Source organism: Solanum pennellii, chromosome 1 (assembly GCF_001406875.1).
Source record: "Solanum pennellii chromosome 1, SPENNV200".
NCBI classification, from domain to species: domain Eukaryota; kingdom Viridiplantae; phylum Streptophyta; class Magnoliopsida; order Solanales; family Solanaceae; genus Solanum; species Solanum pennellii.
This window is the reverse complement of record NC_028637.1, coordinates 17,554,408-17,626,496: the sequence shown is the minus strand read 5'-3', so window position 1 is coordinate 17,626,496 and position 72,089 is coordinate 17,554,408. Positions and strand designations below refer to the sequence as shown.

General features: G+C 38.3%; 1 protein-coding gene and 1 pseudogene across 1 annotated transcript; both read right to left on the bottom strand.

The window, feature by feature from the left end:
- Positions 1–29,474: 29,474 nt before the first annotated feature.
- Positions 29,475–38,280, bottom strand: LOC107018244. The gene is made up of 9 exons (XM_015218674.1): positions 38,175–38,280; positions 32,518–32,600; positions 32,228–32,377; positions 31,592–32,137; positions 31,391–31,473; positions 31,107–31,337; positions 30,827–30,956; positions 30,462–30,719; positions 29,475–30,341 (listed from the first exon to the last, which is right to left on the bottom strand). Exons 1-9 carry the CDS (start codon positions 38,278–38,280, stop codon positions 29,475–29,477), a joined length of 2,454 nt encoding a protein of 817 aa, XP_015074160.1.
- A 4,485-nt stretch (positions 38,281–42,765) lies between these two features.
- Positions 42,766–49,789, bottom strand: LOC107018236 (annotated as a pseudogene).
- Between the last annotated feature and the right edge of the window lie 22,300 nt (positions 49,790–72,089).

The window sequence follows — 72,089 nt, the reverse complement described above, 5'->3', positions numbered from 1 at the left end:
CAAGGTCTTGACGACCGTCCACAAAAACATTTGGCATTTTTGTCTTCGGATTCTAGATCACCCAAAAAATGGTTTACTATAGCACAGGAAAATCGTTGAAATGGGAGGTATGCGCGCTTCGGCGCTTGTTTGATCTTGAAAATGGGTTAGACTGGCCGTGCGAGCCAACCGGATGCATAGCCAAGGTCTTGACGACCGTCCACAAAAACATTTGGCATTTTTGTCTTCGGATTCTAGATCACCCAAAAAATGGTTTACTATAGCACAGGAAAATCGTTGAAATGGGAGGTATGCGCGCTTCGGCGCTTGTTTGATCTTGAAAATGGGTTAGACTGGCCGTGCGAGCCAACCGGATGCATAGCCAAGGTCTTGACGACCGTCCACAAAAACATTTGGCATTTTTGTCTTCGGATTCTAGATCACCCAAAAAATGGTTTACTATAGCACAGGAAAATCGTTGAAATGGGAGGTATGCGCGCTTCGGCGCTTGTTTGATCTTGAAAATGGGTTAGACTGGCCGTGCGAGCCAACCGGATGCATAGCCAAGGTCTTGACGACCGTCCACAAAAACATTTGGCATTTTTGTCTTCGGATTCTAGATCACCCAAAAAATGGTTTACTATAGCACAGGAAAATCGTTGAAATGGGAGGTATGCGCGCTTCGGCGCTTGTTTGATCTTGAAAATGGGTTAGACTGGCCGTGCGAGCCAACCGGATGCATAGCCAACTTCTTGAATGACGTCCACAAAAAAATATGGCATTTTTGACGTCGGATTCCGGATCACCCAAAAAATGGTTTGCTATAGCACACGAAAATTGTTGAAATGGGAGGTATGCGCGCTTCGGCGCTTGTTTGATCTTGAAAATGGGTCGTACTAGCCGTGATAGCCAACCGGATGCATAGCCAAGGTCTTGACGACCGTCCACAAAAACATTTGGCATTTTTGTCTTCGGATTCTAGATCACCCAAAAAATGGTTTGCTATAGCACAGGAAAATCGTTGAAATGGGAGGTATGCGCGCTTCCGGACTTGTTTGAACTTGAAAATAGGTTGGACTGGCCGTAAAGTCCAACCGGATGCATAGTCAAGGTCTTGACGGACGTCCACAAAATTTTTCTTGATGGACGTCCACAAAATTATGTGGCTAATTTGACGTCACAATCCGCATCACCCCAAAAATGGTATGCTATAGCACACGAAAATCATCGAAATGAGGGGTATGCGCGCTTCCCGACTTGTTTGACCTTGAAAATAGGTCGGACTGGCCGTGCGAGCCAACCGGATGCATAGCCAAGTTCATCTCAGACGTCCACAAAAAGTTTTTTCTAATTTGACGTCACAATTTGGATCACCCACAAAAATGGTTTGCTATAGCACACGAAAATCGTCAAAATAGGGGGTATGTGTGCTTCGTGGATTGTTTGACCTTGAAAATGGGTGGTATTGGCCGTGAAAGCCAACTGGATGCATTGCCAATGTATTGAGGGACATCCATAAAAAATTTTGGCATTATTTACATCGGAATCTGGATCAGCCTAAAAATTGTTTGCTATACCAAACAAAAATTGTAAAAATGGGGGTACGCGCGCTTCGCGGTACGTTTGACCTTGAAAATGGGTCGGACTATCCATGACAGCCAACCGAATGCATAGCCAAGACCTTGACGAACGTCCACAAAAATTTTTGGCATTTTTGACGTCAAATTCCGAATCACCCAAAAAATGGTTTGCTATAGCCCACGAAAACCGTCGAAATGGGAGGTATGTGCGCTTCGGGGCTTCTTTGACATTGAAAATGGGTCGGACTGGCCGTGAGGGCCAATCGGATGCGTAGATAAGGTCTTGACGGATGTCTACAAAACTATTTTGCATTTTTAACGTCGGAATCCGGATCACCACAAAAATGGTTTGCTATAGCACATAAAAATCGTTAAAATGGGGGATATGCAGCTTCGGGGCTCGTTTGACCTTGAAAATCGGTCGGACTGGACGTGAGGTCCAACCAAATGCATTGACAAGGTCTTGAAGAACGTCCACAAAAGTCTTTGGCATTGTTGACGTCAGAATCCGGATCACTCATAAAATGTTTGCTATAGCACACGAAAATCGTCGAAATAGGGTGTAAACGCTCTTCCCGGCTTGTTTGACCTTGAAAATGGGTTGGACTGGCCGTGCGAGCCAACCGGATGCATAGATAACTTCTTGATGGATGTTCACAAAATGTTTTGGCTAATTTGACGTCGCAATTCGGATCACCCAAAAAATTGTATGCTATAGCACACGAAAATCGTCAAAATTGGGGGTATGTGTGCTTCTCGACTCGTTTGACCTTGAAAATTGGTCAGACTGGACGTGAGGTCTGACCGGATGCATAGACAAGGTATTGAAGGACGTCCTCATAAAGTGTAGGCATTTTTGATGTTGGAATCCGTATCACCCAAAAAATGTTAGCCATAGCACATGAATCGTCTAAATAGGGGGTATGTGCGCTTCGCAGATTGTTTGACCTTTAAAATGGGTCGGACTTTCCATGAAGGCCAACCTTACGAATAGCCAAAGTCTTGACTGACGTCCATAGAATATTTTGGCTCTTTTGACGTCAGAATCCGGATCACCCGAAAAATGGTTTGCTATATCACACGAAATCGTCGAAATAGTGGGGTATACACACTTTAGGGGTCGTTTAACCTTGAAAATGGATCGGACTGGCGGTGAAGGCCAAACGGATACATAGCCAATGTGTTGACAGACGTCAACAAAAAATTTGGCATTTTGGACTTCGGAATCCAGATCACACAAAAAATGGTTTGTTATAGCACAAGAAAATCGTCAAACTGGGGTATGCACGCTTTGGGGCTCGTTTGATCTTGAAAATGGATCAGACTAGCCGTGAGGAACGACCAGCTGCATAGCCAAGGTCTTTAAGGACGTACACAAATATCTTTGGCATTTTTAACGTCAGAATCCGGATCACCCAAAATAGTTTGCTATAGCACACGAAAATTGTCAAAATAAGGGATATGCGCGCTTCAGAGATTGTTTGACATTGAAAATTGGTCGAACTAGTCGTGATGGCCAACCGGATGGATAGAAAAGGTCTTGACGGATGTCCAAAAAAATTTTGGCATTTTTTACGTTGGATTTTGGATCACCCAACAAATGGTTTGCTATAGCATACGAAAATCGTCGAAATTGAACGTATGCGCGCTTCGTAGCTTTTTTAACCTTGAAAATGGGTTGGACTGACCGTGAGGTCCAACAGGATGCATAGCCAATGTCTTGACGGACGTTCACAAAAATTTTGGCATTTTTGATGTCGGAATGAGGATCACACAAAAAATGGTTTGTTATAACACACGAAAATCGTCTATTTGGGGGGTTTGCTTGCTTCGCGGCTCCTTTGACCTTGAAAATGGGTCGGACTGGCCGTGCAAGCCAACCGGCTGCATATCCAAGGTCTTCACGGACGTCCACAATTTTTTTTTGAATTTTTGACGTCGGAATCCAGATCACCAAAAAAATGGTTTGCAATAACACACGAAAATCATCTAAATGGGGTGTATGCGTGCTTCAGTGCTCGTTTGACCTTGAAAAATGTTCGCATTGGCCGTGAGGTCCAACCGAATGCATAGGCAAAATCCTGACGGATGTCCATAAAAATTTTGGCATTTTTGACGTTGCGATCCGTATCTTACAAAAAATGGTTTGTTATAGCACACGAAAATCGTCTAATTGGGGGTATGCGCGCTTCTGGGCTCTTGACCTTGAAAATGGGTCGGATAGGACATGAGGGCCAACTAGCCAAGGTATTTAAGGGCGTCTACAAAAATATTTATGATTTTTGTTGTCGGAATCTGGATCACCGAAAATTGTTTTCTATAGCATACGAAAATCGTCAAAACGGGGGTATGCACGCTTCGGAGCTTGTTTGACCTTGAAAATGGGTCGGAATAGTCGTGATGGCCAACCAGATGCATAGCCAAGGTCTTGAAAGACGTCCACAAAATATTTTTGCATTTTTGACATCGGATTCCAGATCACCCAAAAAATGGTTTGCTATAGCACACGAAATCTTCAAAATGGGAGGTATGTGCGCTTCAGGGTTTTTTGACCTTGAACATGGGTCGGACTTGCAGTGAGGTCCAATTGAATACATAGAAAAGGTCTTGAAGGATCTCTACAAAAATGTTTTGCATTTTTAACATTGGAATCCGGATTACCCAAAAAATGATTTGCTATAGCACACGAAAATCATCAAAATGGGGGGTATGCGCGCTTCGGGGCTCGTTTGACCTTGAAAATGGGTTAGACTGGACGTAAGGTCCAAGCAGATGCATAGCCAAGGTCTAAATAGACGTCGACAATTTTTTTTTTGGCATTTTTGACGTCAGAATCCGTATCATCAAAAAAATGGTTTGCTATATCACACGAAAATCATCAAAATGGGGGGGGGGGGGTATGCACACTTCAGGGCTCGTTTGACCTTTAAAATGGGTCGGACTAGCCGTGAAGGCAAGCCGGCTGCGTAGCAGATGTCTTGACGGACGTCCAAACAAATTTAGGCATTTGCGCTATCGTAATCCGGATCACACAAAAAATGGTTTGTTATAGCACACGAAAATCGTCCAATTGGGGGTACGCGCGCTTCCGGGCTCATTTTACTTGAAAAATAGGTCGGACTGGCCGTGAGGGACAACCGGCTGCATAGACAAGGTCTTTAAGGATGTCCACAAAAACTTTTGGCATTTTTGACGTAGGAATCCGGATAACCCAAAATGGTTTGCTATAGCACACAAATATCATCAAAATGGGGGGTATGCGCGCTTCGGAGCTTCTTTGACCTTGAAAATGGGTCGGACTAGCCATGATGGCCAACCGGATGCATAGCCAAGGTCTTTAAGGACGTCCACAAAAACTATTGGCATTTTTGACATCGGAATCCGGATCACCCAAAATGATTTGCGATGTAGCACATGAAAATTGTCAAAATGGTTGATATGCGCACTTCGGAGTTACTTTGACCTTGAAAATAGGTCGGACTAGCCATGATGGCCAACCGGATGCATAGACAAGGTCTTGAAGGACGTCCATAATTTTTTTTTGCATTTTGTAAGTTGGATTCTGGATCATCCAAAAAATGGTTTGCAATAGCATACGAAAATCGTCCACATTTGAGGTATGCACGCTTCGGGGATTGTTTAATCTTGAAAATTGGCGGGACTGGCCCTGAGGGACAACAAGATGCATAGACATTGTCTTAACGGATGTCCACAAAAATTTTGGCATTTTTGATGTTGGAATCCGGATCACAAACAAAATGGTTTCTTATAGCACAAGAAACTCGTCTAACTAGGGGTTTGCGCGCTTCGTGGCTCGTTTGACTTTGAAAATGGGTTGTACTGGCCGTGCCAGCAAATGAGATGCATAGACAAGGTCTTGACTGACGTCCACCATATTTTTTGGCATTTTTGACATCGGAATGCGGATCAACCAAAAGATGGTTTGTTATATAGCACACGAAAATCGTCTAAATGGGGGTTATGCACGCTTCAGGGCTCGTTTGACCTTGAAAATGGGACGGACTAGCCGTGAGGGCCAACCAGATGCATAGTCAATGTCCTGACGGACGTCAATTTTTTTTTTGACATTTTTGATGTTGGAATCAGGGTCACACAAAAAATTGTTTGTTAGAGCACACGTAAATCATCTACCTTGAAGGTATGCGCGCTTCGGGGCTCGTTTGACCTTGAATATGGGTCGGACTGGCTGTGAGGGGTAACCAGCTACATATACAAGGTCTTTATGGACGTCCACAAAAACATTTGGCATTTTTGACTTCGGAATCCGGATCACCCAAAATTGTTTGCTATAGCACACGAATATTATCAAAATGGGGGGTATGCGCGCTTCGGAGCTTCTTTGACCTTGAATATGGGTCGGACTAGCCATGATGGCCAACTGGATGCATAGCCAAGGTCTTGAAGGACGTCCATACAATTTTTTACCATTTTTGAAGTTATATTCGGGACCATCCAAAAAATGGGTTGCAATAGCATACGAAAATCGTTGACATTTGAGGTATGCGCTCTTTGGGGCTTGTTTGACCTTGAAATTTTGTCGGACTGGCCCTAAGGGCCAACCGGATGCATAGACAATGTCTTAACAGAAGTCCACAAATTTTTTGTCATTTTTGATGTCGGAATCCAGATTACACACAAAATGGTTTCTAATAGCACACGAAACTTGTCTAACTGGGGTTTGCGCGCTTCGTGGACCGTTTGACCTTGAAAATGGGTCGTACTGGCCGTGCGAGCCAACCGGATGCATAGAAAAGGTCTTGACTGACGTCCACAAATTTTTTTGGCATTTTTGACATCGGAATGCGGATCACCCAAAAAATGGTTTGCTATATAGCACACGAAAATTGTCTAAATGGGGGGTATGCGCGCTTCAGGGCTCGTTTGACCTTGAAAATGTGATGGACAGGCCGTGAGGGCCAACCAAATGCATAGTCAATGTCTTGACGAATGTTAAAATTTTTATTGGCATTTTTGACGTCGGAATCCCGGCCACACAAAAAATTGTATGTTATAGCACACGTAAATCATCTAACTTGGGGGTATGCGCGCTTCGGGGTTCGTTTGACCTTGAAAATGGGTTGGACTGGCCGTGAGAGCCAACCGGATGCATAGACAAGGTATTTGAAGACGTCCACAAATATTTTTAGTATTTTTGACATTGGAATCCGGATCACCCAGAATAGTTTTCTATGGCACACGAAAATCGTCAAAATAGAGGGTATGTGCGCTTCGGAGCTTGTTTGACCTTGAAAATGGGTTGGACTAGCCGTGACGGCCAACCGGATGCATAGCCAAGGTCTTGACGGATGTCCATAAAAATTTTTGGCATTTTTGACGTCAAAATCCGGATCACACAAAAATTGGTTTGCTATAGGACATGAAAATTGTCGAAATGGGGGGTATGCGTGCTTAGAGGCTCGTTTGACCTTGAAAATGGGTCGAATAGGCCGTGAAGGAAATCCGCCTGCATAGTCAAGGTATTGAAGGACATCCACAAAAAATTTGGCATTTGTGACGTCGGAATCCGTATCACCCTATTAATTGTTAGCGATAGCACCCAACAATTATCAAAATGGGGGTTTGCGCGCTTCAGTGCTTATTCGACCTTTAAATGGGTTGGACTGGCCATGAGGTCCAACCGGATGCATATCCAAGGTCTTAACGGACATATACAAAAAATTTTGCATTTTTGATGTCGGTATCGGGATCAACAAAAAAATAGTCTGCTATAGCACACGAAAATCATCGAAATGGGGGTATGCGTGCGTCAGGGCTTGTTTGACCTTGAAAATGGATGTCCAAATTTTTTTTTGGCATTTTGACATAGGAATCCAGATCACTGAGCCCACAAAAATCATCGAAATGGGGAGTATGCGCCTTCATAACTCATTTGACCTTGAAAATGGGTCGTACTAGCTTTGAGCGCCAACCGACTTCATAACCAAGGTCTTGACGAACGTCCAGAAAAACTTTTGGCATTTTTTACGTCAAAATCTGGATCACCTGAAAAATCATTTGCTATAGCATACCAAAAATCGTCTAAATGGGTAGTATGCGCGCTTCAGGGCTTGTTTGACCTTGAAAATGGGTCGGACTAGCTGTCAAGGCCAACCGATGGCATAGCCAAAGTCTTGACGGACGTCCACAAAAACTTTTGGCATTTTTATCATTGGAATACGGATCACCCAAAAATGGTTTGCGATAGCACACGAAAATCCTCGAAATGGAGGGGTATGTGTACTTCGCGTCTCGTTTGACCTTGAAAATAGGACGGATATGCCCTAAAGGCCAACCGGCTGCATAGCCAAGGTCTTAAAGAACGTTCACAAAATATTTTTGCAAATTTTACGTTGAAATACGGATCACATAAAAAATGGTTTGCTATAGCACACGAAAATCGTCAAAATGGGGGGTATACGTGCTTCAGGGCTCATTTTACCTTGAAAATTTGTCGGACTAGTCGTGAGGGCCAACCTGATGTATAGAAAAAGTATTGACAGACGTCCACAAAAATTTTTGGCATTTTTGACATCAGAATCCGAATCACCCATAAAATGGTTTGCTATAGCACATGAAAATCGTCAAAATAGAGGATATGCGCTCTTCACGTCTCGTATGACCTTTAAAATGGGTCGGCCTGAAAGTGAGGGACAACTTGCTGCATATCCAAGGTATTGACGTACGTCCACAAAATATTTCGCATTTTTGACGTGGGAATCTAGATCATCCAAAAAATGGTTTGCTTTAGCACATGAAAATCATCTAATGGGGGGTATGCGCGCTTCAGGGCTCGTTTGACCTTGAAAATGGGATGGACTGGCCGTGAGGGACAACCAGATGCATAGTCAATGTCCTGACGAACGTCAATTTTTTTTTTTTACATTTTTGACGACGGAATCCAGGTCACACAAAAAATTATTTGTTATAGCACACGTAAATCATCTAACATAGGGGTATGCGCGCTTCGGGGCTCGTTTGACCTTGAAAATGGGTTGGACTAGCCGTGAGAGCCAACCGGATGCATAGACAAGGTCTTTAAAGACGTCCACAAATTTTTTTGTATTTTTGACATTGGAATCTAGATCACCCAGAATGGTTTTCTATAGCACACGAAAATCATCAAAATAGAGGGTATGCGCGCTTCAGAGCTTGTTTGACCTTGAAAATGGGTAGGACTAGCCGTGAGGTCCAACCGGATGCATAGTCAAGGTCTTGACGGATGTCCACAAAACATTTTGGCATTTTTGACGTCGAAATCAGGATCACACAAAAATTGGTTTGCTATAGCACATTAAAATTGTCGAAATGGGGGGTATACGTGCTTAGAGGCTCGTTTGACCTTGAAAATGGGTCGGACAGGCCATGATGGAAAACCGGCTGCATATCCAAGGTATTGAAGGACATCCACAAAAAGTTTGGCATTAGTGACTTTGGAATCCGGATCACCCTAATAAATGTTAGCTATAGCACACGAAAATTATCAAAATGGGGGTTTGCACGCTTCAGTGCTTATTCGACCTTAAAATGGGTCAGACTGGCGATGAGGTCTAACCGGATGCATATCCAAGGTCTTGACGGACGTATACAAAAAATTTTGCATTTTTGACGTCGGTATCCGGATCAACCAAAAAATAGTTTGCTATAGCACACGAAAATCATCGAAATGGGGGTATGCGCGCTTCAGGGCTTGTTTGACCTTGAAAATGGGACGGACTGGACGTGAGGGCCAACCGGAAGCATAGCCAAGGTCTTGATGGACATCCACAAAATTTTTGGGCATTTTGATGTAGGAATCCGGATAACCAAGCACACAAAAATCATCGAAATGGGGGGTATGCACCTTCGTGACTCATTTGACATTGAAAATGGGTCGTACTGGCTGTGAGCGCCAACCGACTGCATAACCAAGGTCTTGACGAACGTCCACAAAAACTTTTGGCATTTTTGACGTCAAAATCTTGATCACCCAAAAAATTGATTACTATAGAACACCAAAATCGTCTAAATGGGTAGAATGCGCGCTTCAGGGCTTGTTTGACCTTGAAAATGGGTCGGACTAGCTGTCAGGGCCAACCAGTTGCATAGCCAAGGTCTTGAAGGACGTCCACATAAACTTTTGGCATTTTTAACTTTGGAATACGGATCACCCAAAAAACGGTTTGCGATAGCACACGAAAATCCTCGAAATGGTGGGGTATGTGCACTTCCCATCTCGTTTGACCTTGAAAATAGGTCGGATATGCCCTAAAGGCCAACCGGCTGCATAGCAAAGGTCTTAAACAACGTTCACAAAATATTTTTGCAAATTTTACGTTGAAATCCGGATCACACAAAAAATGGTTTGCTATAGCACATGAAAATCGTCAAAATTGGGGGTATACGTGCTTCAGGGCTCATTTTACCTTAAAAATTGGTCGGACAAGTCGTGAGGTCCAACCCGATGTATAGAAAAGGTATTGACAGACGTCCACAAAATTTTTTGGCATTTTTGACATCAGAATCCGAATCACCCAAAAAATGGTCTGCTATAGCACACAAAAATCGTCAAAATAGAGGATATGCGCTCTTCGCGTCTCGTATGACCTTTAAAATGGGTCGGACTGGAAGTGAGGGACAACTGGCTGCATATCAAAGGTCTTGACGGACGTCCACAAAATGTTTGGCATTTTTTACGTGGGAATCAAGATCATCCAAAAAATGGTTTGCTTTATCACATGAAAATCGTCTAAATGGGGTGTGTGTGCTCTTCAGGGCTCGTTTGACCTTGAGAATGGGTAAGAAGTGTCGTGAGGGACAACCGGATGCATAGACAAGGTCTTGAATGACGTCCACAAAAAGTTTTGGCAAATTTGACGTTGGATTCTGGATTACCCAAAAAATGGTTTATCATAGCACACGAAAATCATCGAATTTGGGTGTTATGCGCGCTTCGGGGCTTGTTTTACCTTGAAAATGGGTCGGACTATCTGTGGGTGCTAACCGGCGGCCTAGCCAAGGTCTTGACGTATGTCCACAAAAATATTTGCATTTTGATGTCGGAATCTGGAACACCCAAAAAACTGTTTGCTATATTGCACATAAAAATCATTAAAATCATGGGTATGCGCACTTCGGGACTTGTTTGAATTTTAAAATGTGTCGGACTGTCCTTGAGGGACAACCGAATGCATAGCCAAGGTCTGGACGGACGTCAACATAATTTTTTGGCATTTTTCATGTCACAATCCGGATCACCCAAAAAAATGATTTGCAATAGCACACAAAAATCGTTGAAATAGGGGGTACGCGCGCTTCCAGCTTGTTTGATCTTGAAAATGGGTCGGAATAGCCGTGCGAGCCAACCGGATGCATAGCCAAGTTTTTGACGGTCGTCCACAAAATGTTTTGCCTAATTTGACGGCACAATCTGGATAACCCAAACAATTGTTTTCGATAGCACACGAAAATCGTCGCAATGGGGGTATGCGCACATCCCAACTTAATTGACCTTGAAAATTTGTTAGAAAGGCCGTGCGAGCCAACCGGATGCATAGCCAAGTTCTAGACAGACGTCCAGAAAAAGTTTTGGCTAATTTGACGTCACAATCCAGATCACCAAAAAAATGGTTTGCGATAGCACACGAAAATTGTTGAAATGGGGGGTACGTTCGCTTCGCGGCTCGTTTGACCTTGAAAATGGATTGCACTAGCTGTGAGGGCCAACCCGATGCATAGCCAATGTATTGAGCGATGTCTAAAAAAATTTTTGGCATTATTTACAACGGAATCTAGATCACCCTAAAAATAATTCGTTGTAGCACAAGAAAATCATCGAAATGGGGGGTTCGCGCACTTCGCAGCTCCTTTGACCTTGAAATGGGTCGTACTGTCCGTGATGGACAACCAGATGCATAGCCAAGGTATTGACTGACGTCTACAAAAATTTTTGGTATTTTTGACATCGGAATGCGTATCACCCAAAAAATGTTTGCTATAGCACATGACAATCGTCTAAATGGGGGTATGCGCCCTTTGTGGCTCGTTTGACCTTTAAAATGGGTCCGACTAGCCGTGAAGGACAACCGTATGCATCGCCAAGGTCTTGACGGACGTCCCCAAAAAAATTGGCATTTTTGACGTCGGAATCAGGATCACCTAAAAAATGGTTTGCTATAGCACATGAAAACCGTCGAAATGGGAGCTATGCGCGCTTCGGGACTTGTTTAACCTTGAAAATGGGTCGGACTGGCCGTGAGGTCCAACCGAATGCATAGACAAGGTCTTGAAGGACGTATACAAAAATGTTTTGCATTTTTTATGTCGAAATCCGGATCACCCAAAAAATGATTTTCTATATCACACGAAATATGTCGAAATGGGGGGTATGCGTTGACCTTGAAAATGGGTCGGACAGGATGTGAGGTCCAACCGAATGCATAGACAAAGGTCATGAAGGATGTCCACAAAAACTTTTGGCATTTTTGACGTCGGAATCCGGATCACCCAAAAAATGTTTACTACAGCACATGACAATCGTCTAATTAGGGGGTATGCGCGCTTCGCGGCTCGTTTGACCTTTAAAATGGGTCGGACTGGCCATGAAGGCCAACCGTACGAATAGACAAAGTCGTGACGGACGTCCACAGAATATTTTGGCATTTTTGACGTCAGAATCCGGATCACCCAAAAAATGGTTTGCTATATCACATGAAATCATCGAAATAGTGGGGTATGCACGCTTCAGGGCTCATTTAACCTTGAAAATGGGTCAGACTGGCGGTGAAGGCCAAACGGCTGCATAGCCAATGTCTTGACAGACGTCAACAAAAAATTTGGCATTTTGGACTTCGGAATCCGGATCACACAAAAAATGGTTTGTTATAGCACACGAAAATCGTCAAACTGGGGGTATGCGCGCTTTGGGGCTCGTTTGATCTTGAAAATGGATCAGACTATCCGTGAGGGCCGACCAGCTGCATAGACAAGGTCTTTAAGGACGTCCACAAATATTTTTTGCATCTTTTATGTCAGAATCCGGATAACCCAAAATGGTTTGCTATAGCACACAAAAATTGTCAAAAAAAGGGGTATGCGCGCTTCGGAGATTGTTTGACATTGAAAATTTGTCGAACTAGTCGTGATGGCCAACCGGATGCATATAAAAGGTCTTGACGGATGTCCAAAAAATTTTTGGCATTTTTTACATTGGATTTTGGAACACCCAAAAAATGGTTTGCTATAGCATACGAAAATCATCGAAATTGAACGTACACGCTTCGTAGCTTTTTAACCTTGAAAATGGGTTGACTGACCGTGAGGTCCAACCGGATGCATAGCCAATGTCTTGACGGACGTTCACAAAATTTTTTTCATTTTTGATGTCGGAATGAGGATCACACAAAAAATTGGTTATTAAAGCACACAAAAATTGTCTAACTGGGGGGTATACTTGCTTCGCGGCTCGTTTGACCTTGAAAATGGGTCGGACTGGCCGTGCAAGCCAACCGGTTGCATATCCAAGGTCTTCACGGACGTCCACAATCTATTTTTGCATTTTTGACGTCGGGATCCAGATCACCAAAAAAATGGTTTGCTATAACACACGAAAATCATCTAATTGGGGTGTATGCGTGCTTTAGGGCTCGTTTGACCTTGAAAATTGATTGGATTGGCCGTGAGGGCCAACCGAATGCATAGGCAATATCCTGACGGATGTCCATAAAAATTTTGGCATTTTTGACGTTGCAATCCGTATCTTACAAAAAATGGTTTGTTATGGCACACGAAAATCGTCTAACTGGGGGTATGCGCGCTTCTGGGCTCGTTTGACCTTGAAAATGGTTCGAATATGCCGTGAGGGCCAACTAGCCAAGGTTTTTAAGGATGTCTACAAAAATATTTGTGATTTTTGTTGTCGCAATCCGGATCACCCAAAATGGTTTTCTATAGCATACGAAAATTGTCAAAATGGGGGGTATGCACGTTTCCGAGCTTGTTTGACCTTGAAAATGGGTCGGACTAGCCGTGATGGCCAACCGGATACATAGACAAGGTCTTGAAAGACGTCCACAAAGAATTTTGGCATTTTTGACGTCGGATTTCAGATCACCCAAAAAATGGTTTGCTATAGCACACGAAAACCGTCAAAATGGGAGGTATGTGCGCTTCAGGGTTGTTTGACCTTGAAAATGGATCGGACTTGCAGTGAGGGCAAACTGAATACATAGACAAGGTCTTGACGGATCTCTAAGAATTTTTTTTACATTTTTAACATTGGAATCTGGATTACCCAAAAAATGGTTTGCTATAGCACACGAAAATCATCAAAATGGGGGGGTATGCGCGCTTCGAGGCTCGTTTCATATTGAAAATGGGTTAGACTGGACGTGAGGTCCAACCAGATGCATATCCAAGGTCTTAATAGACATCGACAAAAATTTATGGCATTTTTGACGTCAGAATCCGTATCACCAAAAAAATGGTTTGCTATAGAACACGAAAATCATCAAAATGGGGGTATGCACACTTCATGGCACGTTTGACCTTTAAAATGGGTCGGACTAGCCGTGAAGGCAAACCGGATGCGTAGCCAATGTCTTGACGGACGTCTGAACAAATTTTGGCATTTGTGCCATCGTAATACGGATCAGACAAAAAATGGTTTGTTATAGCACACGAAAATCGTCTAATTAGGCGTATGCGCTTCGGGGCTCATTTGACTTGAAAAATGGGTCGGACTGGCGGTGAGGGCCATCCGGCTACATAGCCAAGGTCTTTAAGAACGTCCACAAAAACTTTTGGCATTTTTGACATCTGAATCCGGATCACTCAATATGGTTTGCTATAGCACACAAAAATCGTCAAAATGGGGGGTATGCGCGCTTCGGAGCTTCTTTGACCTTGAAAATGGGTCGGACTAGCCATGATGGCCAACCGGATGCATAGACAAGGTCTTTAAGGACGTCCACAAAAACTTTTGGCATTTTTGACGTCGGAATCCGGATCACCCAAAATGATTTGTTATATAGCACACGAAAATTGTCAAAATGGGGGGTATGCGCGCTTCAGAGCTTCTTTGACCTTAAATATTGGTCGGACTAGCCATGACGGACAATCGGATGCATAGACAAGGTCTTGAAGGACGTCCATATTTTTTTTTTGCATTTTTGAAGTTGGATTCCGGATCATCTAAAGAATGGTTTGCTATAGCATACGAAAATCGTCCACATTTGAGGTATGCACGCTTCGGGGATTGTTTGATCTTGAATATCGGGGATTCTTTGATCTTGAATATTGGTCGGACTGGCCCTGAGGGCCAACCGAATGCGTAGACAATGTCTTAAAGGACGTCCACAAAAATTTTGGCATTTTTGATGTCGGAATCCGGATCACACACAAAATGGTTATTTATAGCACAAGAAACTCGTCTAACTGGGGGTTTGCGCGCTTCGTGGCTCGTTTGACCTTGAAAATGGGTCGTACTGGCCGTGCCATCAAACCAGATGCATAGACAAGGTCTTGACTGACGTCCACCAAATTTTTGGGCATTTTTGACATCGAAATGCGGATCACCCAAAAAATGGTTTGCTATATAGCACACAGAAATCGTCTAAATTGGGGTTATACGCGCTTCAGGGCTCGTTTGACCTTGATAATGGGACGGACTGGCCGTGAGGGCCAACCAGATGAATATTCAATGTCCTGACGGACATCAATTTTTTTTTGACATTTTTGAAGTGGGAATCCGGGTCACACAAAAAATTGTTTGTTATAGCACACGTAAATCATCTAACTTGGGGGTATGCGCGCTCGGGGCTCGTTTGACCTTGAAAATGGGTCGGACTGGCCATGAGGGGTAACCGGCTGCATATCCAAGGTCTTTAAGGACGTCCACAAAAACATTTGGCATTTTTGACTTCGGAATCCGGATCACCCAAAATGGTTTGCTATAGCACACGAAAATTGTCAAAATGGGGGGTGCGTGCTTCTGAGCTTCTTTGACCTTTAATATGGGTAGGACTAGCCATGATTGCTAACCGGATGCATATCCAAGGTCTTGAAGAACGTCCATACAATTTTTTGGCATTTTTGATGTTAGATTTTGGACCATCAAAAAAATGGTTTGCAATAGCATACGAAAATCGTTGACATTTGAGGTTTGCGCGCTTTGGGGCTTGTTTGACCTTGAAAATTTGTCGGACTGGCCCTGAGGGCCCACCAGATGCATAGACAATGTCTTAACAGACGTCCACAAAATATTTGTCCTTTTTGATGTCGGAATCCGGATTAAACACAAAATGGTTTCTAATAGCACACGAAACTCGTCTAACTGGGGGTTTGCGCGTAACGCGGCTCGGTTGACCTTGAGAATGGGTCGTACTGGCCGTGCGAGCCAACCGGATTCATAGACAAGGTCTTGACTAACGTCCACAAATTTTTTTGGCATTTTTGACATCGAAATGCGGATCACCCAAAAAATGGTTTGCTATATAGTACACGAAAATTGTCTAAATGGGGGGTATGCGCGCTTCAGGGCTCGTTTGACCTTGAAAATGGGATGGACTGGCCGTGAGGGCCAACCAGATGCATAGTCAATGTCCTGACGAACGTCAAATTTTTTTTGACATTTTTGACGTCGGAATATGGGTCACACAAAAAATTGTTTGTTATAGCACGTAAGTCATCTAATTTGGGGGTATGCGCGCTTCGGGGCTCGTTTGACCTTGAAAATAGGTTGGACTAGCCGTGAGAGCAAACCGGATGCATAGACAAGGTCTTTAAAGACGTCCACAAATTTTTTTGGTATTTTTGACATTGGAATCTGGATCACGCAGAATGGTTTTCTATAGCACACGAAAATCATCAAAATTGAGGGTATGCGCGCTTCGGAGCTTGTTTGACCTTGAAAATGGGTAGGACTAGCCGTGAGGGCCAACCGGATGCATAGCCAAGGTCTTGACGGATGTCCACAAAAAATTTTGGCATTTTTGACGTCAAAATCTGGATCACCCAAAAATTGGCATTTTTGACATGAGAATAATCGAAATGGGGGGTATGCGTGCTTAGAGGCTCGTTTGACCTTGAAAATGGGTCGGACAGGCTGTGAGGGAAAATCGGCTGCATAGCCAAGGTATTGAAGGACATCCACAAAAAAATTGGCATTTATGACGTCGGAATCCGGATCACCCTAATAATTGTTAGCTATAGCACACGAAAATTATCAAAATGGGGGTTTGCGCGCTTCAGTGCTTATTCGACCTTGAAAATGGGTCGGACTTGCCATGAGGTCCAACCGGATGCATATCCAAGGTCTTGACGGACGTATACAAATTATATTTGCATTTTTGACGTCGGTATCCGGATCAACCAAAAAATAGTTTGCTATATCACACGAAAATCATCAAAATGGGGGGTATGCGCGCTTCAGGGCTTGTTTGACCTTGAAAATGGGTCGGACTGGACGTGAGGGCCAACCGGATGCATAGCCAAGGTCTTGATGGACGTCCTCAAAAAAATTTGGCATTTTGACGTAGGAATCCGGATCACCGAGCACACAAAAATCATCGAAATGGGGGGTATGCGCCTTCGTGACTCATTTGACCTTGAAAATGGGTCGTATTGGCTGTGAGCGCCAACCGAATACATAACCAAGGTCTTGACAAACGTCTACAAAAACATTAGGCATTTTTAACGTCGAAATCTGGATCACCCAAAAAATCATTCACTATAGCACACCAAAATCATCTAAATGGGTAGTATGCGCGCTTCAGGGCTTGTTTGACCTTGAAAATGGGTCGGACTAGCTGTCACGGCCAACCGGTTGCATAGAAAAGGTCTTGACGGACGTCCACAAAAACTTTTGGCATTTTTAACATTGGAATACGAATCACCCAAAAAATGGTTTGCGATAGCACACAAAAATCCTCGAAATGGAGGGGTATGTGCACTTCGCGTCTCGTTTGACCTTGAAACTAGGTCGGATATTCCCTAAAGGCCAACCGGCTGCATAGCCATGGTCTTAAAGAATGTTCACAAAATATTTTGCCAAATTTTACGTTGAAATCCGGATCACACAAAAAATGGTTTGCTATAGCACACGAAAATCGTAAAAATGGGGGGGTATACGTGCTTCAGGGCTCATTTTACCTTGAAAATTGGTCGGACTAGTCGTGAGGGCCAACCGGATGTATAGAAAAGGTATTGACAGACGTCCACAAAGTTTTTTTGCATTTTTGACATCAGAATCCGAATCACCCATAAAATGGTTTGTTATAGCACACAAAAATCGTAAAAATAGAGGATATGCACTCTTCGCGTCTCGTATGACCTTTAAAATGGGTCGGACTGGAAGTGAGGGACAACTGGCTTCATATACAAGGTCTTGACGGACGTCCACGACATTTTTGTCATTTTTGACGTGGGAATCAAGATCATCCAAAAAATGGTTTGCTTTAGCATATGAAAATCGTATAAATGGGGTGTGTGTGCACTTCAGGGCTCGTTTGACCTTGAGAATGGGTCAGAAGTGCCGTGAGGGACAACCGAATGTATAGACAAGGTCTTGAATGACGTCCAAAAAAAGTTTTGGCAAAATTGACGTTGGAATCAGGATCACCCAAAAAATGGTTTTTATCATAGCACACGAAAATCATCGAAATTGGGTGTTATGCGCGCTGCAGGGCTTGTTTTACCTTGAAAATGGGTCGGACTATCTGTGGGTGCTAACCGGCTGCCTAGCAAAGGTCTTGACGTATGTCCACAAAAAATTTGCATTTTGATGTCGGAATCTGGAACACCCAAAAAATGGTTTGCTATACTGCACATAAAAATCATCAAAATCTTGGGTATACGCACTTCGGGACTTGTTTGAATTTTAAAATGTGTCGGATTGTCCTTGAGGGACAACCGAATGCATAGCCAAGGTCTTGACGGACGTCAACACAATTTTTTGCATTTTTCACGTAAAATCTGGATCACCCAAAAAAAGATTTGCTATAGAACACGAAAATCGTCGAAATAGGGGGTATGCGCGCTTCCCAGCTTGTTTGACCTTGAAAATGGGTCGGAATAGCCGTGCGAGCCAACCGGATGCATAGACAAGTTTTTGACGGACGTCCACAAAATGTTTTGGCTTATTTGACGTCAAAATCCGGATAACCCTAAAAATTGTTTGCTATAGCACACGAAAATTATCGCAATGGGGGTATGCACACTTCCCGGCTTGATTGACCTTGTAAATGGCTCGGAGTGGCCGTGCCAGCCAACCGAATGCATAGCCAACTTCTTGTCAAACGTCCACAAAATTTTTTTTCTAATTTGACTTCACGATTCGGATCACCCAAAAAAATGGTTTGATATAGCACATGAAAATCGTTGAAATTGGGGGGAGGGGGGGGTATGTGTGCTTCGCAGCTCGTTTGAGATTGAAAATGGGTGGGATTGGCCGTGAAGGCCAACCGGATGCATTGTCAATGTATTGAGGGATATCCATAAAAATTTTTGGCATTATTTACATCGGAATCTGGATCACCCTAAAAATTGTTTGCTATACCAAACGAAAATCGTCAAAATGGGGGTACGCGCGCTTCGCGGCTCGTTTAACCTTGAAAATGGGTCAAACTAGCCGTGACGGCAAACCGAATGCATAGCCAAGCCCTTGACGGACGTCGACAAAAATTTTTGGCATTTTTTACGTCGGATTCTGAATCACCCAAAAAATGGTTTGATATAGCCCACGAAAACCATCGAAATGGGAGGTATGCACGCTTCGGGGCTTCTTTGACCTTAAAAATGGGTCGGACTGGCCGTGAGGGACAACCGGATGCTTAGATAAGGTCTTGACGAACGTTTACAAAACTATTTTGCATTTTTAACGTCGGAATCCGGATAACCCCAAAAATGGTTTGGTATAGCACACGAAAATTATCGAAATGGGTGGTATGCGCACTTCGGGGCTCGTTTGACCTTGAAAATGGGTCTGACTGGACGTGAGGTCCAACCGGATGCATAGACAAGGTCTTGAACGACGTCCACAAAAAATTTTGGCATTTTAGATGTCGAAATAGGGATCACCCAAAAAATGTTTGCTATAGCACACGAAAATCGTTGAAATGGGGTGTAAACGCTCTTCCCGGCTTGTTTGACCTTGAAAATGGGTTGGACTGGCCGTGCGAGCCAACCGGATGCATAGCCAACTTCATGCCGGATGTCCACAAAAAAATTTGGCATTTTTGACGTCGGATTCCGGATCACCAAAAAAATTGTTTGTTGTAGCACACGAAAATCGTTGAAATGGGAGGTATGCGCGCTTTCAGGCTTGTTTGACCTTGAAAATGGGTCGGACTGGCCGTGAAGTACAACCGGATGCATAGACAAGGTCTTGACAGACGTCCACAAAATGTTTCTTGACGGCGTCCACAAAATGTTTTGGCTAATTTGACTTCACAATCCGAATCACCTAAAAATGGTATGCTATAGCACACAAAAGCATCGAAATGGGGGGTATGCGCGCTTCCCGGCTTGTTTGGCCATGAAAATGGGTCGGGCTGGCCGTACGAGCCAACCGAATGCATAGCCAAGTTCTTTTCAGACGTTCACAAAAAGTTTTTTCTAATTTGACTTCACAATTCGGATCACCCAAAAAAATGGTTTGCTATAGTACACGAAAATCGTCGAAATGGGGTTATGTGTGCTTCACAGCTCATTTGACCTTTAAAATGGGTGGGATTGGCCATGAAGGCCAACCGGATGCATTGACAATGTATTGAGGGACATCTTTAAAAATTTTTTGCATTATTTACATCGGAATCTGGATCACCCTAAAAATTGTTTGCTATACAAAACAAAAATCGTCAAAATGGGGGTACGCGCGCTATGTGGCTTGTTTGACCTTGAAAATGGGTCGGACTAGCCGTGACGGCCAACCGAATGCATAGCCAAGCCCTTGATGGACGTACACAAAATTTTTTGGCATTTTTGACGTCAGATTCCGAATCACCCAAAAATGATTTTCTATAGCCCACGAAAACCGTTGAAATGGGAGTTATGCGCGCTACGGGGCTTCATTGACATTGAAAATGGGTCGTACTGGCCTTGAGCGCCAACCGGCTGCTTAGATAAGGTCTTGACGGACGTCTACAAAACTATTTTGCATTTTTAACGTCAGAATCCGGATCATCCCAAAAATGGTTTGCTATAGCACACGAAAATCATCGCAATGGTGGGTATGCGTGCTTCGGGGCTCGTTTGACCTTCAAAATGGGTCGGACTCGACGTGATGTCAACCGGATGCATAGAAAAGGTATTGAAGGACGTCCACAAAAAATTTTGGCATTTTCGACGTCGGAATCCGGATCACTCAAAAAATGTGCGCTATAGCACAGGAAAATTGTCGAAATGGAGTGTAAATGCTCTTTCCGGCTTGTTTGACCTTTCAAATGGGTTGTACTGGACGTGCGAGCCAACCGAATACATAGACAACTTGTTGACAGACGTCCACAAAATGTTTTGGCTAATTTGACGTCACAATCCTGATCACCCAAAAAATGGTATGCTATAGCACACGAAAATCATCGAAATAGAGGGTATGCGCGCTTTCCGGCTTGTTTGACCTTGAAAATGGGTCAGACTGGTCGTGCGAGCCAACCGGATGCATAGCCAAGTTCTTGAAAGATGTCCACTAAAAGTTTATGCTAATTTGACGTCACAATCCGGATCACCCAAAAAACTGGTTTGCTATAGCACACGAAAATCGTTGAAATAGGGGGTACGTGTGCTTCGCGGCTCGTTTGACATTGAAAATGGGTAGGACTGGACGTGAGGTCCAACCGGATGCATAGATAAGGTCTTGGAGGACATCCACATAAAGTTTAGGCATTTTTTGATGTCGGAATCCGGATCACCCAAAAAATGTTTTCCATAGCACATGAATCATATAAATGGGGGGTATGTGCGCTTCGTAGATTGTTTGACCTTTAAAATGGGTCGGACTGGCCATGAAAGCCAACCGTACGAATAGCCAAAGTCTTGACGGACGTCCACATAATATTTTGGCATTTTTGACGTCAGAATCTGGATCACCCAAAAAAAGGTTTGCTATATCACACGAAATCATCGAAATAATGGGGTATGCGCGCTTCGCGGCTCCTTTGACCTTGAAAATGGGTCGGACTGGAAGTGAGGGACAACTGTCTGCATAGCCAAGGTCTTGACAGACGTCCACAAAATTTTTTGGCATTTTTGACATCGGAATCCGGATCACCCAATAAATGGTTTTCTATAGCAAACAAAAATTGTCTAAATTGGGGGTAGGCATGCTTCGGGTTGACCTTGAAAATGGGTTGGAGTGGATGTGAGGTTCAACCAGATGCATATCCAAACTGTTAACAGACTTCCACAAAAAATTTTGGAATTTTTGACGTAAGAATCCGGATCACCCAAAAATTGGTTAGCTATAGCACATGAAAATCGTCGAAATGGGGGGGGTATGCGTGCTTAGAGGCTCGTTTGACCTTGAAAATGGGTCGGACTGGTCGTGAGGGAAAACCAGCAGCATTACCAAGGTCTTGAAGGACGTCCACAAAATATTTGGCATACGAAAATTATCAAAATAGGGGGTATGAGCGCTTCAGTGCTTATTTGATTTTTAAAATGGGTCGGACTGGCCATGAGGTCCAACCGGATGCATATCCAAGGTCTTGAAGGACGTGTACAAAAAAAAAATTATTTTTGACGTCGTTATTCGGATCACCCAAAAAATAGTTTGCTATAGCACACGAAAATCGTCGAAATGGGGGGTATGCGCGCTTCAGGGCTTGTTTGACCTTGAAAATTGGTCGGACTGTCCGTGAGGGCCAACCGGATGAATAGCCATGGTATTGATGGACGTCCACAAAAATTATTGGCATTCTGACGTAGGAATCCGGATCACCGAGCACACGAAAATGATCGAAATGGGGGGTATGCGCCTTCGTGACTCATTTGACCTTGAAAATGGGTAGGACTGGCCGTGAGGGCCAACCGGATACATAGCCAATGTCTTGACGGACGTTCACAAAAATTTTGGTATTTTATGTCGAAATTCAGATCACACAAAAAATGGTTGTTATAGCACACGAAAATTGTCTAACTGGGGGGTTTGCGCACTTCGCGACTCGTTTGACCTTGAAAATGGGTCGGACTGGCCGTGCGAGCCAACCGTCTATATAGACAAGGTCTTGACGGACGTCCACAAAACTTTTTGGCATTTTTGACGTTGGAATCCAGATCACCCAAAAAATGGTTTGCTATGGCACACGAAAATCGTCTAAATGGGGCGTATGCGCGCTTCAGGCTTGTTTAACCTTGAAAATTGTTCGGATTGGCCTTGAGGTCCAACCGGATGCATAGCCAATGTCCTGACGGACGTCCACAAATATTTTGGTATTTTTGACGTCGTAATCCGGATCACACAAATAATGGTTTGTTATAGCACATGAAAATCGTCTAACTGGGGTGTATGCGCGCTTCGGGGCTCGTTTGACCTTGAAAATGGGTCGGACTGGCTGTGAGGGTCAACTGGATGCAAAGCCAATATCGTGACGAACGTTCACAAAGTTTTTGGCATTTTGATGTCGGAATTCGGATCACACAAAAGATTGTTTTTTATAACACACGAAAATCGTCTAACTGGGGATTTGCGCGCTTCGCAGATCGTTTGACCTTTAAAATGGGTCGGACTAGCCGTGCGAGGCAACCGGATGCATAGCCAAGGGTCTTGGCAGACGCCACAAATTTTTTTGGTATTTTTGACGTCGGAACCTGGATCACCCAATAAATGGTTTGCTATAGGACACGAAATTCGTCTAAATGGGGGTTATGCGCGCTTTAGGGATCGTTTGACCTTGAAAATTGTTCGGATTGGCCGTGAGGGACAACCGGATGCACCGATAATGTCATGACCGACGTACAAAATAATTTTGGCATTTTTGACATCGGAACCCGGATCACACAAAAAATGGTTTGTTATAGCACACAAAAATCATCTAACTGGGGGGTATGCGCGCTTCGGGGCTCAATTGACCTTGAAAATGGCTCTGACTGGCCGTGACGGTCAACCAGTTGCATAGACAAGGTCTTTAAGGACGTCCACAAAATTTTTGGCATTTTTGACGTCGAAATCAGGATCACCCAAAATTGTATTCTATATCACACGAAAATAGTCAAAATGGGGGGTATGCGCGCTTCGTAGCTCTTTTGACCTTGAAAATTGGTCGGACTAGCCGTGCGGGCCAACTGTCTGCATAGCCAAGGTCTTGAGGACGTCCACAAAATGTTTTGGCATTTTTACATCGGAATCTGGATCACCCAATAAATGGTTTTGTATAGCAAACAAAAATCGTGAAAATTGGGGGTAGGCATGCTTTGGGTTGACCTTGAAAATGGGTTGGAGTGGACGTGAGGTACAACCAGTGCATAGCCAAGCTGTTAACAGACTTCCACAAAATTTTTTGGCATTTTTGACGTAGGAATCCGGATCACCCAAAAAATGTTTTGCTACAGAATACGATAATTATCGAAATGGGGTTATGCGCGCTTTGGGACTCGTTTGATCTTGAAAATGGATCGGACTAGCCGTGAGGGCCGACCGGCTGCATAGACAAGGTCTTTAAGGACGTCCACAAAATATTTTGGCATTTTTATGTCTGAATCCGGATCAACCAAAATGGTTTGCTATAGCACACTAAAATTGTCAAAATATGGGGTATGCGCGCTTCAGAGGTTTTTTGACATTGAAAATAGGTTGAACTAGTCGTGATGGCCAACCGGAAGCATAGATAAGGTCTTGACGGACATCCAAAACAATTTTGGCATCTTTTACGTTAGATTCTGGATCACCCAAAAAATGGTTTGCTATAGAATATGAAAATCATCGAAATTGAAGGTATGCGCGCTTTGGGGCTTTTTTAACCTTGAAAATGGGTCGGACTGACCGTGAGGTCCAACCGGATGCATAGCTAATGTCTTGACGGACGTTCACAATAATTTTGGCATTCTTGATGTCGGACTCTGGATCACACACAAAATGGTATTTTATAGCACACGAAAATCGTCTAACTGGGGGTTATGATCGGTTCGCGACTCGTTTAACCTTGAAAATGGGTCGGACTGGCCGTGCAAGACAATCGGATGCATAGCGAAAGACTTCACGGACGTCCACAATTTTTTTTTGGCATTTTTGACATCGGAATCCAGATCACCAAAAAGATGGTTTGCTATAACACATGAAAATCATCTAAATGGGGCGTATGCGTTATTCAGGGCTCGTTTGACTTTGAAAATTGTTCGGATTGGCCGTGAGGGCCAACCGGATGCATAGCCAATATCCTGATGGATGGCCACAATAATATTGGCATTTTTTACGTCGCAATCCGGATCTTACAAAAAATGGTTTGTTATAGCACACGAAAATCGTCTAACTGGGGGGGTGCACACTTCTAGGCTCGTTTGACCTTGAAAATGGGTTGGACTGGCCGTGAGGGCCAACCGGCTGCATAGCCAAGGTCTTTAAGGATGTCTACAAAAATATTTTTAATTTTTTACGCTGGAATCCGGATCACCCAAAATGGTTTTCTATACCAAACGAAAATTATCAAAATGGGGGGTATGCGCTCTTCGGAGCTTGTTTGACTTTGAAACTGGGTTGGACTTTCCGTGATGGACAACCGGATGCATAGCCAAGTTCTTGACAGACGTCCACAAAATATTTTTGCATTTTTTACGTCGGATTCTGGATCACCCAAAAAATGGTTTGCTATAGCACACGAAAACTGTCAAAATGGGAGGTATGTGCGCTTCGGGGTTGTTTGACCTTGAAAATGGGTCGGACTGGCCGTGAGGGCCAACCGAATACATATACAAGGTCTTGAAAGACCTCTACGAAAATGTTTTGCATTTTTAACATTGGAATCCGGTTCACCCAAAAAATGGTTTGCTATAACACACGAAAATCATCAAAATGGGGGGTATGCGCGCTTGGTTCGGTCTGGACGTGAGGTCCAACCAGATGCACCAAGGTCATAACAGACGTCCTCAAAAATTTTTGGCATTTTGGACGTCAGAATCTGTATCACCAGAAAAATGGTTTGCTATAGAACACGAAAATCATCAAAATGGGGACTATGCACACTTCAGGGCTCGTTTGACCTTTAAAATGGGTCGGACAAGCCGTGAGGGCAAACCGGCTGCGTAGCAAGTGTCCTGACGGATGTCCAAAAAAATTTTGGCATTTGTGCTATTGGAATCTGGATCACACAAAAAATAGTTTGTTATAGCACACAAAAATCGTCTAACTGGGAGTATGCGCGCTTCAGAGCTAATTTGACTTGAAAAATGGGTTGGACTGGCCGTGAGGGCCAACCGGATGCATAGACAAGGTCTTTAAGGACGTCCACAAAATCATTTGGCACTTTTGACGTCGGAATCCGGATCACCTAAAATGGTTTGCTATAGCACACGGAAATCGTCAAAATGGGGGGTATGCGCACTTCAGAGCTTCTTTGACCTTGAAAATGGGTCGGACTAGCCATGATGGCCAACCGGATGCATAGACAAGGTCTTTAAGGAAGTCCACAAAAACTTTTGGCATTTTTGACGTCGTAATCCGGATCACCCAAAATAATTTGTTATAGCACACGAAAATCGTCAAATTGGGGGGTATGCACGCTTCGGAGCTTCTTTGACTTTGAAAATGGGTCGGACTAGCCATGATGGCCAACCGGATGCATAGTCAATGTCTTGAAGGACGTCCATAAAAATTGTTTTGCATTTTTGAAGTAGGATTCCGGATCATCCAAAAAATGGTTTGCTATAGCATACGAAAATTGTCGACATTTGAGGTATGCGCGCTTCGGGGCTTGTTTGACCTTTAAAATTGGTCGGACTGGCCCTGAGGGCCAACCGGATGCAAAGACAATGTTTTTGTGGACGTACACAAAAATTTTGGCATTTTTGATGTCGGAATCCGGATCAACACAAAGTTGTTTCTTATAGCACACGAAACTCGTCTAACTGTGGGTTTACGCGCTTCACCGCTTGTTTGACCTTTAAAATGAGTCGTACTCGACGTGCGAGCCAACCAGATGCATAGACAAAGTCTTGAGTAACGTCCACAAAATTTTTTGGCATTTTTGACATCAGAATGCGGATCACCCAAAAAATGGTTTTCTATATAGCACACGAAAGTCGTCTAAATGGGTGGTATGCGCGCTTCAAAGCTCGTTGGACCTTGAAAATGGGACGGACTGGCCGTGAGGGCCAACAAGATGCATAGTCAATGTCCTAACGGACGTCAATTTTTTTTTTACATTTTTGACGTCGGAATCCAGGTTACACAAAAAATTGTTTGTTATAGCACACATAAATCATCTAACTTAGGGGTATGCGCGCTTCGGGGCTCGTTTGACCTTGAAAATGAGTCGGACTGGCCGTGAGGGCTAACCGGCTGCATAGCCAAGGTCTTAAAGGACGTCCACAAAAACATTAGGCATTTTTGATGTCGGAATCCGGATCACCCAAAATGGTTTGCTATAGCATACAAAAATTGATAAAATGGGGGGTATGCGCGCTTCGGAGCTTCTTTGACCTAGAAAATGGGTCGGACTATCCATGATGGCCAACCGGATGCATATCAAAAACCACAAAAGGGCTCGGAAAAATATCAAAAACCTCAAAACCCGAAAGAAGGGTCAACTAGACCAAACTCGACATTCCGGAGCTAACCGCGCTGACGCAATTCTCATCCGAGCGCGTTTACTCAGAATGTTGACTAAAGTCAAACTTAGCCTTTAAACTTAAAGTTAAGATGCCTAATCACACCAACTCACACCGAAAACATTGGGAGTCATGTCGACAATGCTACTAGAGTAAAATGACCCTTCCGGAACTGATGGAATCTTCAGAATTGGATTCTAATGTCATCTTCTTGAACTTTTGATCGAAAATGATCGTTCAAGGTTCATAAGCTCCAAAAATACTAAAGCTCACACAATAACCAAAAGAATGACCAGGTGACCGATCTGTCAGTCCCAGCAAGTTATAAATGACATGGAATCGCTATAGAAACGCTCTAAACGATGCACAGAAGATAAAACACTAAAAATGACAAGAAGGGCCATTACAATATCCATTACTAAAAAGAACTTTTGTCCGCGAAAGTAAGGGTCAAGAAGTACCTGAAGGCTCAAACAAGCCGGGAACTGCTCTCGCATCTCCTGCTCGGTCTCCCAGGTAGCCTTCTCGACTGAATGATGCCTCCAACGGACCTTAACAATAGGAATGGCTCTCGAGCGCAATTTCCTCACATCTCTGGCTAGGATGGCAACTGGCTCTCCTACAAATGTCAAATGATCATCCAACTCAATTGTATCATACTGGAGCACATGGGACTCATCAGGAATATATCGGCGTAGCATCGAGACATGGAAAACTTGATGGATGGCTGAAAATGCTGGAGGTACGGCCAACTCAAAAGCAACCTCCCCAACTGTCCGAAGTATCTCAAAAGGCCCAATGTACCTGGGGCTAAGCTTATCCCGCCTTCCAAATCTCATCACACCCTTCATGGGCGACACACGGAGAAATACCCGATCACCAATAGAGAATCTCTAAGGTCGACGCCTTCGATTCGCATAACTCGAGTGCCTACTCTGAGCTGTCCTGAGTCTAACCCTGAATCACTCTCACCTGCTCCAAAGCCTCCTGAATCAAATCTGTACCTTGCGGCCTAGGCTCTTTAGACTCGTACCAGCCCACTGGAGAGCGACAACGCCTACAATACAAGGCCTCAAACAGGGCCATCTGAATGCTAGAATGGTAGCTGTTGTTATATGCAAATTCCGCCAAAGGCAAGAACTGGTCCCATTAACCACCAAACTCCAAAACACAAGCCCGTAGCATGTCCTCAAGGACCTGAATAGTGCACTCTGACGAAACATCAGTTTGCGGGTGGAAAGCTGTGCTCAGGTCAACCCGGGTGCCCAACTCATCCTGAAAGGTCCTGCAAAAGCTAGAGGTGAACTGAGAACCCCGATCTGATATAATAGAAACCGGAACCCCATGAAGTCGAACCACTTCCCGAATGTAGATACGAGCCAACCTCTCGGCACTAAATGAAGATTGAACGGGAAGGAAATGTGCTGACTTGGTCAATCGATCAATGATGACCCAAATACTATAAACTCCTTTAGAAGTCCTCGGTAGACCAGCCACAAAATCCATAGTAATGCGGTCCCACTTCCACTCCAGAATGGGTAATCCCTGAAATTCACCACCAGGCCTCAAATGCTCAGCCTTTACCTGCTTGCAGCACAAGCAACGAGAAACAAAGTCAGCAATATCTCGTCTCATGCCACTCCACCAGTAATGTTGTCTCAAATCACGATACATCTTCACTGTACCCGGATGGATAGAATATCTAGACTCATGAGCCTCAGAAAGTATCAACTGTATCAAATCTCCAACTCTGGCGACAGAAATGCGACCGGTGAATCTCAACACTCCATCAGGATCTAAGGTAGCCTGATCACCATTACCCGCTAACACTCGGTCTCTAATGGACCCCAGGGCCTTATCCTATAACTGACAACCACGGATCCTATCATACAAAGAAGACTGAACTCCCATATAAGCCAAGACGCGTCTAGAATCTGAGATATCTAATCGAACCATGGTATTGGCTAAAAACTGAATGTCCAAAGCCAAGGGTCTTTCACCTGCAGATAAGAAGGCTAGACTACCCATACTCACCGCCTTTCGGCTCAAGGCGTCTGCTACCACGTTCGCCTTGCCCGGATGATAAAGAATGGAGAGATCATAATCCTTCAGGAGCTCAATCCAACGACGCTGCCTCGAATTAAGGTCCCTCTGGCTCATGATGTACTAAAGACTCTTGTGGTCAGTATAAATCTCACATCGAACTCCATACAAGTAGTGCCTGCAAATCATAAGCACGAAAACTACCGCTGCCAACTCCAAGTCATGGGTGGGGTAGTTGCGCTCATGGACCTTAAGCTGCCTCGACGCATACGCAATAACCTGGCCCTCCTGCATCAATACACAACCCGCACCAACACCAGACGCATCACAATAAATCGTGAAACCCTCGCTCTCAATCGGAAGAGTCAATATAGGAGCGCTAGTAAGCAACTCCTTGAGCTTTAGAAAGCTCATCTCACACTCCTCCGACCACACAAAGGGAATATCCTGGCGAGTCAACCGAGACAATGGAGCTGCAATAGTAGAAAATCCCTCAACAAAATGCCTGTAGTAACTCGCTAACCCGACAAAGCTACGAACCTCAGTAACAGAAGTGGGTCTGTCCCAATCACGAATAGCTTCAATCTTCGTCGAATCTACCCTAATACCCTCCTTGGACACCACGTTCCCCAAGAATGCTACAGATGCAAGCCAAAACTCGCACTTTGAGAACTTCGCATAAAGCTGCTGATCTCTCAAAGTCTGGAGCACTATCCTCAAATGTTGCTCATGCTCACTTCGGCTCCGCGAGTATACCAATATGTCATCAATGAAGATGATAACAAATGAATCAAGGTATGGCCTGAACACACGTGTCATCAAGTCCATAAAGGCGGATGGGGCATTAGTCAACCCAAAAGACATAACAAGGAACTCATAATGGCCGTAACGAGTCCTAAATGCCGTCTTAGGGATGACTGCTGCTTTAATCCTCAGCTGATGGTACCCGAACCTCAAATCAATCTTAGAAAACACGGCAGCACCCTGAAGCTGATAAAACAAATCATCTATACGAGGCATTGGGTAACAGTTCTTCATCGTCACTTTGTTCAGCTACCTGTAGTCAATGCACATCCTGAAAGTCCCATCCTTCTTTTTCACAAACAGAACAGGAGCACCCCAAGGCGACACACTCGGACGAATGAACCCCTTTTCTAAGAGGTCCTTTAACTGAAGACTGAGCTCTCTGAGCTCTGCAGGAGCCATCCGATAAGGCGGAATAGAAATAGGACGGATGCCAGGCTCCAAATCTATAGCAAAATCAATGTCACGCTCTGGGGGTAGGCCAGGTAGATCTGTAGGGAACACATCTGGATACTCTCTAACCACAGGAACTGATTCAACTGATGGGCCCTCCCTACTCCATCTCTGATGTGGGCAAAGTCCGCTAAACACCCAGAAGCAACCAACCGCCTAGCTCGAATAAAAGAGATTATCCCCGTCGGTCTGTGACTATAAGAAGCCTGCCACTATACCGGGGGAACACCAGGCATGGATAAGGTAACAGTCTTGTCATAGAAATCCAAGACCACATGATATGGGGATAACCAGTCCATGCCCAAAATCACATAAAAATCAATCGTATCTAGCATAATAAGATCAGCTCTAGTATCATAACCCTGGATAGTCACTAAGCAAGATCGCAATACTTGATCCACTACTAAGAACTCACCTACCGGGGTCGAAACATGAACCGGCTCTTCCAAAGACTCGGACCTCATACCCAATCAGGGAGCAAAATAAATAGATACATACGAGAATGTGGACCCTGGATCAAACAATACTGTAGCAGGTTGATGGCATAAGAAGAGCGTACCTGAGATCACATCGTTAGATGCTTCAGTCGCCGCCCTTGCCGGGGCTGCGTAAAAATGGCCCTGAGCACCTCTACCTGGTGCACCCGGTCTACCACCTGACCTGCCTCCCCGAGCTCCACCCCTGGTACCCTGTCGACTCTTTCGACGACCCTGAACCTGACCACCTCCTCTAGACGAAGAAGACACGGCTTAAACTGGTTTTGAAGTAGGTGAAGTTGGTACAATCGCCCCCCGACCTCGCTGAGGGCATTCTCTAGACCAATGGTCAAGAGCACCACAATCATAACACCCCGAAGTTGAACGCCCTGTAGTAACCCGACCGCGGCATGAAGGAAAGGAATCTGATCCCCTCGAATTCTGGCCTGTGCTAGGACCACTCTGCTGATATTGGCCTCCCTCAGAAACAGGTAATGCCTCCTAAACAGGACGACTGGTCTGACCCTGCTGGAACTTCTGACAAGGCCTATCATATGAGTCCCTCCCCCTAGTCTGCGACTCGCTATAGGATCCCTGGTAGCGTGCCCTCTTATCGCTGCCCCCTTGGGCCTCACGATGAATATGCTCCATGGATCGGGCATGATCCACCACATCAAGAAAAGAACGGCCAGCTGAAACCATATGCTCTGTGTCAAACCTCAAACGGTATCGCAACCCACGTACAAAACAACGAACTCTCCCTCCCTCTGTGGGCAGGATCATAGTAGCATGGCGAGACAACTCATGGAACCTCGCCTCATACTCTGAAACGGTCATAAATCCCTGCTCCAATCTAGAGAACTGATAACGAAGCCTATCTCTGACGCTCCGTGGCATGAACCGGGCCAAGAAATCCTCTGAGAAGTCACTCAAAGATATAGGAGAAGATCCAACTGGCCTAGACTCTCGATACGTGCGCCACCACTGCCTGGCTGGCCCACGGAAATGATGAGCGGTAAAGTTAGCTCCTCTCGACTCTAAAAGGCCTAATGACTGTCACTGCTACTGGCAAGTGATCTGGAACTCGTAAGCGTCCTCTCCAATCGCCCCTGAGAATATAGGCGGTGCCAACCTCTAAAATACCCCAAGCATCTTCTGATCCCGCAGTGGCATCTCTCTAACCTCTAAGTCTGGTGGGGCGGCCACATGAACTGGTGGCGGCTGATCTTGCAGCGCTGGTGCTGGTACTGCTGGTGCTGGTGCCTGTCGCATATCCCCAATAGCTGCTAATATCTGAGTCAAGAGGGAATGAAGATCAGGTGCTGCAACTGGTGCGGGTGGTGGCTGGGCTGGCCCCGGCCCCACTGGCTGTGGCGGTACATGCGCTGCATGAGGCTCCTCCTCCTTATCCTGGGGCGGTGCTGCGGCCCTACCTCGACCTTAGGGTCGACGTCTACCCCAAGCTGAGGCTCCGGGTGCATCTCCCTCGAATGCACCGCCTTGCGTGCGAGCCATCCTGTAATAGAGTGAAACAACTTAGATTTTAAGAAAAAACAAGACACACACGGCACGAATTTGAAACAAAATGGATATTTTCCTAAATACATCCTGTAGCCTCCTGAAGATAAGTTACGGACGTCTCCGCACCGATCCGCAGGACTCTTCTAGACGTTAGCTCTGTAAAAGTGAGACCGTTGAACCTAGGGCTCTGATAACAACTTGTCACGACCCAATTTTTCGAGCCATGAAGGCACCTACTATAACCCACCCGTAGGTAAGCCAAACCACAACCCAAAACAACACGTAATAGGTGTGAGGGTAGAAACTAAACAAGACTAACCAAAATTACTATAACAACATAAGAAAACCAAAACATAAATACAATAAAGGACCCCTCCCAGAGCCTGGAAGTCACTAATACAGAGCTACCAACAAAACGAGTACAAGTCCCAACAGTGGACCACCGAAACTAGACTGTCTCGAAAAGTAAAAGACAAGTCTTTATATAAACAGATGGAGACTGAAATAGTACAAAACGTTGTGTGCTCACTCCTGTCTCCAGACCAGAAATGCTCCAAACTCAATCAACGCTGACTACTGGTGCTCGGACCTGCATCACGAAAATAGATGCAGAGCATAGCATGAGTACCAAATAAAAGGTACCCAGTAGGCATCATAGGCCGACTGAACTAGAAAAGTAAAGCACTATGAAAAGACGGAATGACAAAACTAGAGGTCAAGAACGGGAGGCTAAGTAACACAATAATGCACACGAGTGTATAAAGATCTAACTAAATTAACATAAATAAGCTAACTACACCTAACTGGACCCACCATAAGCCCAGAAGGTACACTCGTGCGCAAGTTTAAATAAAAACCCGAACGGACCCCCATAAGCCCGACGAGTACACAAAATAACTATAACTTAAGGAGAATAGAACTCGAGGCCAAAGAACACCGAACCAAAAAGTAGAATCTGACGGTACAGAGGTCGGGCCTTGAACCGGACGCTCACCAGAATTACACAAGTAGCCAATTGCAAAATATAAGTAACTGAGGCCGGACCTCTAACCGGATGCTCTACATACTTGAGACCGGACCTCTAACCGGATGCTCTACATAAGTATGTCGATGGTCGAGGCAAGACCTTAAATCCGGATACCCGATAAAGATGTCGATATAGCTAATGAAAGAGTCTTTATCTATCCATAGTCATATATACCCGTGGAACACCATCCAGACTTAGTTAATCAATGTATGTCCTTAAAGCCGAATCGAAACTCAAGTTTGAATCACGGAGCGGAATTCTTTGTCACTGACGTAACTCGAGAAGCCGTAACATCGCAGAAATAGGAGTAACTATCGCTAGAGTAAGCTCATAGTCTAGCTAAATACCAAACTATCAGACTCAAGTCTGCTACATCAGTCTACAAGGATTTAAGCCGGCCGAGCGACGGCGGGGCTAAACTAAGTCCAACGACTTTGAATCATGCATTTATAAGGAAAACCCTCGTCAAACCTAAACTAAGGCCCAACATACTTCTGATAACCAGTATTAAAACATACAAGTAATTCATATAGCAAAGAAGGTCAACTAATAACAATAAACATGCTCACAGTTATCCGATAATTCTCAGAAAAAGGTCAAAAATATGATTTTTTAACACCTATGCATGATCCAATAACTACCCAACCCAAATCCAAACTAATCAACATGCATTCACATGTTCGAGTTCAATCTAAGAAGAGAAACCGTAGCCTACCTGAACGCAGATCACGTGCGCTCCAAAATTCACTTCCCCGGATGTTTTACTTTCTAAAAGGCCTCGAAACATTGATACACTATCAGAAATAGATTCACAACGTTATTACGGTCATTTAAACACTAAAATCGCAAGAAACAGAGACGGGTCAATTTCGCGGTCAAAATGGAAAAAGTGGGATCCGCATTGAGAAATCCAGAATTTACCCCAACTAAAAGTCCTAAATAACTCTCGGAACTTGTGTACCATAATGGAACACAATTCAGGACTCATGACAGTCCCAAAATGAACATGCAACAAAAAAATCCAAATTCTAAGCTAAAAATCAGCAACAATGGCAGCAGCTACTTACTAGATTTTACTAAAAATGAAAGTCCAACAGCCAAAAGCAATCACACCAAGACGATCCTCACGAAAAACCCCACAATATAGGCTCTTGAACCACTAGATTCGGACCTAAAATGGCCGAGAAATGACCTTATGAAATTTCTCAAAAGTTGAGCTCGAAATGAGCTATGACAGCAGTTAAAACACAAAATTTACCTCAAATCGGGTCCCCAAATCAGATTCCAAGCTCACCAATGTGTTGCCCTCGAAAAATCTCATAACTTAGCCTTTTGAATCGCCCAATTTGGAGTTGTATAGCTCAAAATATCGAAATTTCAAAGTAAGACACAAAGGCTGAAAATTGGGTTTTTATAAGGACGAAGCTAGTCGCTAATAAACCAAAAAATCTGGTCGTTAAAACCCCAATTTCTGGTCGTCAAAGGGCTGCACAAGATTTCAACTTTTGACAACTTTCTTTAAAGTCTCCGACGGGTGCTCGGAATCCGTTCGGAACCTGATAAAAATAAAACAGATATGCTACCCCACCAAAGTCGATATTCCGGACTCAAAGGCGCAGTCGAAATTTTCATCAGAGGTCATCTCGATAAAATGTGGGTCCCACTTCCATTGGCCATTTTAAGTCAAAAACCACAAAAGGGCTCGGAAAAATATCAAAAACCTCAAAACCCAAAAAAAGGGTCAAACTAGACCAAACTCGACATTCCGGAGCTAACTGTGCTGACAGAATTCTCATCCGAGCGCGTTCACTCAGAATGTTGACTAAAGTCAAACTTAGCCTTTAAACTTAAAGTTAAAACGCCTAATCACACCAACTCACAATGAAAACTTTGGGAGTCATGTCGACAATGCTACTAGAGTAAAATGACCCTTGCGAAACTGATGGAATCGTCAGAATTGGATTTTGATGTCATCTTCTTGAACTTTTGATCGAAAATGATTGTTCAAGGTTCATAAGCTCCAAAAATACTAAAGCTAACACAATAACCAAACGAATGACCAGGTGACCGATCTGTCAGTCCCAGCAAGTCATAAATGACTTGGAATCGCTATAAAAACGCTCTAAACGATGCACAGAAGATAAAACACTAAAAATGACAAGAAGGGTCATTACATAATCATAGTGTTTTCTACTACCCTTTTTGATCGTTAGAATTATTCAACATGGACAAGTCAACCCATTACTGATTCCTATTACCCTCCAACACATACCACAAGGAAATACACGATTTTATGCACTTAACAAAGGTTTCGAAGTCCACTTGCCTCAAATAAATGAATAATCACTTCAGGAATTGAGTCTTCCCTTTTCGTTGAGCTTTCAAAACAATGTCATCTATACAAGTATATATTCACAATAAGATCTCAAAACTAAAAAGTCCCACATTACTATATCTTTGGCCTTGATCTAAAAATTCACACAAAAAATTTATGACCAAGTTCGTAAATCTTGATGCTAATTAACATTTCAACTATTATATTTTCCATGTTTCAAGTCTGGAATTAAGTTTGCATTCTTCCAATATTTTAATCTTATGGTATAGACATATTATATGTCAGAGTATATAGGCTGGAAAACATCAAGGAGAAACAGAGTGTTGAAGATTAAGAGAATTGTATACTAAAATCTTTTCTATTTTTCAGGATATGAAATCATAGGAAAGAACAACTTTATAAAAAACTTAAAATAAAAACTACTAAGTCATTGAATGACCACTACTTCAATTGATTAAGCAACTAATTATTAACCAAAATACAAATAGAAAGTACTGCACCATGATTTACATATTTATTAACCTAGCTCAAGAATATAGGACTCTATTAACAAAAATAATTGACATGGTCTTACTTTGAATTAGTCTTCAATAATTCCCCTTGATTTAGAGTTACAGAAACAAATTGAATCCCTCAAATAAATAAACTTGTATGCTGCCAATGACTTCATAAATATATGAGCTAATTGCTTATGAGTGTTGCAATGCTTCAATACAATATCCTCCTTTGCAACAACATCATGAATGAAATGGAAATGACCATCGATGTTCTTCTTTATACTATGAAAAATTGGATTCTTTATCATGTAGATTGATGCCTTATTTTTGCAATATATCTTTGTTGCACTTTTGTGCTTATGCTGAAGTTCTGCTAACATGCTTCTTAGCCAGATAGTTAGGCCATCGGGGGAAGTAGCTGCAATAGACTCAACTTCAGATGTAAATAAGGTTGTTGTAGCTTACTTCTTTGAGCTCCAATATATTACTCCTGACCCAAGAGTAAAAATATGTGTTGAAATGCTTCGTGCATAATACAATGATTCAGCATAGTCATTATCGTTAACCCACATAATCTGAAGTTAGACACTTGTGAACACCAAATCCCATATTCCATAGTTCCAGCGACAAAATACAGAACTCTTTTTGTTGCTCCAACATGAACCTTTGAAGGTTGTTGCTTAAACTTCGATATAACACCACCTAAAAATGCAATATAGGTGTGAGTATGGGTTGGTTAAATTAAACGTCCAATCATTCTTCTAAAACTTCTAGAATCATCTATCTCTGCTCCATCTTTAAGCTACACGTTTTCACCAACATGCATAGGTGTAGCAGAAGGCTTTGAATTAAGAAAATTAAACCTAATGAAAAGATTTTGGCATATTTCCTTTGTGATTGAAATATTTAATCTTCAGCTTGATAGGCTGCAAGGCCAAGAAAATAATGTAATAACCCCATATCTTACATCTCAAACTCATCCACCTTTTGAGACTTAAATTCATCCACCAGAGAAATAGAAGATCTAGAATAAATGATATTATCAACATAAAGGCAAAGAATGATGAAAGCATTACCTTTCTTCTTTACATACAACATGGTTTCATAATCACTTCTTGTATATCCCTTTATGTGAAAAAGCCCATCGATTTTGCTGCATCACGCGCGAGTGGCTACCTTCAAACTAACAATGCCCTTATCAGTTTATAGACCTTTATTTCATCACCGTTCTTTGTAAAACCTTCTGGTTGTTCTATGTAGACCTCTTCTTGTAGGTCTTCATTGAAAAATGCCGACTGGACGTCAAATTAATAAACTAGTTATTGTGGCTATGCAACCAATGCTAGAACTCAAATCCAACAAGCGTATAAATTGTTTCTTCAAAATCAATATTATATTGTTGTGCATATCCATTTGCCAAGACACGAGCTTTATGCTTCTGCAAGTTTCTATTTTTTTTGATAGATTTCATCTCGTGTAACATCATTCTCCACTACTTCCATTTTAGCTGCTTCTCCATAATGTATAGGATCTGACGTTGCAAAAGAGAATTGACAAGTTGTATACATGTCGTTGGCGTACTTGGTGTTCAGATTTAAAGCCTTGTTTATATTCTTAAAGGAATTGGCTCATCTGAAGACTTTTCAAGTGTAGTAGATGAAGAGTTTCTACTCCTTGAAGTTGAAGAAAATAAATCTGGAGAAGTGGTACTAGATTCGGCTGTTGTAGCTGTAGGAGTTCGCTGCTGAATTGCATCAAAAGTTATTGCAGTAGGCATAGGAATTTGTTCTTGCATCTTATCGTTGCTTCCACTCATATTCCAACTTTTCATTTCATAAAATATTACATCCCTTCTAATTAAAATATTTCTACTAAGAGGGTTATATCGTCTATATGCATTAGATTATGTGTCGTAACCAATAAAAGAAGATTTTTTTTATTTTTCATCCATATGACGAAATTTGTAATTTACTAAATCATAAGCAATACAACAGAAAATTCTTAAATAACTTGCATATTGTTTTATACCATTACATGATTCAAATGGAGTTTGATACATAACAAACTTTATTAGAGACAAAAATAATAAATGGACTGATGTCATTAAAGCTTCAGCCCAAAATTGATTTGGAAGTCCCTGCCATTGTAACATGATTCTTGCCATCTCCACCACAGTGTAATTTTTTTTTGCTCAGTAACACCACTTTTCTCCAAGGTATAAGGTATTGTTAGCTCCCCATGAATGTCATTTTCCTGATATAAAATATTACTCCTTGTACAAGAATTCACGGGCTCTATATGTGCGAAATATTTTTATGCACAAACCAGTTTGCTTCTTAATCTGGGCTTTGAAGTAGTTGAATTTTGAAATGTTTGTGATTTGGTCTCTAACAAATAGACCCATCTAATGCGACTACAATAATATGTAAATAGGAGATAACAAAACCAATAAAGTTGTAGTATGCACAAGTCCACATAAATCAACATGTATTAAATCAAGACAACTAGGAGCCCCCCAAGCTTTTCAAACAGGAAAAGACTTTCAAGTTTGTTTTCCATAAATGAACCCTTCACACAATTCAACGGAAGCAATTTTTTGTAGTCCAAGAACCATACCTTTGTCAACTAGAAATTTCAGCCCCTTAAAATTGAAGTTACCAAACCTCAAATGCCACAACTTCAACTCATCATTTGCACTTGCAACAAGAATAAAACTTTCCATGTTGGAAAGATTGAGCAAAAACATTTGTGTGTCATCATAGTGATGCCAACCTTTTTGCCTGAATTATTGTTTGTAATGACACAAGCATTGTCATCAAACCAAAACCAAAGAGAATGCTCATTGGACATCGGTTGTCCAAAACTAAAAATGTGTATCGTAAATTACGTAAGAAATGAACGATGTTCAACATTTTTACTTTGTCGTGGCTAGAGTCAATACCCACAGTGTCTTTTGCTTCAACCTGCAACTCTTTTGCATTGACAAGCTGCACCTATTTCTTTTGCTTCTTATCTAGCACCTGGAAAAAAGATTTTATGCTTTTCATATTATTTGAACAACCACTATCTACAAACCATACATCAATTCGCTTGTGATCTGTATCAATGCAAGCCATAAGGAGATAATGTTTTTCTCATCTTTCTATTGCTGCAAAATTTTTTTTGTAATCTTTATACCAACAATTAGCCTTTATATGCTTTTAGCAATGATAACGATGACATTACATGCAATTTTTTGTGTTACTTTGCTCTTTGGACGGCCTATGCCCATCATTCCTTCCTCAGCCTATTCCATAGCCACGACCTCGACCACTATGAAATCCTCCTCTTCCTGGACCTTTGCTTGATGGACCATTGTTCCCACCATATTTGGTTGTTTCTTTCTTCACCTGTAATGCTTTATCTTAATTATTTTCAATAGACCGACTGAGTCTCACCTCATGGCCTTGAAGATATCCCATCATATAATCAAAGGGAAAAATTGATAGATCCTTAGACTCTTCTATAGAAACAACTTCATGATAAAATTATGAATTCATGCTTCGCAGTATCTTTACCACAATCGTTTGATCAGTAATTTTCTCGTCACATGATTTAATTTTGATGAAAGTTGCCATTGCTCTGGACAAAAAATTAACAATTGATTCTCCATTTTTCATCATTAATATTTTAAAGTCACGCTGAAGTGATTGCAATCTCAGCACAATGACTTTTCAATCACCTTGAAAGTCCTTCTGCATAATGCACCACACTTACTTTAATGTGGTTGATGCTGCGATCCATGAAAAGTTGCTATCATGAACTGCCTGCTTGATAAAAACAAGTGTTTTAGCATCTTCTTTCTTACTTTATTTGTCAGTATGTGCAAATGCTCATTCTACAACGTCCAAAAAAAATTTATATTTGAGTATTATTTTCATATGAATACTCCAGAATTCATAGTTTTCTCCCTTGAAGATGGGAATGAGCGGTTGTTCCATACTGAATGCATTGCCATTGATTGACATGAATCTGGTACCAATGGCGTTGGCGTAAATAAGCAGGAAAACTCTAGGAAGAAACAATGGTTCAACGATTATAAAATTGTATGTTGAAGTCTTTTCTATATTTCTGCATATGAAATCACATGAAAGTACAACTCTATATATAATTAAAATAACAAACTATTAAGTCACCAAACGAACACTACTTCAATTAATTAAACAAGTAATTAGTAACAAAAAACACAACTAGAAAGTACTGCACCATGATAACGTATTTGCTAACTAGCCCCAGAATATAGGACAATACTAACAGACTTAATTAACATGGTCATACTTTGATTCAGTATTCAATATACAATAAACCTAATATTTAATTACAGTATACCAATATATCAAAACTTGAAATTTAATGTAATAAATCAAATAAACAGCAAAGTAAATTACGAACAAAATTAACGAGAACACTTACTGTTTCAAAACTTTATATTGAGGGGCCATAAATTTCTATTAATTAATTTATTATCATTGATTAATCATGAACTTAATCATTACATAATCATTGGTCATTAAAACCATTGTTCTCCACTTTCAAAAAAGGACATAAAGATTAAGTTATTTCATTCTTCTAAATCAAAACCCACTTAATTTTTCCTAGTTTCTATCACAAGTACCTATTAAAATATAAAGTAATTAGTTATACAATCCAATAGTGATGTAATCAATTCTATAATAAGTAATCTGAACGTGTGACTAGTTGAGTTTAAGATTTATCCCTTCAATATGTATAAATTGACTAAGTATTCATGACATCAAAGTTAAATTCTAGAGTAGCATTAATTTGACCTTACAATGATGAAAACGTTTAACAGTGGTGATAGTAATTGGCGTCATAGGATAGAGAACCTTAGCAAATCGAGACAATAATTTTGTAGAAAATAAGACCTTTAATACACATGGTCCAAAAGGTATAGGGTCTGAAGCAAGATTAAAACTTAGCTCATCATTATCAACTCAATTAATTATCTAACTATTACCCATCAATTATTAGAGTATATTGAATAGATCAAAATTTTCAACCAACTTCACCAACCAATCATTCATGACTCTGAAAAACTATTGGGAGGGGTAAAATGGGAAGTTTATAAATGTTTTCAAAAATGACCTTGCGGATCATGAAAAAAAAGGTACCTACATTCCATCATGAATTTCATATAGTTCAAAAGATATAACGCTCAGAGACAAACAGATATAAAGTAGTACAATCTAGACATATATAAGTTTTAGAATTTGTTTGTAGAAACACACATGGAAACAAGAAAATGAGATCTCTTGTCTTCTTACTATTTCAATGAAAGATTTTTTTTTCCAGATCTCTTATGTATAAGAGAAAAAAATATATCCTATAAAAGGACATAAAACTATATTTTTCATGAAAGACTAAAAAAAGACAAAATTTATGATCACAATGTAAAAAATCAATTTCGAAGTTCAAACTATACCATATAGATCATTGTTAAGAATGAATGTTGAGGTGATTTCAAAAAAAGACTGCTTTCGTCTATTCAACGTCATAACTATGTTTCTACTGCCACGCCAAAATCAAGTTAAAAAGTGTGTACCATGTGACTTTGTATATATTTGTCGTATTAGGACGTATCTATTTACGAGATCATGTTTGAAACTAAATCATGATTATTATTATATTGATAAGAAAAATGGGCTCATCCTATCCATTTCAAGAATGAACTTACATTTAGTGAGAAGTGTAAAATCTACCTGATGCAACTAATCAAATTGATGAAAAAATTGAGTATCAATTTATGTTTGATATAACAAATAGTGCGATGAGTAACTCTAGTGCAATATCTATGTCAAGCTCCTCAAAATATGTTAAGGGAGCAAGAAGTAATAGTTTCATGTAAATAATTTAACGTTCCAGAAAAATTTTAAATGAACTATTTAACAGAATCTTTCAATTACTTATTTTACAATTTATGTCGAACTATATTGAAATTTTTTGTTGCATTAGACATATATTGTCTAAATATTTTTTTATAATCCAAAGACTTTTATCTAGCAAAAGTATCTTTTTTAGACTTTTTTTTTTCCGAAAATCTTTCCAAAGAATACAACAAAAACAACTCCATGTCATCAATACACACATCATACTTATTCATCTACCTCAAATTGTTAGTTCAACAACAACTAGAACATATATGGTTTAATTTCACAAAAAGAGTTTGGAGAAGATAAACCTATGGAAACTTGAACCAATAAAGTAACTAAACATTTTTGGAGTTGCATGCCTTTTGTCTTCCTTAATGGTTGATGGGGTCGCTTTCCTTCGGTGGCGGCTTAAGAATGTTTGTCAAAGCATTTGGACCTTTTATTTCAATGGCTGCCTTGTCATAAGCCAAAGCAGCTTCATAAGCAGTGGCAAAACTTCCCAACCAACGTCGTTTATTCATTCTTCTATCTTGAATCTCTGCAACCCAGCTTCCCCATTTTCTTTGTCTAACTCCCCTGTACTTCTTTACATTTTCATGGTGCGGTTTTGTATCATTTTTCTCTTTGGAGGATAAAATTTTTGAAGTGACATTGGTCTTTCCATTTTTTATGATAATTTCTTTGCAAATCCTTTTTTGTCGTTTGGACTTCTCTCCTTGATGATTTTCCTCCTCATCACTAGATGAGTCTGTGGCGTCATTGTCCGTTATGTAAATGCGTACAACACGTGGCAAGACTATAGAACAATCTCCCATTAGATTGGTTTTTTTTCCTCTAGCAACTTTTGAGTGGTTTTTGACTACCTCATTTTCGTGAAGCTCATCTTTGGAAGCCATTGCTTCAGGAAAGAGAACAAACAAAAAAAGCACAATAAGTCTATTAAATCAGGCATGTATATATGCTTCATGAATAATCAAATTTTTTTTTATTTACCTACTCTATATGTCAACTTGATTTATTTAATTTGACCTAGAATATAAAGATTCAGACTTTGCTCATTGTTATCAACTCAATTAATAACCTGTATATTACCCGCCAATTAATTAAATATAGTTATCCAATAGTTCAAAATTTTCGACCAACTTCCCCGACTAATCATAAATGATCTATGAGTCATGAAAGGATGTCCTTGAAAATAAATTCATGTTCAAGTTACTCTATCACTTTTTACTTTTTAGAACTTATATGGTAGGTTAGCTGAGTATAGATCTTTCCCATAAATATACCTATTAGACTTATATCACCTTACCTTTACCCTCAGATACTTATTTATTCAACATTCTAAACTACAAGCCTTACTTTCAAGCATACAATAATCAAGTACCCTTAAATTCTGAGGCATTCTAATCACATTCTTTATTACCGTGTGAATCTAGTCATAATTTAGCAAAAAGTACAAATTCTATCCTTTACAAGTCAAGATCCATTATACATAATAAAGTCTAGTTTAATTCATGTCTATATGTTCCCCATTCTTTACCCAATACTACACATGACATTAATTTTAGAAGATCAATTCTAGTTCTTCAATGTCACCTTTTCTGAGATAAACTCCCAAAATATAAAATTTATTAAATAGGTTAGGGTTTACCATTCAAATCACATAAATTCATCATAATAGTATAATTAAATGTCAATTCAATCATAATTAAGTATCCTCAACTTGATTGGAATCAAAGTTTAACACTACCCACAATGAATGAAGAAACCCTAGCTAGAATTGCGTTTTTACTTTCAATTGTGGGAATAATTTGGGGATCTATGGGTGGAAGAACCATAGATGAATAAGATAACATACCTTAATTCAGATTGCTAACACAAGATTGAAGCAATGGAGGAAATCTGCCCGTCTTAGTTCTCTTCTTCTTCACTTCTAGAGAGTGAATTATTTGGATAGAATTTGGGCTCGTTTTGAGGTCTTGGAAGAATGATTTAATTCACTTAGTTTAGGGGTATGTTAGTCATATATAGGTGGTTAAATAAAGAACCAACCGACCTCCCTTAACCCCAAAGTAATTGCAAATTAACCCTAAGTCCTCAACTTAAAAACTAAACTCTAAATTTTACCCCACTCAGAAAACCCCCATCCACGGACCGTGAGTGGGTCTATTGATTGTGCTTCACCCTCATGGGTGGTGAAATGAGGCTAAAAATTGCAGAAAAGTACAGGACTATGACTTCAATCCACTCAAATACACCACAATATGAGGCAAAACAATTTATCTAATTCTTTACTATCAAGACCTACGATTTTTTCATGAACAGGCACATAAGTGAATCATGACAATAGAAAAACAAACAATAACTTTACTTTTTTGGAACATTATCTTCCACTTGGGAGTAAGCCTATATAATCACTTCTATACATCATTCATGCTAAAAATAACTTCAAGTCCCAACAAACCAAGTCACAAAAGACAAGAAATCGAGAAATTAATAAAGCATAAGAAAACATACCGGAGACAACATGAGGAGATTACTCTTGATCTTCTCTACATTGGAGAGCATAAAACATATTCATCTTAAGAGAACTCTCATCTGAAAAACTAGAGGCAACTATATTATCATCCCTTCTCTTACCCTTAAGAACTGGGCAATCTCTAATTTTGTACCCATCCTTTCCACATCCATACAAGTGAGGCACTTATTGGTGAGTCAACAATTTCGACTCATTAGGGATTTATCTTAATAGATTTAGTGTCCTGAAAGACATATTTGTATCAATGTAAATTCTTGAATTTCAGGTATTGGGATTGAGGAACAAAACTTGAATATTAATGAGAATAAACGAATAAGGCAGCCGAAAGAATGAAGAAAAGAAGGTCTGATGATCGCCTATCTCATTGGGCAAGTCTTCGAATGGACATGGTCTCGCCTAATGTTTTATTGGGAAAAGCCCTCAAGAATAAAATCAATTTGGCGAGAGAAAAGAGTAGTGGGCGAGTCACCGAACGGTTCCATGATGTATTCTCCCAAAGTTACAAATTTGAAGATACTCAAGGTCAAAGCAAAAAGGCACTGGAATTGACCAAAGGGCTGATCAACGATTGGATCGGTGATCCTAATATATTGCGCTGAATGATTTTTCACAGTATATTGTTGGCAACCATAAATTCATTTTTTAGTATTTAGTTTAGTATAGGTTGATCTATCGTTCTATCTAGGTTTCAATATAGAATAAGAATTATCAGCGTGGAAGTTCGAAAAGGAGTTTAGAGACAATATACTCCTTAGCTTTAAAGATTTAAAGATTGCCATTTCTGAGAAATTGGAAATGGGTGTTGAAGATTCGTCAAATTAGATCTTTGTAAAGATGAAATAAATCTTATCCACTCTATAGAAACACAATTTGGTAGAAACTTCTATCTTTTAATGATATCTAGCTAAACCTCCAATTCTTGGTGTGTGATTATGTTATTATGGATTGATTTAGCTGTTGGGTAGTGTTGATTGATAGTTTTATGGCTTTACAAGAAATTTTTGTCCTTACGCAGAAGAGATCTTCATTTTAAATAGAAGGGATTTAAGATGGTCTTTTTCTTCTATTAAAATTGTAATAGGGTGAGAGATCTGAGTTTTAAAGTTTTTACACTCACCGGCTTGAATTATATATCCTTTTAAAGAACTAGAAAACCACTTCTCTATAAATCACTTAAAATCCTAGAGTTTTCTTTTTGTTAAGTTGCTTCTCTAGAGTTTCAAATAGAAACTTTCCACGTGATAAGGATGTCATAAATCCATCAATGATTTTCTTATAGTTCAATAGATAAATCTTAAAAAAATAAAAATCAAACCTAAAGTAGTTGAATCTACACATATGTATGTTTTAAAATGTTTTTGTAGAATAGACAAAGAAACAAGGAAATGAGATCTCTTTGTCTACTTATATTTGAATTTTAAACAATGTCATTTTCAAATCTCTTATGTGTAAAAGTGAAAATTATATCTCCAACAAAAAATTCATATGTCACACATAGTTTACTCCGAAAATGTAATTTATGTTCAAGAAAATTTAAAAAAACTCATATCTGAGCATACTTTGAAAATAAAATAAAAAACTCTCGAAACAAATCAGTATTTCGAATCTTTTGTATTTTCTTTAAATTTTTTGCATTTGATGGTCATTTATATAATTTAAAATTTAGTTGTCATTGCTATAGAAATAGTAAGAAATTAAAATGCAAATAATTATACTTTTATACTTCGATTTTTTTTTCACTTCTCATTCTTATCCATTATCATATATGTGGACTTAAAAAAAAGAAATCAACATTAATAATTCATTAAATAGTCATAAATGTGTCATTGAACTTTTAAAAAAGACTCATGTATCTTATCCGTTAAAAATTTGTCTCAATTATATAAGTTTCATTTGAGAAGAGGCTTTATGTCTATATATGTTAACTAAAAAAAGTTTCGATTACGCAAAACAACTTTTTACACATGGTCAATTATGATTTAGCCATGTCATTGATTAAATTATTCTTTTTAAGAACAAAGAATAAAATATGCATCGAACATTGAGAAAATGTTAGTATATGTCATCCGTTAGTTTGGATCATCTAGTTCATTTCAGTTAACAAATAATGACCTTGATGAACCTTTTCTCAAATAGAAATAACATAGATGAGCTGAACTTCTGACGGATGACATAAATAAGTCTTCTCTGAAAATGTGATAAGACAAAGCAGCTTCTAAAGAAGTGTCAAAAGTCCCATCCAAAGCCGAGTTCTCTTTCTTGTATCTCGAATCTTTGTTTACTACTTGCCTCATTTTCACCGTCTAATCCTCCTGTACTTATTCAAATCTTCTTGCATCAAATTTAAATGGTATAATACATATATTGGACCCTAAACATGGCTTCAAATTTTAACTTTGACCTTCAACTTTCATAATGCACAAAGATGCACCTTAATTATCAGACTTTTAAATAAATAAACACATGAGTCCTACATGGCACAATACACGTAAGGCACAACGTAGGACAAAAAATTACATGTATGATGACATGTAAAACATGTGTGTCTATTTTTTCAACTTTATAGAAGTGTAAGTGTCTATTTGTGCACACCTAATGTTGAATATCATAAATGTGATTCGAAGCCAAGTTAAAGAGCATATTTATGTATTATGCCAATTTAAATCTTTCTTCTCTTTGTACTTCATTTAATTTCGTTGGTCATTCCATTCTCAATGACAAGTTCTGTTACACGTGTCCTTTCATGTCCCTCAGACTTCTCGTCACTAGGAGAGTCTGTTCTATCTTCCTCGTCACTAGGCGAGTCTGTTGAGTCATGGTCCAGCACACGAATACGTACTAGACGCAGAAAGAGTTGGGATTTTTTTCCGACTTGCTTGTTGGATTTTTCGACTACGTGAAGTGTTGAGGGTTTTACTGCAACATCTTTTACCTGAAGCTCTTCCTTGGAGGCCATTGCTTCATGAAATGGAAAAAAAAGGAAGCATTAGACCAAACATTCACACGCTTCATATAGGCATAATATCTATATTGGTCCCTAAACTTGGCTTCAAATTTAAACTTTGACCTCCAACTTTCATAATGCACAAACACATACTTTAACTATTCAACTTTTAAATAAATAAACACATGAGTCCTACATGGCAAAATACATGTAGGACACCATGTAGGACAAAAAATATCATGTAGGATAACATGTTGGACATGTGTGTCTATTTGTTCAACTTTATACAAGTTTAAGTGTCTACTTGTGCACATCCAAAGTTCAAGTGCATAAACGTGATTCGAAACATAGTTAAAGGGCATATTTATATATTATGCCCTTCATATATGATTAGAAATTCTTTTATCAATATGAGGTGATCGTACCGTATATCTCTTCTGAAATTTTTAAAAGAAAATCAAATAAAACTGCTCACTCTAAGAAAATTATAGTGCCTCTTAATTCAATGGTTGCCTTACCATAAGCCAAAGTAACTTCTTTATCCGTGTCAAAAGTTCTCAACCAAAGTCGAGTTTTGCTTTTTGTGTTTCGGATTTCTGCTGACCATTTTCCCATCTCCATTGTGTTACTCCTTTGTACTTTTTCATATTTTCTTGAAACAACTTTATACATTTCTTCTCTTTGGACACTCCCTTTGTCCCAATTTATGATCACAATTTTAAAAGTTCATCTCGAAGTTCATTCTTTACCATATAAATCATTATTAAGAATAAAAATGTTAGGGCGATTTCAATGAAAAATTTGTTTTGGTCTATTCAACCTAATGAATTTGTTTCTATTGCCACGCCTAAATAAAGACCAAAAATGTGTATCGTGTTATTATATTTGTCATATGAGGACGTCTCTATTCACTTATCATGTTTGAAACTAAAGCTTAATTATTGATAATTTAGAAAGAAAAATGGTATCACCTTAACGCATTTTAAGAATTAATTTACATTTAGTGAGAACTATACAAAATTAACCTAAACATTCAACTAATCAATTAATGAAGAAAATGAGTAACAATCTATGTTTGATATAAAGCCACGTAATAAATAACTTTGATCAAATTTCTATTTGAAGCTCCTCATTATATGTTAAGGGAGCAAAGAAGTAGTTGCTACATGTAAATAATTTAGCTTTTGAGAAAAAATTTCAATGAAATATTTAGAACAAATATTTCAGGTACGAAATATGTTGAAATATAAAGAAAATTTCTATTACATTAGAAATATATTGTCTACATAAACGACAAACACAACTCCGCCTCATAAATACATAAATCATAGATATTCATGTTCAATAATATGTACGGTGGAATTCCACAAATAGAGTTTGGAGTGGTTAATAAAATATACACGAACCTTTGTTTTCAGTTTGTGAAGAAAGATTGTTTCCAGTGACACACGGCTCAAAAATAAAAGTTATTACGAAAAATAAATTTCCATAAGAAAAAGAAATGGCAGTCTAAAGTTATGATACAAAGAAAAATAAAGCAACAAATAATAAAAATTGTACGTGATTACTAAATACTTTTTTCCAATAAGAGAGAAGATATGGGGCTAGCCCCCGGTCTCTCCCCCGAAAAGAAATTTTTTTACTTATATTCATGCCTTTTAACTACTAATGTTAAGCTTTTGAACCCATGATATCAAAGGCGATATGGATAAATCTATTGAAAGTTGAACAAATAAAGTAACTAAACATATATGGAGCTGCATGCCTATTGTTTTCTTTGTAGTGGATATGGTTTCTTTCCTTCGGTTGTAGCTCGAGAATTTATCAAAGCAATAACACCTTTTACGTTAATGACTGTCTTGTTATAAACTAAAGCAGCTTCATCCACATTATCCAAACTTCCAACCAACATCGTTTATTCGTAGTCTTACATCTCGAATCTCTGCACCCCATATTCCCCATTTCGGAGTCTAACTTCCTTGTAGTTTTTTACATTATCTTAGTGCAGTTTGTGTTTTTTTTCCTCTTTGGACGATATCGTCTTTGAAGTGGCCTTGGCCTTCCTATTTTGGAAGATAATTTCTTTACAAATTCTTTTATGTCGTTTGGACTTCTCCCTTTGAAGATTTTTCTCCTCATCATTAAATGAGTTTGTGGTGTCAGTGTCCGTTATTTAAGTACATACAACATGTGGCAAGACCAGTTACGACCAAATGTTCTCCTATTAAGTTGTTTTTTTTTGCTCTGGAAGCTTAATTTTGAGGGTTTCTTGACCACCTCTTTTTCGTGAAGCTCATCTTTAAAAGGCATTGCTCGTGAAAGTGAACAAACAAAAAATCCCAAAAAGGACATTAAATCATTCATGTATATAATAATCAAATTAATTTTATTGGTGTACTCTCTCTGTAAACTTTATTATCTGATTTGAACCTAGCACAAAGTTTAATAAAATAAACAAACTTAAATTCAAACTATCAACTCTGAAATTCCATATTATCTATCTATCTATCTATCTATCTATCTATCTATACATATATCTAACTGTCTTCTATACTACCTTAAAAGCATCAAATCCTAAATTAAATGTTAAATTACCTTAATACCCCCAATGAAAGGTACTCAATATATTTTATTTATTAATTTAATTAATTGTATTAGGGTAACTCTAGATACCCTTTAATATTAAAGGGTTGTGATTTCTCAAAGAGATGTGACTTATCTAAAGGGTTGCGACTTTTTTGACCGGTTTTAGATTCTTGATGAGTTGTGACTTTTTCGAATGGTTGTGATTTGTTTCAAAGAGTTTTGTCTCCTTGTTATTTGTTTGAGAAGATAGACTCCTTGTTATCTATATATAAAAAGAGATAACAAAATAGTGTTTGGCCTTAAAATAAACTTAAATCAACTTAAAAATTCTATAATTATACTTTAAAAATTCATATATTAATTTTTAATATTGAAAAATTTTAACATCTTATATCACAGTACAACTTCTATAAGATTCTTTACACTTTCACTAGAAAACAACTATATCATATGTATGCAGCAGTAAAAAGGAGAGGATTTTACTTCTACAAAAATAAGGTAGAAACATAAAAAAAATTAAATATTTTTCGCCAAAGGTGATGTTTTTCATATTTTAAAATAAAATTATGCTACTAATATATGAATATCTAAAAAAAAAAGAATTTATGAAACGAAATATTTGACATACACTGAAACCTCAATTTAACCATCATTCGTCATAACAATAAAGGACCTTCTTTTAATGAAGAATTAGCTGTCTATGATAGTCTTACTCAAACATTAATTGGTAAAAGATAGATTACGTACAAATCTAAATATAAAGTATGAACATTTAAAAGAAAAATATACTTAAATGGTGTCCATCATTTATGTTCATACACTCAATAAAAAAAACTACTTGTGACATTTTGTAAAAATTGTCCTAGTTAGATTTGTTTACAAAATTGAATGAACTAAATATTACTACATCTAAAGAAATGTCACTTTCTCTCCAAATTTTAGTTTATATCTATTTTGAAATGTTTAATAATTTTGGTCATTTTTATCTCAATACAAGTAACTATATGACAATCTTTATAAATCATTTAAAAGCACTTGTCCTATGTCCTAAAAATTTTAATTATTTACTAAATAAATATAGTTTAGTAATATTAATTCTATTTACAATATCGTTTACTATATTTACAATATGCACGTGCAACACAAATAATGTAAAACTAGTAAGGATAAAAAGAAAATAAAAGAAATATAGTCTTAGTCTCAATTTAAGTGGTCTTTCAAGTTTTTTGAGTTAAACATATTTTGACAGTGGTTTTTTCATACCACTTTCAAATATTTTTAATTGTCAATTAGTTGACTAATAGTAATTTTTAAATAATTGTTGGACATACAATTTTATTTTGAAAAACTTATAATTTAATACATGAATATACCATCCATTTTCAAAAAAAAAATGACTTCCGAAGTCTTAAATATCCCACATAATTTGAAAAAGAGACCTATATTAAAGAGCATATTTCCCAAATAAACATGTTCCGTCTCAAGAATGAGCATACATAAATAAAAGGCATAATACATAAATGTGACATTTAACTTGTCTTCAAATCACATTTATGCCTTTGAACTTTGCATGTGCACAAATAGACACATAAGCTTGTATAAAGTTGAAAAAATAAACATACATGTCCTATTTGTCCTCTTTCATGTCATTTCCGGTCCAAGGTGGTGTCCTACGTGTATTGAGCAATGTAGGACACATGTCTTTAGTTATTTACAAGGTTGGTAGTGAAAGTGCATGTTTGTGTAATATGAAAGTTGGAGGTCAAAGTTAAAATTTGAAGCCAAGTATAGGGTTCAATATATGTATTATGCCTAAATGAAAGTTGTACTAAATTTCTTTAGAAGGAAATGAGTTATCTTGCCTTTTACCAATTTTGTTTTTTTTAAAAAGGATTGTCGTTTCACATCACTTAGGTGTAAAATATTAAAATTTCACAAGGTTATTAAATTAAAAACAATTTGTATAGGGTAGAAAATAATTTTCGTCGATTTATATCCACTTTCATGAATGAAGACTCCATAATTTAAATTAAATAAGATCTCTTGCCCTTTTACAATTTAAATACAAGAAAATGAAATTTCTAATGTATGAAGATATTTTAAAACTAAAAAATCTCTTATTTATGAAAATGCTATAAACTAAAAAGAATTTTTGAAAGGACTAGAAAATTATCTCCCTCAAACTTTCTTAAAACCACATGGTACTCATCAAATAAACTTGTAAACATAAGTGAAGGGAATAAAATTTGGATAATCATTACTCCCTAACCAAACCTCCACAACTACAACCTGTATCAAACAAGCCCAACCTAATATCTCACAACTTATATAGCAACCAGCTAAACAACAACACTGTAACAATTAAATATCCTCAACAACAAACTTAATATTCATCAATCACAAATATAACCTGCATAAGTTTAACCCAACCTAACAGTTCACAGTTTACAGAACACACAACTCAACACCAGCACTTTAATAATTATATATCCTATATATTAAACTCATTATTCTTCAATCATAACTTTCACAAAACGCACTCAAAAGATCAAGTTCATCAATGATACAGATGTGTAATGCAATGTTTAGTATGATAACACTCTATTAATTTATTTAAGTAACAATACAATCATAATACAACATCAACAATGAATTAATAATCCTTTCAAAACCATTCTCAACTCATTACACACGAACAAGTAATCATAGTGCTTTTTACTACCCCTTTTTCATCATTAGAATTATTCAACAAGGAAAAGTCAACCCATCACTTATTCCCATTATTCCCCAACACATACCACAAGGAAATACACGATTCTATGCACTTAACAGGACTTAGAAGTCATCTTGCCTCAAATAACCGAATAATCACTTCCGGACTTGAGTTTTTCCTTTTCATTGAGCTTTCAATACAATGCAATCATTCAAGTACATATTCACAATAAGATTTCAAAACAGACAAGACCCACATTACTATGTCTTTAGCATTGACCTAAAAATTCACTAAAAAATTTATGACCAAGTTCGTAAATCTTGATGCTAATTAGCATTTCAACTATTATATTTTCCATGTTTCAAGTGTAGAATTAAGTCTTAGTTCCTCCAATATTATAATCTAATGGTATAGACATAATACCATGTCGGAGTAAATAGGCAGGAAAACTTCAAGGAGAAACCGAGGGTTGAATGTTAAGAGAATTGTATACTGAAGTCTTTTCTATTAATCAGGATATGAAATCATAGGAAATTTAAACTTTATACAGACTTAAAATACAAACTACTAAGTCATTGAATGACCACTACTTTAATTGATTAAACCACTAATTACTAACCAAAACACAACTACAAAGTACTGCACCGTGATCTACTTATTTAGTAACGTAGCCCAAGAATATAGTACTCTACTAATAAAAATAATTGACATATTCATACTTTGAATCAATCTTCAATATTTCCCCTTGATTTAGAGTTACTGACACCAAGTGAAGCCCTCAAATAAATAAACTTGTCCCCTGCCAATGACTTCGTAAATATATGGGCTAATTGCTTATGAGTGTTGCAATGTTTCAATACAATATCCTCCTTTGCGACCAAATCATGAATGAAATGGAAACAAACATCAATGTTCTTCTTTCTATTATGAAAAATTTGATTCTTTGTCATGTATATTGATGTCTTATTGTTGCAATATATCTCTATTGAGCTTTTTTGCTTATGCTGAAGTTCTGCAAACATGATTCTTAACCAGATAGCAAGGCAATCGGGGGAAGTAGCTGCAATGTACTCATCTTCAGATGTGGATAAGGTTGTTGTAGCTTACTTCTTTGAGCTCCAATATATTACACCTGACCCAACAGTAAAAATATATGTTGAAATGCTTCGTGTATAATACAATGAATTAGCATAATCATTATCGTGAACCCACATAATATGAAATTAGACACCATGGGTTCATAATCACTTTACATATATCCCTTTATGTGAAAATACCTATCAATTTTGCTGCATCACGCGCAAGTGGCTACCTTCAAACCAACAATGCCCTTTTTAGTTAATAGACCTTTATTTCATCAACGTTCTTTATAAAACCTTCTGGTTGTGCTATGTAAACCTCTTCTTGTAGGTCTTCGTTGAAAAATACCGACTTGACTTCAAATTGATAAATTATTTATTGTTATTATGCAACCAACGCTAGAACAAGTCTAGCAGTTTCAAATCGAGCAACCGGATAAATTGTTTCTTCAAAATCAAAACTATATTCCAAAACACGAACTTTATGCTTCTATAGCGTCCCATTCTTTTCGATAGATCTCATCTCATCTAACATTATTCTCCGCTACTCTTCCATTTTAGCTTCTCCATAACATGTAGGATCTGACATTGCAAAAGAGAATGAACATGTTTTATACATGTCGTTGGTATACTAGGCGTTCAGATTTTTAAGCCTTGTTGACATTGTTAATGGAATTGGCTAATCTAAAGACTTCATAAGAGTAGTAGATGAAGAGTTGCTCCTTGAAGTTGAAGAAAATAAATCTGGAGATTTGGTACTAGATTTGGCTATTGTAGCTGTAGGAGTTGGCTGCTGAATTGCATCAAAAGTGATTCCAGTAGGCATAGGAATTTGTTCTTGCATGTTATCGTTGCTTCCACTCCAATTCCAACTTGACATTTCATCAATACTACATCCCTTCTAATTAAAATCTTTCTTCTACAAAATTTATATAGTCTATATGCTTTAGATTGTGTGCAGTAACAAATTAAAATATAATTTTTAGATTTTTCATCCAACTTAAGGCGAAATTGGTAATTTACCAAAGCATAAGAAATACAACAGAAAATTCTTAAATAACTTACAAATGGTTTTCTACCCATCAAGATTCAAATGGAGTTTTATAAATAAAAACCTTTAATGGAGACAAATTCAATAAATAGACTGATGTCGTTATAGCTTCAGCCCAAAATTGATTTGGAAGTCCATTCACTTATAACATGATTCGTGCCATTTCAACCACTGTGCGATTTTTTGGCTCAGAAACACCATTTTGCTATGGAGTATAAGGTGTTTTTAGCTACCCATGAATTCCATTTTCCTCATAAAAAATATTACTCCTTGGAAAAGAATTCTTGGCCTCTATCTGTGCGAAATATTTTTATGCACAGACCACTTTGCATCTTAATATGGGCTTTAAAATAGTTGAAAATTGAAAAGTTTCTTATTTGGTTTCTAACAAATAGACCTATCTCATGCGACTACAATCATATGTAAATAGGAGAAAATAACAACACCCACTAAAAGATGTAGTATGCATAGGTCCATATAAATCAACATGTATTAGTTCAAGACAGTTTGAAGACCTCCAAACTTTTATAAGAAGAAAAGTCTTCCAAGTTAGTTTTCCATCACCCTTCACACAATTAAATATAATCAAAATTTGGTAGTCCAAGAACCATGCCTTTGTCAACTAGAAATTTCAGGCCCTTCATATTGCAGTGACCATACCTCAAATGCCACAACTTTGACTCATCATTTGCACGCATAAATTTTTCATGTTGGAAACATCTAGTAGAAAAATCTTGTTTGACATCATAGTGATGCAAACCATTTTTTCCTGAATTATTGTTAGAAATTACACAAACATCGTCATCAAACCTAAGAGGATGCCCATTGGATATTGGTTTTTGTAACACCCCATAGCCAAAATAGACCAAAAATTAGTTTTTTTCTAAAAAATGTGTAGGTGAAACCAACGGTGGCATCGTCGGTCCACAGGACAGACGACGGTCCATCCTGCACAACCGTCGATGGGATCAAATAATCCCAAAAATTCAGCTGGGAAAAAATTGGGAATGTCTTGATCAACAGACGGACCGACGGACCGTAGGTCAGACGACGGTCCGTAGTCTATGATCGTCGATTGAGACCCCCATTCACCCACTCTGACCACAGTCTGTAGTCTATGACCGTCGATCGAGACCCCCATACACCCACTCTTTGACAAGTAAGGATGACCATCACGGTTCGTAGGTGGACCTACAGTTCGTAGGTCTGACCGTAGGTGGAAAACTTGAAGATAATTAAGGGAAAATGTAGTTGGGTTAACTTCAAATGGACATAACTCTTAGCACAAAAAGAATAAGGTGTCCCATGAACTACCCACAAATATATAATTGTATTAGCTTTTCATAGCAACCGACATTGCTAAAGTTAGACCTCTGAGTAAAAAGTTATGCCCGTTTTCGTAATGGCATGTTGAACAGGCCTAGTTGACGGACCCTACGACGGGGCGTCGATCACACGACGAATCGTCAGTCCTGGTTTTTTTTTGTCAGACAACATATTTCTCAGGGGTATTTTGGACCTTTACCACTTTATTTAAACCCTAAACTATAGTTTTTTGACCCTAAATCATCATATTTTTGTCAATTTAAGCCTAGAAACATAACTAAAACATATCAAAGTCAAATCATTAAATCAAATGTTAGAAAATCAGAAGTAAGAAAGGAGAAAAAGCTCAAGAACCCTAGTTCAAGAACCCAACAAGTTCCAGCCCTGAAACCTAAGTATTTTTCCGTGGATTTCATCACCAGGTCTGTGGGATTTCACAAATGGGTTCCTTTAACCCATTGGGTGCCCAGTTTTCAATCAGATTCTTGATTCCCATATCATGATTAGATCTAGGGTTTCTAGAACTTCAACAGAACTTTATGAATTTATTAGTTTTATGTTCCAAAACAGATTATCATGTTATTATTCAGTTTATTTCACGAATTTCAGTACCCTATCTTTTTATTTCGTTAGTTCTTGAATTACACATGCTAGGCCAGATATTTAAGATACTTTAGATATACATGCCTCAGTTTTAATGCATCCTTATCAAATTAAAATGTTGCATTATTCGTTTGCATGATCAGTTTTGAGCTATCCAGTATTTATAAAAACTCAGACATAATGAGCTAATTTATAGAATTCATTGGGAGTAACATAATACCGAGTTGGACTAGGGTTCAACGTACCCAATTAGTCCAAAAACTACTAGCCAAGTAGGTTGTAAGTCCCCTATGTGGGCAATCAGTTTAGTGATCACGCCAGCATGCCTTTATACCTTTGGCAAGGTATATTGGATTCTCTCGATGGGGCTTATACATCGGACTCCATATTTAGCTCTGTGGTTTTATTATCGGTTATTAGTAGCTCCCATAGATCAGTCAGACTCTCTGCATTGACCATTTATAATTATATTCAGTATTCAGTTTCAGCATGTTATAAATTGGTTAGTGCATCTAGTTAGCTCAGAACTCAGTTTATCATGTTAGATTATTATAGTTGATTTTATGTTTGTTCAGTTATATTTTATTTCAGCTTTACTCTATCCTACATGCTCAGTACCTTTCAAATACTGACGCATACGTGCGTACATATTTTCGTGATATAGGTTTAGGTTCTCATCATCTAGATTACGCATAAATCAATTTCTGATCTCCAGTTCAGTAGATTCGGTGGTGAGTCCTCATTCTCCGAGGACAACAGTCATGAGTGTCATTTCAGTCATAAGTCATTTAGTTTCAGTTTTTGCTAGATTTAGCTGGGGCTTGTCCCAGTATTGCTATTACAGTTTAGAGTCTTATTTCATACATAATTAGATTCAGATTAGATTGAGTTAAAATTTCCTTTGTATTAAACTCATTGTTTTCAAATATCTAAGTTATAGAATAAGGGTATTCCCCATCTTTTTAGATTTAATTATGGTTTAGCTTCCGCATCAGTTTATATTCTTTAGTATGCTTATGATTATGCCAGCAGAGTTAGCTTGGGATCACTTGTGGTTCAATGTTCCGTGTCCGCGTCTCGGTGGTAGCTTGGGGCGTGACAAAACTTGGTATCAAAGCATTAGGTTTAAGTGTCCTAGGATGTCTGAAAATCCGCACTAAGTAGAGTCCTTTTCATGCATGTGAAGTGCACCACATCTAATGAGAGGGAGGGTATGAAGTATTTTAGGAAAAACTTCACTTTCTTGTTACTCTTATGGTGCGTAAGGTATAATAAAATTCCATTCTAACTAGACGTTATGAGCTTAAGATCATGCCTTCTCGTAGAGCTCAGGCGTGGAATGCTAATGCACGCAATGCTAACGCAGTTCCTCTAGTACCATATAAGGAAGTTCTAATACAGAGTTTCATATGCCAATTCATCTTTTGGAGCAGAGTATGACCAACCAGAACGATTAGTAGGTTCTAGTTCCTACTAATAAAAATGATCCATTAGTGGCAGCCAAAGTTTGTGATTTTGTTAGGATGAATTCGGCTATGTTTTTAGGGTCACAAGATTGTAAGGGCCCATAAAATTTCATTGATAAAGTCAAGAATATGTTTGGTGTGATATCAGTAACTGGTAGTGATAAGTGAGATTGGTATCCTACAAACTCAAGGATGTGCCTCATATATGGTTCTCTCATTGGAAAGACAACAGACATGACATTGTCTTTTGTAACTCAATAAAGTAGTCCAATTCAGTGTTAGTCCAGAAAGTCTCTCAAAAAACCTTTCTCACTCTCTACTCCAGTCGGTGATCTAGTTATAGCTAGACGGGTATACAGAAATAACCCTGTCACAGTAACTCAGAATGTCACGTAAGCAGATCTAGTAGAGTTAGAAAGTGAAGACTTTGATGTTATTCGAGGCATGGATTGGTTACATTCATTTTATGCCTCAGTATATTCTAGAACTAGGATTGTTCGTTTTCAGTTTCCAGACGAACCAATCTTAGAATGGAAGGGTAGTAGCCTAGCGCCTATAGGTCGATTTATATCTAACCTTAAGCCTAGAGAGATGATATCTAAGGGTTATCTTTATGATCTAGTTCGGGTTAAGGATTCTAGCCTTGAAACCACAACTCTTGAGTCAGTTCTAATAGTATGTGAATTTCCAGCAGTATTTCAAGAAAATCTTCCTACAGTCCATTCTGAAAGGTAAATCGAGTTTGGAAACGATCTCCTTCAAGATACCCAGCCTATTTCTATTCCTCCTTACAAAATGGCTCCTGCAGAGCTTAAGCAAAATGAAAGAGCAGTTGAAAGACCTTCTAGATAGAGGCTTCATCAGACCTAGTATTTCACCATGGGATGCACCAATGTTGTTCGTAAAGAAGAAAGATGGTTCTCTCAGTATGTGCATTGACTATAGACAGTTGAACATGATCACAATCAATAACAAGTATCACATCCCTAGGATTGATGACTTGTTTGACCAACCTTAGGGTTCTAGCCATTTCTCAAAGATAGACCTCAGATCGGGTTATCATAAGCTTACAGTCAGAGACAGTAACATTCAAAAAACAGCCTTCAGAACAAAGTATGGTCATTATGAACTTTTGGTTATGTCATTTGTACTAACTAATTCTCCTTCATTTTTCAGGGATTTGATGAACGAAGTTTTCAAATAGTACTTGGACTTGATTGTTATTTTCTTTATTGATGATATCCTCATTTACTCTAGGAGTGAGGAAGAACATGCAATTCATTTGAGAGATGTTCAACAGACTCTCAAGGATCGCCAATTATTCGCTAAGTTTAGTAAATGTGAGTTATGGTTGCGATCCGTTGCTTTCTTGGTCACACCGTATCTAGCAAAGGGATCCGAGTGGATTCGCAGAAGATGAAAGCAGTGAAACAGTGGCCCAGACCTACCTCTGCTACAAATATCAGAAGTTTCTTAGGTATAGCAGGTTATTATAGAAGGTTTGTGGAACGATTTTCATCCATATCCTCACCATTGACTAGGTTGACTCAGAAGATGGTCAAGTTCCAATGGTTAGATGATCGCGAGAAAAGCTTCGAAGAATTAAAAACTAGATTTACTAGAGCTCCTGTCTTGAATCTACCAGAGGGTTCAGATGGTTATGTGATCTATTGTGATTTTGATTTAGTTTTTTTTTAATTGGAGTAGTGTAACTATGTTACTATTGCCAGATTTCAATGCCATAAAACGTATCAATAGTTTTCTATTCTAAATAGAAAGTAAGTCAAATTTGTCTAAATACTAGACATAAGGAAGCGGGGGATAAATGCGGGGAAGAAAAAATTCTAGGAGGGATTATTTGTCTTCCTAGTCTTCGACACAAGAAAGGGGTGTAGAAAAATCCTTTTTCTTGGGTCGAAACGAAAGAATTATTAGGAATTTTAGGTTTTTATTGGATAACGGGGAGTTTCGAATTTAGAGATTTATTCGAAATAATTAAAGAATAGAGTTTCATTTCGAAAAGCAATGAAAAAGTCTATTGAATTAACAGAACAAGCGGATACAAAAGGAATTCAAAAAAAAATTGTGGGGCGTATCGACGGAACAGAAATTGCAAGTGTCGAATGGATCAGAGAAGGCAGGGTTCCCCTACAAACGATTCGAGCTAAAATTGATTATTGCTCTTATACAGTTTGAACTATCTATGGAATATTGGGCATCAAAATTTATTCATCCAGGTTGGTCTAGGTTGTGTGTTGATGCAGCGAGGTAAGGTGATATCTTATGCCTCTAGGCAGCTTAAGGCGCATTAGAAAAACTATCCAACTCATGACCTCGAGCTTACAGCAGAGGTGTTTGCACTCGACATATGGAGACACTACTTGTTTGGTGTTCATGTAGATGTATTCACCGATCATAAGAGTCTTCAGTATGTGTTCACCCAAAAAGAATTGAATCTTCATTAGAGGAGATCGCTTGAGTTCCTTAAGGATTATGATATGAGTGTGCATTACCATCCTAGTAAGGTAAATATAGTAGCATATGCTCCTAGTAGATTATCCATGTGTAGTGTAGCCTATGTTGAGGAACAAAGGAAGGAGCTAGCGAAGGATGTTCACAGGCTTACTCGTTTGGGATTTCTCCTTATGAGCATATCAGACAGTGGTGTAATAGTTCAAAATGGGGCAGAATCGTCTTTTATAGTGGAGTTTATGGAAAAGAAAGACAGTGATCCAATCTTGGTTGAACTTAAGGGCGCAGTCCATAATAAGAGAGTAGAGGTTTTCTCCCAACGGGGAGATGGTGTACTTCGTTACCACGGTAGATTGTGTGTTCCTTATGTGGGTGAGTTGAGAAAGCATATCCTTACATAATCCCATAACTCTAGGTATTATATTCATCCAGATTCCACTAAGATGTACTGCAATCTGCAGGAAGTATATTGGTGGAATAACATGAAGAGTTATATAGCAGACTTTGTGAGTAAGTTCCCCAATTGCCAGAAAGTCAAATAGAACATCGGAATGTAGGGGGTATAACTCAAGAGATCTATATTTATACTTGGAAGTGGGATGTGATCAATATGGACTTCATCACAATATAACCGCGTACTCGCAGACTGCATGACTCCATTTGGATGATAGTTGATAGGATGACTAAATCTTCTCGCTTTTTGGCGGTCAAGACTACATGTTCGAAAGAATACTATGCAAGGCTTTACATTAATGAGATTGTGAGGTTACATGGGGTCCCTTTGTCTATCATCTCAGATAGAGGTCCACAGTTTACCTCTCATTTCTTGAAGTCCTTTTAGAAAGGTCTTGGTACTCAAGTTCACCTTAGTACAACATTTCATCCACAGACGGATGGGCAGGCAGAGCGTACCATTCAGACCTTAGAGGATATGTTCACAGCTTGTGTGATTGATTTCAAAGGTAGTTGGGATGATCACCTTCCACTTATTAAGTTTGCCTATGATAATAGCTACCATTCCAGCATTCAGATGGTCCCTTATGAGGATTTACATGGGCGTAGATGTATATCTCCTATTGCTTGGTTTGAAGTAGTTGAAGTAGCTTTGATAGGGCTAGATTCAGTCCTTTATGCTATGAAGAAAGTGCAACTCATTAGAGATAGACTTAAGACATCCCAAAGTTGTCAGAAATCTTATGCAGATGTATGGAGAAGGGAAGTAGAGTTCAAAGTTGATGATTGGGTTTTTCTGAAAGCCTCATCTATGAAAGGGGTGATGACATTTGGAAAGAAAGGGAAGCTCAGTCCTAGATATATAGGCCCTTACAAGATCTTTAAAAGGTTGGCAAGGTGGCATATGAGTAAGAGTTGCCAGCAGAATTAGTAGCAGTGCATCCGGTCTTCCATATCTCACTCTTGAAGAAATGTGGGTGATCCATGCTCTATAGTGCCATTGGAGAGTGTGGCGGTAAAAGATAGACTTTCTTATGAGGATGTACCAGTTGAGATTCTTGACCGTCAGGTCAGAAGGTTGAGAAAAAAAAAGTAGCTTTAGTCAAGGTTTTGTGGAGAAGTCAGTCCGTAGAAGTAGATACTTGGGAAGCAGAAGCAGCCATGAAAGCCAAGTATCCTCACCTCTTTCATTACGATTCCTCTCCAGCTTGAGGTAATAGTTCCTATTCAGTTTTCCAGCCTTTCATGCATAAATTCAGTCTTAGAATCATGTCCCTTTGTTGTACTTGCATTTTCAGCGTATTTGCATGTACTCGGAACTTAATTCAGTCAGAAACTCAATTCTCAATGCCTAGTAGTGGTGTTTACAACTCTCTCTCTCTCTCTCTCTCTATTTAAGCTAGTTTATTTTTCATTCGAGGACGAATATTCCAAAGCGGGAGATAAAGTAACACCCCATAGCCAAAATAGACCAAAAATCAGTTTTTTCAGAAAAATTTGTAGGTGCAACCAATGGTGGCATCGACGGTCCGTAGGGCAGACGATGGTCCGTCCTGCACAACCGTCGATGGGATCAAAAACTCCATAAACTCAGCCTAGAAAAAATTGGCTAAGTCTTGATTGACGGACGGACCGACGGTCCATAGGTTAGACGACGGTCCGTAGTCCATGACCGTCGATCGAGACCCCCATTCACCCACTCTCAACCAAGAGCTACGGATTACCAACACGGTCCGTAGGTCTGACTGTAGGTGGAAAATTTGCAGACAGTTAAGGGAAAATGCAGTGGGTCAACTTCAAATGGTCATAACTCATAGCACAAAATGATTAGGAGTCCCATTACCTACTCACAGATATATAATTGAATTAGTTTTCCATAGACACCGACCTTTCTAAAATCAAACCTCCGAGTAAAAAGTTATACCCAGTTTAGTAAAGGCCTGTCGAACAGGCCCAGTCAATGGACTCATCGACAGGGCATTGGTCAGACGACGAACCGTTAGTCTTGGCCGTCGTTTAATCCGACAACAACTTTCCCAGGGTATGTTGGACCTTTCCCACTTCGTTTAAAAAATAAGTTTCCTCATTTTGACCCTAAATCATCATATATAGTCAGTTTAAGCCTAGAAATGTAACTAAAACATATCTAAGTCAAATCATTAAATCAAAAGTTAGAAAATTAGAAGCAAGAAAGGAGAAAAAGCTCAATAACCTAGTTCAAGAACACAAAAAGTTCCAGCAGTTCCAGCCCCGAAACCTAAGTGTTCTTCCGTGGATTTCATCACCAGGTATGTGGGATTTCACTAGTGGGTTCCTTTCACCCATTGGGTCCCTAGTTTACAGTCATATTCTTGATTCCCATATAAAGATTAGATCTAGGGTTTCTAGAAATTCAACCGAACTTTATGAATTTATTAGTTTTATGTTCCAAATCAGATTATCATGTTATTATTCAGTTTATTGCATGAATTTCAGAACCCTAGCTTTGTATTTCTTTAGTTCATGAATTACACATGCTAGGCCAGATAATTCAGATACTTCAAATATACATGCCTCAGTTTTAATGCATTATTATCAGACTCTCTGCATTGACCATTTATAAGTATATTCAGTATTAAGTTTCAGCATGTTATAAATTGGTCAGTGCAATCAGTTAGCTCAGAATTCAATTTATCATGTCAAATTATTATACTTGCTTTAATGCTTGTTCAGTTATGTTTTATTTCAGCTTTTACTTTATCCTACATGCTCACTACCTTTCAAGTACTGACGCATACGTGCGCTACATCTTCTCGTGATGTAGGTTCAGGTTCTCAGCTTCCAGATCACGCATAGATCGATTTCTGATCTCTAGTTCAGCATATTCAGTGGTGAGTCCTCACTCTCCGAGAACAACATTCATGAGTGTCATTTCAGTTATTAGTCATTTAGTTTCTGTTTTTGCTAGATTTAGCTGGGGCTTGTCCCAGTATTTCTAGTCCTGTTTAGAGGCTTATTCCAGACATAGTTAGATTCAGCTTAGATTGATTTAATATTTTGTATTAAACTCATTGTTTTAAAATTTCTCAGGTATAGAATATGGGTATTCCCCATCTTTTCATATTTAATTATGATTTATCTTCAACATCAGTTTATATTCTTTAGTATGCTTATGATTATGCCAACAGGGTTAGCTTGGGATCGCTTGTGTTTCTATGTTCCGTGTCCGTGTATTGGGGGTAGCTCGGGGTGTGACAGTTGTAAAACACTAAAGAAAATGTATCCTAAATTATATACGAACTGAACGATGTCTAACATTTTTACTATGTCGTGGCTAGAGGCAATACCCACAGTGCCTTTTACTTCAACCTGCATGTCTTTTGCGTTGACAAGCTGCACCTATTTCTTTTGCTTCTCATCTAGAACCTGGAAGAAATATTTGGTGCTTGTCATATTAATTGAACAACCACTATCTACAAATCATACATCAATTTGCTTGTGATTTGTATCAATGCAAGTCATAAAGAGATAATTCTTTTCCTCATTTTTCTGTTGCTGCAAATATTATTTTTTAATCTTTATATCAACAATTAGCCTTTATATGCCTGTAGCGCTGATAATGATGACATTGAATGCAATTCTTTGTGATACTTTGCTCATTGGATGACCTATGCTCATCATTCCTTCCTCAGCCTATTCCATAGCCACGACCTCGACCACTACGAAATCCTCCTCTTCCTTGACCTTTTCTTGCTAGACCATTGTTCTCACCATATTTTTTTGTTGCTTCCTTCATCTTTAATGCTTTATCTTAATTATTTTCAATAGATCGATTAAATCTCAGCTCATCGCCTTGAAGATATCCCATCAAATCATCAAAGAAAAAACTGATTGATCCTTAAACTCTTCTGTAGAAGAAACTACAATATAAAATTATGAAGTCAAGCTTTGCAGAATCATTTCCACAATCGTTTGATCAGTAATTTTCTCGCCACATGATCAAATTTTGCTGACAATTGCCACAGCTCTAGACATGAAATTTGCAATTTATTCTCCATTTTCCATCATCAAGATTTTAAAGTCAGGATGAAGTGATTGCAATCTCACCACATTGACCGTTGAATTACCTTGAAAGTCCTTCTGCAGAATACACCAAGCTTGATTTGATGTGGTTGCCACTACTATCCAATAAAAATGGCTATCATGATTATTTTCTTCGTCAGTATGTGCAAATTCTCATTCTACCAAGTCCCAAAGATTTTGATACTTGAGTATTATTTTCATACGAATACTCCAGAATTCGTAGTTTTCTCCCTTGAAGATGGGAATGAGAGATTGTTGCAAACTACATGCATTTCCATTAATTGACATCACTTTGATACCAACGGCGTTGACGTAAATAGGCAGGAAAACTTTAGGAAAACACAAAGGTTATGAGAATCGTATGTGAAGTCTTTTCAATACTTCAGTATATGAATTCACACGAAAGTACAACTTTATATAGAATTAAAATAACAAACTATTAAGTAACTAAATGACCACTACTTCCATTAATAAAACAAGTAGAGTATTTGCTAACAACTAGCCCCAGAATATAGGAAAGTACTAACAAATTTAATTAACATGGTCATACTTTGAATCAGTATTCAATATACCACAAACCTAATATTTAATTACGTATACCAATATATCAGAACTTGAAATTTAATATGGTAAATCAAAGAAACATCGAAGTAAATTACGAACAAAATTAACGAGGAGACGTACTGTTTCAACACCTTATATTAAGGCACCATACATTTCTATTAATTAATTGATTATCATTCATTAATCAGGACCTTAATCATTACATAATAATTGGTCATTAACACCATTGTTCTCTAATTTTTGAAAAAGGACATTATATTTATATAAAAGAGAATCCTAGGTCCGCCTATGTGGGGCAACAACAAGCAAGAATTTCTTTTTAAATTTATTTATTTCCAAAATTAGCCTTCATTTTTTCATGATAAGATGTGAGTTTCATGAATAGTTGTAACTTTTATCAAAAGTTGTGACTTTAATGAAGAGTTGCGACGTCATTCAAAAGTTGTGACTTTTATGAAAAGTTGCGACTTTAGTAAAAAGTTGAGACAGTATGAAAAGTTGTGACTTTTATAAAAGGTTTTGAACTTTTTGAAGGGTTGCAACTTTTTCAAATAATTGTAACCTTTCTGATAAGGGACAACAAACTTGTTCACACTACCCTTTGTTGTCTATATGTAGAGGAATTTTCTCTCATTTAAAAAAAATCCGATCTTCTTCTTCTACTTCCGCAAAGTTAAATTTTCGTTTTATTTGCTCCATTTGAGTAACTTAGCTGTTTTTGTATGAATTAGTTAGTGAATAAAATTGTTCCATCACGAGAGGATGTAATTCTTTAAACATCTGGTATTGGAGGGGAATAGTTTTCTTAATGGATATTGTGCATTCAGTATACTCGATTTTTTCCTTTCTATTGCATTCTATTTTTATATATCCTGGTATATTTTTTACATTCACTAACTTATGCATATGATATTAATTATTGTTTTTGAGTATATGTTTTAAACTATGTTGTTTATGTTTCTGCAAAGTTACAGTCTCCGATCGTATTTAACATATTCACTTATAGTACATATATTCATTGTGCAGAAAATAATTATTGTATTCTGCTCCAAGAATTCATATTTTGATATTCTATATTAAATTCTTTAACTTAAAAGAACTATATATAAACCTAAATAATATCTATTTTTACATAAATATGTAATTTCTCAATTATCAATTGAAGAAATTTATTATACAAGTTCAAAAGTTGTAATTGCTTTCCTGTTCAAGCGTAATTTCTTTTTGAATATATTAACAGACTTTTGAATTTTTTCCTAAGGCATATATCACAATTGTATAATGTGAGCAACTTAAATGGTTCTTTTTATCATGATATGTCTTTGTATATATATTCTTATTTTCTTCTTTATATGTTAATTAAAGAAATAATGATTTACTATTTCGTGAATAATTCATTCGTTAGAGGTTCTACGGTTGTTTGATAATGACAAATAATCAAATTCATGTTAAAATATTGCTTATATTTTTTATGAACCTATTTTCCCATTATTTTTTATGTATTAATATTAGTATAAAATCAAATGTGTGTGTATATATATATATATATATATATATATATATATATATATACACACACACACACACACAAGTGAAACCTAGGCCCGCCTATGTGGCGACATAAAAAAAGGATTCTCCTTTAAATTTATCTATTACAAAAACTAGCTCTCCCCTTGCATGAAAAAGTGTGACTTTTATGAAAAGTTGTCACTTTATGAAAAGTTGCGACTTTTATGAAAAGTTGCGGCCTTTAGGAAGAGTTACGACTTTTATGAAGAGTTGCAACTTTTATAAAAAGTTATACCTTTTATGTAAGGTTGTCTCCTTTCCGAAGGGTTGTCACTTTTTCAAAGAGTTGTGACCTACAGTTTGTATAATATAAATAGAGGGATTTTCTACCACTACTATTTGCTACTTTTTTTTGTTATAGGTTAGTCAAATTTAAATTCATTAATTATGTTTCTTATGAAGTTTGTTTCATTCCTTACAGAATTTGGTCACCTTTTTTAAACTCTGCGAAAAATTTCAACAAGGTTGATTAAAAATCGAACTTCTTTTCTTCCTTTCCTACAGGTCATCCTATAAACGAAGAAAATGTCTTTATTCGCATTGTAACATTACTACTCTTGAACCTCTCAGTCACAACTCACAAAAATGCTGAAATGGTTCAATTCACTATTTGGTTCTTTCATGACAAAACATTTATTTCTGTCCTTATTATTTGTAGATTTTTTTGGCTATATGTGGGTTGAATTTAAATACATCAATTAAGCTTCTTATGAAGTGTCTTTCATATCTTAAAGTTTTTTTCCTCCTATGTAATGAAGTTTAATCTTTTAGTTTAAGTCATAGTAATTCATGTATCGACTGCAATTTCTTTTTTATATTTTGGTGTCTTTTTGTTAACGTACTTAAAAATTCCAGTGAGGATGATAGAAAATTTATCTTCTTTTTGTCTCTATTTATATTTTTCTTATTCACTTTTTGAGAAAAATTCTTGTGGTTTGGGTTATATCTGATAGCACAGAACAAGAAATATGTGATAACTAATAAGCAACCAATGTTGAAGTTTGTTAAAAGAACAAAACAGATTGCTCTCTTCTTTGCGACAGTTAGTATTGATTGCTCATTCTTAGGTACAAACATTTTATATGTCATTGAACCCTACATAGAATATTTGTATAAAGACATTTAGTTTACTTCTTTTATCGCAAGTTAACTAATTTGTCATATTTCTTTGTCTCTTTGTTTTAGGCATAATAACGTATCAAGTTTTCTTGAAACAAATAAAGGTCAAAAATACACTAAAACAAAAATATTTTTATCGGCAATGAATATGCACATTAATGAAGAGTGCTAGGGCCTTTACAAACATTAATAAATTGTCAATACATTCAATATTGCTATGAAATTTTTCCAGGGAATTTTATAATTGTCTCTAAAGATCTTTTTTGCCGAAGTGATAACTCTTTCTGTTGATCAAGTTTTGTTTTAAGACTTTTGATAAAAAAAAAAGTAATAACTCTTTCTTTTTGCTTCTTTCAATTAAATTTGTGAACTATTAACTTGGATAAAGTCTGATACACTATGTTTTTCAAAAATATGTTAAGCAATATGCATTTTTCTTCTTGATTGTTAGGAAAGTAAGGTTGTCTTTATTATTGTTTATGGAAATTTGTGAGTTCAAGCACTCAGAAAATTTTGATTTGAGATTTTAATATGATATGTGTAAAAAATTTGGTTTAGAATATCCAGTTATGGATGATATTGCCTATTGTTTTGTTGATAATTACATTATAACCATAACAATAACTATGGTTCAATTCCAAATAAGTTGGTCTGGTGTTATGAAACCTAAGCAATAGTAGTGACTATTCTGAAAGAATGAGGAAAAACATTTATGATACTACAATTTTAGGATCATAAGAAAGGAGCCGAAGGTTCTCCATTTGAATTAGTTAATTATGTTCTTGTATGGACGTGAGGTTCCACTTTACTAGGGAGTGTTTTTGTTTGATGCTTTTTGGTCTCTTCTTTAATGTCTTATGTTTTTCATTATAAACTCTTGAAATTTAAAAAGTTTCATTACTTTGGACGGACGATTTTCATGGAGATTTCTTATATTTCTTTCTTATACTTAAAAAAACTCTATCACTCATAATTTTTTTAAATTTTTTTTAAAAAAAATAGCACTTTTAAGATTTTGGATTTCCTTAAGACAAAAAGATCTTGACAATGTAGTGTCTACATTGAAAATCTGAATATTACCGAATGATCAATGTGAGCTTAATAACATAGTTCAATCTCGTGCGAAGCACGGGTAATTATACCTGGTTATTTATATAGCCCAATAGTGCGGTAATCAATTCTATAATAGAGTAAACTCAACATGTCACAAGTTCAATTTAAGATTTATCCCTTCAATACGTATAAATTGACTAAGTATTTATGGCATCAAAGTGAAATTTTAGAGTAGCGTTAATTTGACCTTACAATGATGAAGACGTTTGGCATTGGTGATAGTAATTGGCGTCATCGGATACAGAACCTTAGCAAACCAAGACAATGATTTTGTAGAAATAAGACCTTGAATACACATGGTCCAAAAGTTATAGGGTCTTAACCAACTTTTAAACTTAGATCATCATTATATACTCAATTAATTATCTAACCATTACCCATCAATTAATTGAGTATAGTTATCGAATAGTTCGAAATTTTCAACCAACTTCAACAACCAATCATTAATGACTCAGGAATACTATCCGGAGGGGTAAAATGGTAATTTTATTGAAGTTTTCAAAAATTACCTTGCGGATCATGACAGAAAAGGTACCTACATACCATCACGAATTTTATATAGTTCAAAAGATAAACGCTCAGACACAAATAGATCCAAAGTAGTACAATCTAAACATGTATAAGTTTTAGAATTTGTTTGTAGAAACACACATGGAAACAAGAAAATGAGATCTCTTGTCTTCTTACTATTTCAACGAAAGAATATATTCTTTTCAGATCTCTTATGTATAAGAGAAAAAAAAAAGATATCTCATAAAAGTAGCTTTTTTTAGATAATGTTCTTTTAGAAAATCTTTACAAGTAAAACGACAAAAACAACTACGTGTCATCAATAAATAAATCATAGATATTCATATTCCTCCAATTAATTAGGTTAACAACAACAAGAATATATACGGTGTAATTCCGCAAGTAGAGTTTTGGAGAGTGTAATAAAATATACACGAACCTTTCTTTTCATTTTGTAAAAATTGATTGCAATGACCACGACTCAAAAATAAAAGTTATTAGGAAAAAGAAATTTCCATAAGAAAAAAAATGGTTGTCTAAAATTAAGATACAAAGCAAAGTAAAGCAACTAATAATAAAAATTATATGTGATTACTATAAATTCAAGTTCCTCGTGATATGTTAAGGGAGCAAAGAAGTAGTTGCTTCATGTAAATAATTTAGCTTTTCAGAAAAAAATTCAATGAAATATTTAGAACAAATCTTTCAATCACTTATTTTACGAAATATGTTGAAATATAAAGAACATTTCTGTTACATTAGAAATATATAGTCTACACTTTTTTAAAAACCCAAGGTTTATCTAGCAAAAGTAACATTTTTTAAATAATGTTCTATTAAAAAATAATTACAAGGAAAACGACAAAAAACAACTCCACGTCATCAACACATAAATCATAGATATTCATGTTCCTCAAATTAATTTTTTTATCAACAATAATAATATATACGGTGTAATTTCGCAAATAGAGTTTGGAGAGGATAATAAAATATACACGAACCTTTCTTTTCATTTTGTGAAGAAAGATTGTTTCCAATGACCCACGACTCAAAAATAAAAATTATTAGGAAAAAGAAATTTCCATAAGAAAAAAAATGGCAGTCTAAAATTAAGATACAAAGCAAAATAAAGAAACAAATAATAAAAATTATACGTGATTACTAAATACTTCTGCCAATAAGGGAAGAAGATACCTCTCCCCTAAAAGAAACTTTTTTACTTGCATTCATGTCTTTCAACTACTAAAGATCAGCTTTTGAACTCGTGATTTCAAAGGTGAAATGGATAAATTTATGGAAAGTTGAACCAATAAAATAACTAAACATATATGGTGTTGCATGCCTATTGTCTTCTGAGTAGTGGATATGGTTTCATTCCTTCGGTTGTGGCTTGAGAATATTTATCAAAGCATTAACAACTTTTATTTTATTAGTTGTCTTATTATAAACTAAAGCAGCTTCATCCACAGTATCCAAACTTGAAAACCAACATCGTTTATTCGTTCTTACATCTCGAATTTCTTCAC

What these genes read in the sequence shown, in the direction of transcription:
- LOC107018244 (XM_015218674.1), bottom strand. Translation starts at nt 38,280, where the DNA reads ATGAGTGGAAGCAACGATAAGATGCAAGAACAAATTCCTATGCCTACT. An exon ending in GGGATCAGAAGATGCTTGGG is followed by an intron (nt 32,138 to 32,227) that starts GTATTTTAGAGG and finishes TAGCAGTGACAG; the next exon opens with TCATTAGGCCTTTTAGAGTC. An exon ending in AGCGAGGTCGGGGGGCGATT is followed by an intron (nt 31,338 to 31,390) that starts GTACCAACTTCA and finishes TTCTTCGTCTAG; the next exon opens with AGGAGGTGGTCAGGTTCAGG.